Genomic DNA, 52,343 nt, shown 5'->3' with positions numbered 1-52,343 from the left:
TGGTTTTCCCCCGTTTCTTTGTTGGTCTTCCCAACGGGTGGCCTTTCAGCCCACCTGTAACTGCTGGCCACAGGCTGTGAGCATCCCTTTGCTCTCCAAGGACCGCTAGCAAAAGCACGAAGGAGGGGAAGCGGCCCGGGAGGAAGAAAGGCGTCCCTGACTCAGACCCTTGAGCTTGCCTTCCCTGATGGCTTTTTCAGCCTTGGGCTGTACTGAGGGCTGCCGTTTGCCCCAGGAAGCCCAGCTGCACCTGCACCTGCACGTCAGCCTGGTGTTGAGGCACGAGGAGTTGAGGTGTGGGTGGGACGGCGTGAAGAGCAGCGCTGGGAGTGGGGAGGAGGAGAGGGCAGCGGGAGAACGTGCCTGGGGCCCAGAGCTCCGCCCCGAGGAAAGGAGCCGGTTGCAAAAAGAAAGCCAGCTTCCACTGTTTCTAAGTGGTCGTTGCATCCTAGGTCTGGGTCTGGATCCAGCGGGGCTGAGTCACCTGCAGCAGCTCCTCGGGGCTGGGTCTGAGCCCGGCGCCCGGGGCTGCGCTGCCTGCAGGAGGGCTGGGGCTGGGGCAGCCGGTGCGGGTGCAGCACGTGGGGATGTGGGAGGGCGTGCAGCAGGGGGGGCGTTGGGCCCGAGCCCCGCTGGCGTTTGTCACAGCACAGGGGCTGCGGGGGACGCCGGCAGCGCAGAGCGGGGAAAGCTGGGCTGTGTGTAGGCCGGGGCATGAAATCTTCCCTCGGCACACAGGGAGCTGCTGAGGTTTTCCCCCAAGGCTTCGTGCTCTCGCATAATAAGGCTCTGCAGCAAAAGCAGCCGGGCACTCCTGATCCTTGGGGCTCAGGAAAGGGCCAGAAGAAGAGGGGTGGCCAGCAGGGACAGGGAGGCGATCGTCCCCCTGTGCCCCCACTCTGCTCTTGTGAGGCCCCATCTGCAGCGCTGCGTCCAGGTCTGGAGCCCCCAGTGCAAGGAGGACAGGGAGCTGTTGGAGAGGGGCCAGAGAGCCACAGAGATGAGCAGGGGGCTGGAGCAGCTCCCTTACGAAACAGGCTGAGGAGCTGGGCTCATTCGGCCTGCAGAAGAGAAGGCTGCGGGGTGACCTCAGTGCAGGCTGCAGTGCTGAAGGGAGCCTACAAACAGGAGGGGAATCAACTCTTGGAATGGGGAGATAACAGCAGGACGAGGGGAAATGGTTTGAAATGGAGGGAGGGGAGATTGAGGTTGGACGCCAGGGGGAAATTCTTCACAGAGCGGTGAGGTGCTGGAACAGCTGCCCAGAGAGGCTGTGATGCCCCGTCCATCCCTGGAGGTGGTCAAGGCCAGTTGGATGGGGCCCTGGGCAGCCTGGGCTGCTATGGAATGGGGAGGTTGGTGGCCCTGCGTGTGGCGGGGGGTTGCAGATTCGTGATCCTTGAGGTCCCTTCCAACCCTGGCCGTTCTGTGATCCTTGTGATCCTTTGCTGTTTCATGCTCCTGCTGCTGCTGCATAGGTTGCTGTTGGTTTACTCTGTTTTCCTTGTTGTTTTTCTGTTGCTTCTGTCTTGATTTCCTGCTCCTTCTGCATTGCAATGCATTGTTTTTTTTCCAGTTTTGTTGATTTTCTTTTCCCTTCTGTTTCTGTTCTTTGAAGTCCTTTTTCCTTTCCTAAGCACATTCCCTTCTGTTCGCGAGGATTTCAGGTGATTTAGCTTTGCTTTCCTTGGCTTTTTAGTACTTGCCCTTTCTTTTATTTTCCCTGGTTTTCTTGGCTTTGGTTTGCTCTTTGGTTTTGCGTTAGTATCTTGGCCCTGCATTGCTTTTAAATGTTCATTCTTTCTTTCCATTGCTATGCATTGGTGAACGTTTTTATCAGTTTCCTTTGCTTGGATTCTTTGCTCTGTCATGATCGTGTACTGAATTCACTGGCTTTCCTCTTGTACCTCTCGACCTTGTTTTGCTTTGCTTTGTTTTCCTTCTTTGTTTTGTTTTGCCTTTTTGGTTTTCCTGCAGCGAGCCTTTTTGCTTTGCTTTCATTGTCTTTGTTTCCTATTTGCTGGTTGGTTGTCTTTCCTGCTCCTTTCTTGGCATGATCTTGTTCCTTTTGCTAGAAGCAGTCTTTTACATTTCAGATATGTTTCTTGGCTTTGCTCTGCATCCGATCTCTGCATCACAACTCTACGTCAGGCTTTATTTTGGGGTGGAGGAATGTACATAGGTCATAGACTTGTACAAGAAAAGCTATTGCTGTGCCCAGGAGGTGATGAAAAAGAGCCCTGAGGAGCCAGGAGCACAAAGGCCGCAGCGTAAGCACATGTGAACCTCGAAGGGCTGCTTTGTGCCTCTCCAGGAACTGCTTTGGAATGGGGCATTTTCTGGAGTTGTTCCCGGTTGTTGCTCGGAGCTGAGGCTTTTCTCCTTGTATCTTTGCAGGAAAGCAGAGCGCAGGGAGCGTCTGTGGTGAGATGCTCAGCTGAAATTGCCTTCCCTGCACCAGCAGCCTGTTTGTGTCCACGTGATGCATGGTGAGGAGAAGCCTGCAGTTCTGTGAGTAAGCCTGGCAAATGGAAGAATGGTTGTGGCCTTTTTGGCAAGTGTGTGAGGAGGGGTCTTTGGACAGGCCGCTCTTTGGTTGGTTTGGTTTTGCGGGGAAATTCCTTTCATTTGTTTTTTTGCCATTTCAGTTGTTAGTTGCAATGGTTGGTTGGTGCTTGTTTGAAAAATATTGATCATCTAGACAAGCAGTGCTGTCGCACCAGAGAAGTGAGAAATCTCCTGTGCATCCAGTCTTGTCCACGAGCCTTCCATTTAGAGACATTTAGTGCCTCTAAATGCCTGTAGAAGTGGGTGGGGGGATAAATGGGGAAGAGATGAGGTGCAGTTTCTGTGCATGCTCTGTGCACGGAGCAGGCGTCACCTGCTGCGAGCTGGGAGCCCTGCAGAGCATCGTGGATTTGCTTTCCTTCCTTGTTGGAGCGCGGTGCTTTTGTAGGTGCTGTGTGCATTTGAAGTAACTGTGAACTCTGCTGAGACACCAGGTGTCCTAGAGAGAGCCCCAAGGTCCTCAGTTCAGTGAGGGCCTTTTTCTCCATCTCTCTGTTGTTTTTCTTCTTCTTTTCTCCCTGTTAGTGTGACATACCTGGCCCGTCAGATAATTCAGCAGGGAGTGGTGCCTTCTTGCAAAGCTGTGGCAGGTGGGTGCATGCACTTCACTGCTGGTATGACAGAGCTGAAGATGCCTGAGCTGTGTTAGAGCTTTGAGAGTTGGATGGAGAGTTCTTGACCAAGGAAGAGCCCTTTGGTCCCAGCCCCCTGGGGAGAGGTTAGGATTGCTGAAGGGAGAGAGGATTCTTTGAGTGATCTCATGGGTCTAGGAAGGGAGCTGACAGGTTTAGGGTTCCTTTGCCGTGCTCTGCCCAGGCTGTGACAGTGCTGGGGTTCGATTTTGAGTCACTCGGAAGACAAAATGAGACAAAGGGTTTTTTGTGCAGCCTGAAACCCTGCAACTCTGCTGTAGGGGCTGCAGCCCAGGGTAGGTGCCCTGTCTCCACAACTGCTGACCACGTTCTTCCCTTGTCCACAGTGTCCACAGGCCAGCCCCTGAAGCCCCAGTCATCAAGACCCCGTACGTCACGTCCAACGCCATCTGTCTGAGCTGCCCCTGATAGCTGAGGCTACCTCATGTCCCCTCAAACTGCCAGGCATCCAAGCTTCTCCTCCTCTACCAGCTCTCCACTGGCTCCGACACCTTTGCCACCTCCCGTGTCGTGTGGTGGCAATGCATGGTGCTGGATCAGGCCCAGACTCCCACCCTGACAGCAGGCACGTTTCCAAAAGCTCTGCTCACTTCCTCATCCTGCTGGCTCGTGAGAAGATCCTGTTGTCAGCTCTGCCAACCAGCACGGCAGAGGTGGGATTGTTGTGGGCAGCCTGGAAAACAGCAGGGGAAAAACCATTTCCCCCTTTGGCTGTTATCTGTTGAGAAATGCTGTCTGGTGAGTGTTGAGTCAGGGCCTGAACCACTGATGGAGCATCTGGGGAAAGGACCCAGTCAGCCCTGGGAGCACAGGTGAGGGCAGTTCAGTTGCATGATGGAATGAGGGGAGCCTGGCTGCACCTCTCCTAGACCTCATTGAAGGGCTGACTGTGCATGGGCAAGGATCTCTGGTTGGAGATCCCTCCCTTGTGGAGTTTTCCCTGTGGGCCTGGATCTTCAGGGACAGGTGAGCACTTTGTCTTTGTAACACCATCTGTTGTGCCAGTCCCTTTGTGGTTACACCTCCTTCACTGCACTGATCATTCTGGTTGTTAGAGACGTCCTCTGCCCCTTCCCACCTGTAAAGCAAACAAGGCGATGACAGAGCCTTGATTTGAGATAGAGGAGCTATAGGACAGGATATCAAAGAAAGAGGAATCGACTCATCCCTCCCAGCAACAGTTTGGCAGAAAGCGGTGAGCTGAGGAATGCAGCCTTCTGCGTTTGAACTGCGGTGTGCTGAAAGGTGAGAGGGGGCTGAGGGCTGGGGGGGAGACCTGTGCAGGCTGACTGTGTGTGTGCTGCTGGGAGCACTGCTGACATGGAGAGAGAGGAAGGCTCCCCGCTCGAGGTACTCGTGTGCTCACGCAGTGGTTCAGGCTGTGACCTGGCAATTCCACTGCACCTCCCTTCCTGCACTGTCCATGTGCCACCTGCAGGTGTTGCCCAGCTGTTGGGGGACTCGCTGTGACCTCCCTGTCTCACCGCTGCCTTTGCACTGGACTTCACAGCACCTTGATGGTGAGTAGTGGTCCTCTGGAGATGCTGAGCAACAGTTGTGAGCTGCGCCCTTTTCCTGGACCGGTATCCCAAGCCCTTCTCAGCCCAGAGCCTGTCTCTCTCATCTGGTGTTCTATGGATAAGTCAGCAAGATGGGACTTTGCCAGCCACCTGGTTTCAGCTTCACCACCCAAATGACAGCAGGGCAGTCCTGCAGCTCATGGCAGCCCTACGGCTCTGCTCCTTTGCCAGGCTGGAGGGCTGAATCAGCTCCGATTCTACAGATCCTTCCCTGAGTCCTGCTGCTGAGCACCGATACTTGTGCATCCTCTGGGCCACATCAGGACTGGAAAGAGGAGTAGATATCAGGCGGAAGGATCTGGCCTTCTGCTGGTGACAGCCACCTGCATGGCCTGTTCCTGCTTTCTCTTTTCCCCAGGAGGCATTGTGCTTCCCAAGCAGTGCGTGGCCCTTTCTGATGGCAGTGAGCAGCAAGGAGCCGACTGGGTCTCAGCTTCCTTCCTGCCCTGCGCTTGACTGAGGGACCCTGCGACCAGCTCAGAGGTAAGAGGTGGCCATGGGCCCAGCTCTGCCAGCTCTCACTGCAAAAGGGAGCAGTTCAGGGAAAGACACAGCCTGGGTGAGCCTGAGCTTTACTCTGGCATCTGAGGGAGCTGTGGACATCAGCTGTGGACACGACTCATCGAGGTGTGGGTCAGCTGTGGATGCTCAGTGTTCTTAAGCAGCCCAGCTGTATCTCACAGGCTGTAGTCACAATTTCTCTGCGAGGCTGAGATACCCTGAGGATCACGGCGTCTCTCACTTTGCTCTCACGCCCTTGCTCACAGTCTCTGAGGAACGACTTGAGCCCTGTGCCCACGTCCTCGCTCACGTGCTGGAGTCACCTTTATGCATTTTGGTGTCAGGGCTCTTGGGGCAAAACGTGCCTGGACACTGCCACACATGTAATGCCTTTCTGCGGTGCACACTGGAGGATGCAGAACTGGCAGGGTCTGTGATGCTTTAGGAAGCTGGTCTGAGCTCTTTCAGCAGCAGTGAGAACTCTTCTCACCTAGTCTAACCCTTAGAGCAGCATGGAGTGACCGGTGCTTCCTGGGGATAAGTCTTTTTTTCTACTTTCTATCCCAAGTCCTTTCCTTTCCACGGAAACAGCAGAAGTGTTCCTTCAGAGCTGATTTACCCCTGCTGTGTTTCTTTTCTCCTTTTGTGGATGAGCAAGTGCCCCTTTAGGGATGAGCATCTCTTTGCTCCTCCCATTTTACAGCTCATAGCGGGGTGCCCAGGACACCCCACAGTTGTGGGGAGCAGCTGGCACAAGAGAAATAAGTCTTGAGGCTGCAGCAAAGATTTTGGGTCATTTGCAGTGGCTCAGTGGGAGCTTGCAGAGGCAAAAAGCAGCTGGAGATGTGCTCTGCAGTTCTGTGCTGGTTTGCAGATTCCTCAGGAGTTGTCCTGGGTCACCTGGCTTCCACCAGGAGTGCTCCTCTTCTCTCCACAGATCACATCCCAGGTGCTGTCTGTCTGCCTGTGGTAGGTACCAGAGCAAGGAGGCCTCTCCGTGCCATTGTTGCAGTGATTTCAGTCTGTGGCACCCACATTGGGACGCATGGATGCTCCAGAAAACAGCTGTGAACCCTGGGGCTGGGAGAAAGATGCCAAAAACGATGTAGAGAAAAAAACAGAGGTAAATCTCAGTTTGTTCTCGAATCAGGAAACACACCTGCTAAGGTGAAGCTGTTTTTCCCCTGCAACCTAGCCCTAATTCCAGGAATCAAGCATACCCCAAGCACCACCAGCTGGGACCATCCAAGAAGGTTTATTTTGGACGCTGCTCTCCAGCACCCATTTCGGAGCAGCCAGTGTGCTTCCCATGGATGCTCGCTGCTGTCCTGAGCCGTTTATAACCTCAGGAGCCCCTGCTAGAAGGCAGCATACTTCAGGACTAAAATGGCATGGTTTTGTAGGAGGGAGCAGGGGCTTTGTACCAGGGAGCTGCAGAGCATCCTGGACACAGCATGCAGGCAAGATGGGAACATCCACTGCCTGGCTGTGTTGGCTCCACAAAACTGCATGGGGACACAGCATCTCTAGCAAGAAAACCTGCAACTCATTCTGCTCCTTTTTTTAAAAAATGACAGGTGCAGCTCATTTTGGCCATGGGACACAGCAGCTCCCACAGCATCCCAGTGCTGCGGCATCCCGCTGCCCGCCTCTCTGTGGGGCCAGGGCTGATGCAGAGCAAGGCAGCAGCTTGGTGCTGCAGTGGGAAGCGGAGGGGTGTGGAGTGCTGTAGGTGTGCTGGCTGTGCCACGTGGCTGTGGGGTAGAGCTGGTGCTGCAGTGAGCCCTTGTGGGATGTTGGTGGTGCCTGGGGTTGGAGGGCTGCGCAAGCTGGCTATTGCAGGGCTGGGGACAACAGGGATAACGAAGGGGATAATGGAGAGAGATGGCTTTGGTGGGGCTGCCTGATTTTTTAGGTGCTCCAGAGGGTTGCTGAAGTTAATCAGGAAGCGCAGCATCTCTTCCTTGTAAATGTTTGGGGCTGAGGCACTGGGTGAGTGGAATGGCACAGCCGGGTCTGGAAATGATGGCTTTGGGTTTGGCCAATCCTTGGGGGCCCCTGGGTGAGCTGATGCCCTTGCCCCTGCCTTCAGTCTCACGGACCAAGGGGGAAACAGCCTGCAGGCCCAAGGCTGCCTCGTCCTGGTTCCACTTGGCTGTGGGTGGTGTGGGGCTCTGCGCCAGTGGGCTGAAGCCGGCCCCAGGGGGCACCCAGCAGGCTTTGACAGCAGCAGAGGTGGCTGGCTGCAGGCTCTCTCTGCTCCACGCTTTGTTTGGTTCACAGGTCTTGGGCTGCTCCCAGTCATCCTCCATGTTCCAAGAAATCCTTCAAGTTGGAGAAGCATCCCCCAAAGGGGTGGCAGCTGATGTGTTTCAGCACCTCATTGCAGTATGAGTGAAAGAAGCCGGTGAACACAGTGGGTGCAGGGCCCCCATCCTCAGCTCTTGGGTAAGGCTGTCTGTCCTCCCAGGGGAGCACTGCGATGGGTCCTGCCTCACTCCAGCCTCCCCTGGATGCGTCCTTCAATCCTGGTGTCTCTGGGCTCCTCTGCTCCTTGAAGTGGGGGCTGGCTGCCAGCCGGCTGGGCTCTGGGTTGGGGTGAGTGCTGCTCGCCGCCCCATTGCCCTCCAGGCAGTGCTGTTAGTGGCAGTGGCAGGACTCTGCCTCACTCCCCTGGGCCAGCAGCTTCTTCTTGGCCGGCAGAGATGTGATGGGGTGGTTGCCTTTGGAGTAAAAGCTGGACAAGAGGCACTTGCAGGCTTCAGTGTGGGCGCAGCGAGTGTCGGGACACCCCCCAGAAGGGCTGTACCAGGGCCGTGGGGCTGGCACATCGCTCCACTGGCCAGCCTTGCTTGTGGGCCTCTGTTCGGTCTTCCTGGGTGGGGGATGCAGCCATCAGGAGGTACCCGGAGGGGCAAATCTGCCCAGTACATCTTTAAGATGGGGAAGAAGAGTACACGTATCTGAGAATACTTCACTGGTGTAAAAATGTCAGCACTGATGGATAGCTGTGATGGAAACTTGCGTGGGAGCAATAATTCAGTAATAAAATAGGTCAAATCCTTACGCTGAAGGGGGTACCTTACAAGAACCATGTTGTGATTTGGTTTGACAGTTTGCTCTGCATGATGTGGATGGTGGAGCTGTGATGATGTGATCCATTTCCAGTTGTGAACAAGATTGCTCTAAGAGCTGCTGCAGTGAGATGCGTGTGGGCTGACTTTAAGCTGAAACGTAATTGCCTCTGAATATCAATGTGTGTGGGGAGATTTTGTTTTTAATTCTGGGATTTCATCCTTGCCCTGCAGCAGCTCTGAAGAGGCCCTTGTTTTCCCAAACCCTGCTTTGCTGCTAATTGAGGCTGATGGCAAGTGCTGTGCTTTGGGCCCTTTGCTTTTAGTTTCTGTGGCCTGTGTACCTTGGAGGCTGCTTTCTTTCACATCTTTTTGTTTGCTAGCCACCTCTTCAGTAGATAAGATTTCTTAGGGATGCTCTTGCTTTCCTGTGGTGGCTATGTGTAGGTGCTGGGCTAGGGAAGGTTATCAGAGAAGGGAAGGATTTGCTTCACTCATTGAATTGTAGCCTTTTAGACACATGGAAGTTCAGGTGCTGATACTGTGCTGTGTAGCTAGAGAACTTCCTGAGGAATCATGTGGGACCTGATCCCCAGTTCCCAATTTGAGCTTCTCCATCTGTTTCCACCCATATTGGAGCAGACCTGTATCTTGGAGGCAAGATCTGGGTAGTGAAAAGCTCAGGGGATGTTGGCTGGCCACGTTAGTATATGAAATGTTGAGGCATGGAAGGGAGCAGCCAGTTTACAGCTGAGGAATAGTTTGCCTTTCCTCTTAAATTCCTGCGCCTGGTTTCTATGAGCACTGTTACCCACTGCTTGCAGTGAGACTCAGCACTGGCTTTGGGGGGCCTGGTGCTTAGCGAGGTGTAACTGCAGCTCTGCACTGGAGCAAACTGCACCCAGCAGTATCACAGGAGCTGGAACATCTGGTGCGTGCTAGGTTTTAAACTGGACATGCTTTAATGGGACGGGACTTGTGGGCTGCCACTCGTTACCTTGGGAAGTTTCTGTAAGCCTGTTTAAAGATGTTAGGACTGCCAAGGGGCAGCAAACTGTATCTTTAAGTGTCCAGAAGTGAAAGAGCCTACGACTCACGTGCAGTACCCCATGGAAAAGATTCTCTCATTTTGGTCACTTGAGCTATTAAGGATAGCATCATTAACTGTTGTGTGGTCTTGATCAGGCTGCTTCCCAACTGCTTGATCAAGGAGAGCAGGCAGAAGCCTTTGGTCAGCAATCTGAGGTGTCTGCAGATCAATGAGCAGCTGCCTATGGGAGCTGCAATTGCCCTGGCATTCTCTGGCCGAGCAGAACAACAGGCCACCGAGTTCAGCCAACTTCTTCACACAGCTGCTGGGGGGAAACACAGGTGATGCTCAGCTGGGTGTCACACTGGCCAACAGGGAGCTGGTCAGGGCTGTGATAGTCAGGGCAGCTGTGGCTGCTTTCACCTGACATGGACCTGATACTCACAGAGGAAGGTGAAGGCTCCAGCTGATAGAGTTTCCTTACAAGTAAAGGAGTAGACAGGGGTGGTGCGGGCCTCCTGTTGTGTCAATAAGCACAGGAGCAGAGAGGGCTGATGCACCTCACCGCTTCTTTGCCTCTGTTTTCACCAGCAACGCTTCCCTGGCTTTCATGCCTGAAGGCAGGATTCCAGAGCACAACTACCAAATGGTGGGAGAACTCCTCGACGGCAGCCCTGCCAAGAAGCTCTTGGGCTTCCCTGGGAGACAAAAAGCTTCACCTGTGTCAGCAGTGTGTGCTGGTAGCCCAGAAAGCCAACAGTATTGTGGTCTGCAACAAAAGAGCGGTGGGCAGCAGGGCAAGGGAGGCGATCATCCTTCTCTGCTCTGCCTTCATGAGGCCCCAACTAAAGTACTGTGAATCCTCTTGTGGTGTCCTGGCCCATCTCGTGGCTTGGAAGATCATGGTGATCTTACTTCTGTCTCGTCAGCTGATGGCAGGTCACAGGAACGCTGGCGGGTTGGGTAGTGGGTGGTTGCTGAGATGATGGATCTCTGCTGAATGAGGCATCTGGAGGTGGGGGCTCTGGGGCCGGGCCGCTCCGCTCCAGGGCCGGGCCAGGTTTTCATTTCTTTATGTACTGCTGTGTTGCTGCAGCTGCCCTTCTGTATTGTTGTTGCTTTTTTTGTTTGTGAATATTAAAACGTGTTATCTCTGTGTTGGTTGTCATCCTGCTCTCTTTTCTCTGTTTTGCAGGTCAGCTCGTGCTGGAAGTTGGTGGTGTGACTGTATGAATGAAGGTCAGTTCAGGAGCAGCTGCTGATGGAAGGAATGAAGTCCACGTTAATGGGCTGAAGCATCTCCTGGTAAGGTGTCAGAGCCAGCAGTAACGATGTCTGTCGTGAAAAGCAGAGGGCTGGCTCATCCAACTGCTTGCTGATTGATGTGTGAGAGCATCTGCCTTCTCCAACTGAACAGTAAGAAAGCTGGATATGCTGAACCATTACAGCTCATGCAGAAGTTGTGAAAATGCTCTCAAATGTTTCCTTTAGTGATAAGCTGTGTTTTGGCACTGTGATGGCCCTGTCTCTGATCTGGAGCACTGCATCTCTTGCAAGCCTTGTGTGCCCGTTTCCATGAACCTTCCTTTCTTTCGCTCTTCAGAAGAAGTGCTGGGTGCTTTTGGGGGTGTCACGGAGTTGATCAGATCAATCTATGTCGGTGACAGGGGCGACAGGCCTCTGCCCTCCCCCCCCACCCCAGTCCCACAAAAATGGGAAGGAAGGAAGGGAGGAAAAGAGCAGCGGCAACAATCTATGGAGGAAAACTTGTTTTACTATAATATTGGAATACAAGATAACAAAATATAATACAATTTAATTGAAATTGGGATTAATAAATCAGATAAGATGAGAGAGAGAGTTCCTGGGACCGAGTCAAACCTGGAAAGCTTGGAACGGCCAGGAAAGCACCTCCAGCACCCACTGCCAGGCAGCAAGAGAGCGCCCCCCCACCCGGAAGGGCCAGATCCCGTGACTGCTGTAATGTACAGGGATAGGTACTGGGATTGGGGCAGTGACACTTTAGTGCCCCGTACACTACATGATGTTTTGATGTGGAATACTGAAACCCAAAAATAAAAAAAACGAAAACAAAAACAGAACCATGACAGGGTGGGGAGAAGGCAGTAAAATACCCTGGAACGAGGGGGTGGGGGGGCGGGTGAGCACGGGGCCTGAAGGCTGAGTGGGGCTCGAGGGGCCGTAGGGGGGGGAAAGAGAGTGGGTGGAGGGGAGGGAATGCTGGGTTAAAGCCTGCTGGCCGGGCAGGGCACCCTGCAGGGTTCAAAGTTGGGTTGCCGGCTGGCCGGGTGCCCTGCCAGGCCAACATCTGGCTGGCCAGCCAAAATGGGGTTGCACACATAAGAGTTGCACGAGGGCTTGCATGAGGGTGTGGGCGTGGGTTTTGCACAAGGGTTGTGCACAAGGGCTGCACACATAAGATTTGCACGAGGGCTTGCACGGGGGTGTGAGCTTTGGGTTTCCACAAGGGTTGTGCACGTGGGGGGTTGCAGAAGGGCTGTTCAAATGGGGGGTGTTGGAGGGGGTTTGCACAAGGGTGTGAGCCTTGGGTTTGCTCAAGTATTGGGCACAGTGGGTTGGGCACGGGGGGGTTGCAGGAGGGTTGTGCATTGCACGAGGGTTGTGCACATGGGGTTTGCACGAGGTGTTGTACGAGGGTTGTGCAAAAGGGGGTGCGGGACTGGGGTTGCACAAGGGTTGTGCACAGGGGGGTGCACAAGCGGTTGCAAAAGGGTGTGAGCGTGGGGTTTGCACGAGGACTGTGCAAATGGGGGAGTGTGGGGGGATTTCCACTAGAGTGTTAGCGTGGGGTTTTGCACGAGGGTTGTGGGTGAGGGTTGGGCACAGGGGGTTGCACGAGGGTGTGAGCGTGGGGTTTGCACGACGGGTTTTGCACGAGGGTTGTGCACAAGCGTTGTGCACATGGGGTTTGCATGAGGGGTTGTACAAGGATTGTTCACAAGGGGGTTGCATGAGGGTTGTGCACGTGGGCTTTGCACGAGGGGGTGCACAGGACACGATGCCCCCGCCCCCCCTTTTGCACAACAGTTGCACAAGCACAGGGCCTCTCACCACCCCAGCCCTTGCACAAGCATTTTCACACGAGCTCTTCCCCTTGCACAATAAATCCCCTTGCACCAGCACTCCCCTTTGCATTCTCCCCCTCCATGTGTGGCTCCCCCTTGCATAAGTGCCCCCCTTGCACACTCCTCCCTCACACAAGCATCCCCTTGCACGACTGCACCCCCCTTGCACAATTCCCCCCCCCCCCCCCGGCACACTTCTTTTCCTTTGCACAAGCAGCCCCTCTCCACGCTTCCCATTGCACACTTCACCCTCACAGGAACGCTCTCCTCTTGCACGCTTTCCCTTGCACAAGTGCCCCCTTGCTTCCTCCCCTTGCACAAGTCCCCCTTGCACACTCTTCAAGCACGACCACCCCTTTTGCACACCCCCCTTTGCACAACCCCCCTCACACGCTCACATCCCCCCTTGCACACGCATGCCCCCTTCCACACCTCTCCCTTGCACCAGCACTCCCCTTGCACAACTGCCCCATTTGCACGCTCCTTTTGCACAACCACCCCCTTTGCACAACTGCCCTTCTTTCACAACCAACTCCCCACTCTCCCCAGTTTGCACAAGCATCCCCCCTTTTCACGACCACCTGCCCCACTTTGCACGATAACCCCCTCTTTACAGCCCCCCCTTGCACAACTGCCCCCCTTTCACAATCACCTACCTCTCCTTTGCACAACCACCCCCTTTCACAGCGACTCCCCCCCACCTTTGCACAACAGCCCCCTTTTCACAACCAGTTCCCCCCTTTGCACAATCAGGGTCCCTCTTTGCAACCGCCCCCCTTTTCTTTGCACAACTGCTCCCCTTTGCACGACGATCCCCTTTGCACGATGACCCCCCTTTGCACAACCCCCACTTGCACAACTGCCCCCTTTACACAACCACAACCCACCCTTTCCACAACCCCCACTTTCACAACCACCTCCCCTCCTTTGCATAACTGCCCACCCTTTTCACAACCAACTCCCCACTCTCCCCCCTTTGCACAATCACCCCCCCTTTAAGACCCCTCTTGCACAACTGCCTCCCCTTGCACAACAGCCCCCTTTTCACGACCCCCTCCCCCCTTTGCACAACAACCCCCCCTTTCACATCCCCTTTGCACAACAGCCCCCTTTTCACAAATCACCTCCCCCTTCACACAACAGCCTGCCCCCCCCAATACCTTCCACCTTGAAGTCCATGTGCTGCCATTCAGCGAGACCTGGACAGGCTGGAGAGCTGGGCAGTAAAAAACCGGATGAGGTTTAACAAAAGCAAGTGTAGAGTCTTACATCTGGGGAGGAATAATTGCATGCAGCGGTACAGGTTGGGGGATGAGCTGCTGGAGAGGAGCTCTGCGGAGAGGGACCTGGGTGTCCTGGTGGACGACAGGTTGCCATGAGCCAGCAGTGTGCCCTTGTGGCCAAGAGGGCCAATGGCATCCTGGGGTGCATTGCAAAGAGCGTGGCCAGCAGGCCGAGGGAGGTGATCCTCCCCCTCTGCTCTGCCCTGGTAAAGCCTCATCTGGAGCACTGCGTCCAGTTCTGGGCTCCCCAGTACAAAACAGACAGGGAGCTCTTGGGAAGAGTCCAGCAGAGGGCCACCAAGATGGGGAGGGGCCTGGAGCATCTCTGCTATGAGGAAAGGCTGAGTGAACTGGGTCTGTTCAGCCTTGAGAAAAGAAGACTGAGGGGGGAGCTGATCCAGGTCTATAAATATCTAAGGTGTGGGGGGCAGAATGGCGAGGCCGGACTCTTTTCAGTGGTGAGTGGAGACAGGACAAAGGGAAATGGCTGGAAACTGCAGCATAGGAAGTTCCACACCAATGTGTACAACAAGTTCTGTACAGTGAGGTGAGGAGCACTGGAACAGGCTGCAGAGAGGTGGTGGAGTCTCCTGCTCTGGAGATGTTCAAGACCTGCCTGGATGCCGACCTGTGCGACCTGCTGTAGGGAACCTGCTTTGGCAGGGGGTTGGACTTGATGAGCTCTGGAGGTCCCTTCCAACCCCTACAATTCTGTGATAACTCTGTGAAGTCCTAGAAGATTTACTGCTACCACTGAAATTGCAATAGTGCATGTCAGAGGTCACCAGAGGGGAATTCAATCATTGCCCAAGGCAACCGAGCAGCAGATAAAACAGCCCGTGAGGCTGCTCTACAAGCAACATTACTATGAACCATCTTGTGCCCGAGGTACCACCTCCTCCCCCAAAACAAATTCTCAGTAAAGAAAAGGAAACCCTTAGGAACTTAGGGGCCACGGAGTCCGAGGGAAGGTGGATCATTTCAGATGGGAGAGAATATTAAACAAGGCAGTGACAAGAGAAATTTTAATCACCCTGCATCAAGGCAGTCATTGGGGAGTACAAGCCCTGTGTGATGCTGTGCTGCGGAAATACGTAAGCACAGGGATATATAGGGCTATATACTCTGGCTAAGCAGGTCTGTAGGGGATGTGTAGCGTGCCAGAAAGTGAATAATAAGGCTATCAGACACCAGCCTGAAGGGGAAAGAGAGCCGGGGATTCGACCATTCCAAAGTACTCAAGCAGATTCTACATAACTCCCGAATGCAGGGAAAATCAAGACTCGTTCGTGTCAGCAGAGCATTGAAGTGGTGGGCAGAAGCATTTCCGTCAGTATCTGCCACTGCAAATGTGGTGGCCAAGGTGATTTTGGAACACATAATCCCTAGGTATGGAGGGGTAGGATATGTAGATTCAGACCAAGGCAGTCATTTCACTTCACACACATTACAGAAACTAATGCACGCTTCAGGGATTAAAGGGGAATTTCATACCCCCGGCACCTGCCGTCATCAGGAAAAGCAGAAAGAACGAGTCAGAGAATACAGAAGCTCCTCACAAGTTGGCCGTAGAGACTCGGCTCCGTTGGACCAAATGCTTGCCTCTGGCACTTCTCCGAATCCGTACAGCACCAAGACAGGCTGTGGGGGTTTCTCCATAGGAAATGTTATTCGGGTTCCCATATCTGGGAAAGAAAAATGAGGTACCGCAGTTTGAAACTCAAGATGTGTTCCTTAAGAACCGCAGACTCGAACTGTCTTCCTCACTGTCCTCTCTCAGGACCCGAGGACTGCTGGCACAATCGTCACCTCTGCAATTTCCCATTCATCCATCCCAACCTGGAGGCTGGGTGCTCATCCAGACCAAGGAGGCAAAGCTGCAACCCGACTGCGAAGGACCGTTCCAAGTAGTTGTGACAGCAGAAGCAGCTGTCAGGACAGCGTCGTGGCTTTGTGAGTTTTGCCTTTCGGTATTCCACATCATACCATCGTGTGGGGCACTGGGACTTTCACTGTCAGTGCTCAAGTCCTGGGTACCTGCCCAGAAGAGAAGAACTGCATTCCCCAGGGGACCTTGCGCTCAGGGCGAGGAGGTTGAACTCCTGGCAAGGTCTCCTGATGCTCTTTCTCGCCTGCCCTTCGTCGTGGGCGCTGCTCCCGTCTCCCCGCTGCTCAACTGCACTGCGCATCTCACCTCAGCCTTGTGCTGAGGCCTGTCCACCTTTCGCACATTCTCTCTCTCATTATATTTGATTCATTAGCTTCCATTCTGATTATATTGTATTATAGTGTGTTCTCTTGCATTCCGATAATACACTTAGTGAATTAGTTTGTTTCTCCTCAGATCGGTGCCACTGTTTCTAATTATTTTGGGGTCCCCTGTTTCCTTTTTTTTGCGGAGGCACGGATCTGCGGATCCCTCCGCCCCACTCAAGGGAATGGGGGATCAGAAGGTGGGGGGGGCACAGGGCTTCGGGAAGCTGCAGGGCGTGGGGGCACAAAACTGGGGGGGCACAGGGTGTGGGGTGGAACACGGTGGGGGAGGGGGGGCAAAAAGCCCGGGGGGGGCAGAGGGTGTGGGGAGGGTCACAGAGTGGGGGGGGTCACAGGGAATGCAGGGGTGAGCAGGTGGGGGGGGGAGGGGCAAAATTCGGTGGGGGGGGCACAGAGCTTTCGGAGGGGAGAACAGGGTGTGTGTGAGGGGGGGTTCCCCCATTTTGGGGATGGTGTCGAAGTCCCTGCAGACCACTTCTGGAGAGGGGGGGACAGGGGGTGTCCTCACATCCGTGGCCCGCGCTGTGTCGTGCTGCAGCCGCCGCATCTCAGCCTTCAGCCACCACCTCTGTTCCTCGGGGGTCTCTAAAATGAGGGGGGGGGGGCACAGGAGGGGGGTCAAGGACATCAGTTGTACCCTCCCCAATTTGTCTCCCCCGCACTCCATTACCTGCACCGTGCTTCTGTCCCTGCCAAAGGGTTGGGATGTGGGGGGTGCCCATGGCGGGGGGGGGGGCGTTAAACCTGCATGGGGGGTCAATAGGGTGGTCAGACCCCCCCCTTATAGACAACTCCCCCATCCCTAATATGCTGCCCCCACCTCCCCATAGGGGGGTCTTCAGCCCCCCGCCCGACCTCCAAATCCCCCCATCCCAAATTCCTCCCTCCCCAGTTCAATCCTCCTTGCCTCCACCGCCCCCCCCCCACGGGATTCTCCAATCCTCCCCCCAATGTGTTCTGCAGCCCCCCCTCCCCCATCCTAAGACCCTCCCCCCCCCCGGAATCTCAGTGCTCCCCCCTCGAACCCCAAATTCGCCCCCTCCCCCCGCACACACACACGTGCCGCTCTGCTTCCACGCGTTCTTCCTGTCGCTACGGCAACCAAACGCTTCGCTCCCATTGGCTGACCGCCGCCGCCACACTCAATATGGCCGCCGCTCCCCGCGCGCAGACAGGCGGTGTTGTCACATCCAACATGGCGGCCGCGTCTCCGGGACGGTACTTCCGGGAGAACGGCGCACGCCCGGAACTTCCGTTCCTTGACTTCCGCTCCCGGCGTGTGGGCTGTGCACCCACCGCGAGCGTCCATCTGTGTGGTACGGTGGGCGTCCGCGGGTACTGGAGGCCTGGAAGGGGTTTGGGGGCTCTATAGGGGTCTGAGGGTGAGGGGTGGGGGTCTGTAGGGCTTTTGGGGGGTGTTTGAGGGGGTTTGGGGGCGTCTGTGGGGATTTGAGGGCGCTGTGTGGGGGTGGGGTGTCTTGGGGTGGCAAGGGGGGTCTTGGGGAGTTTCAGGGTCTGTAGGGTGAAGCAGGGGGCCAATATGGGCCTGTATGGGGAGGAGGCGGACTGTGGGGTGGCTCCATCGGGGAAGGTTTGTAGGGTACCTGGAGAGGCCTTGAAGGGGGAGGGGTCTTGGGGAGGGGGCTATAGGGGATGGGGGAGGTCTGTAGGGGTCACGTGGTCTGAAGGGGTGAGATGGGGCACTGGGGGGAGCGGGAGGGTCTGCAGGGGGCTGAGGGGTCTGTAGGGGGCGCAGAGGGGGTCTGTATGGGGGGTCTGCATGGGGGGGTTTTGTATGGGGGGGGGTCTGCATGGGGACGTGGAGGACCTGGGGGGGCCTTGAAGGAGGAGGGGTCTTGGGGAGGGGGCTATAGGGGATGGGGGGGAGGTCTGTGGGGGTTTCGGTGGCGATTTGGTTGAGTCTGAGGGGTCTGTGTAGGGTCACGTGGTCTGAAGGGGGCAGATGAGGAACTGGGGGGAAGCGGGGGGGTGTGCAGGGGGCTGAGGGGTCTGTATGGGAGGTCTGCGTGGGGGCTTTTGTATGGGGGGGGGGGGGGTCTGCATGGGGACGTAGGGGGGTCTGTATAGGGCCATGAATGGGGTCTGTATGGGGGGAGTCTGTATGGGGATGTGGGAAGGGTCTGTATGGGGGGGGTCTGCTTGGGGACATGGGTGGGTCTTTATGGGTCTGGACTGGTCTGTATGGGGATATGGGGAAGGGATTTGTATGGGGACATGGGGTGGGAGTTTGGATGAAGGGGGTCTGTATGGGGGGGAAGCTGGGGAGGGAGTCTGTATTGGGGAGGGGGTCTGTATGGGGGTTCTGCATGGGGATATGGAGGGGGTCTGCGTGGGGGGGGTCTGTATGGGGGGGAAGGTCTGGGGGGGGCTGTATGACGAGAGATTTGTATGGGGGGGGCGCTGGGGCTTTGTAGGGGGAGCAGCAGGAGCCCTATAGGGAACCTTGTTGGGGGGGGGGGGGCTTTAAATATCTCTGGGGCGATCTGTGAGAAGCCAACGAGCATCTATAGGGAGCTGGGGGTCTGTGGGGCTGGGGGGGTGCAGTAAGGCGGGAGTTATAGATTCCAGCCCCCTCTCCCTTTTTCCACCCCAGCAGCCCCTGCTGCTGTGCCCCCTCCGGATGCTGTGGAGGTGATGCGGCCCCGCGGTGTCTCACTGAGCAGTGAATGATCCCCCCCCCACCGAGCCCCACCACATGAGGACACCCCCCCTTAACCCTCCCCCCCAGACCATCACTTGTGAGGAATCCAAGCCTTTCACCTGCCTGGAAGGCGTCTGCAGGGGTTGAGGGGTTTGTATGGGGGATCTGCGGGGGGGGGGGGCATTTTTTGCGGGGGGGGTCTGCATGGGGAAATGGGGGGGTCTGTGTAGGGCCATGAATGGGGTCTGTATGGGGAGGGGGTCTGTATGGGGGGAGTCTGTATGGGGATGTGGGAGGGGTCTGTATGGGGGGGTCTGCATGGGGCCATGGGAGGGGTCTTTATGGGGCTAGTCTAGTCTGTATGGGGATATGGGGGAGGGATTTGTATGGGGACGTGAGGAGGGGATTTGTATAGGGGGGTCTGTATGGGGGGGAAGCTCTGGGGGGGTTCTGCATGGGAACGTGGAGGGGGTCTGTATTGGGGAGGGGGTCCGTAGGGGGGGGAAGGCCTGGGGGGGGTCTGTATGGGAGGGTCTGTGTGGGGGGGGCACTGGGGCTTTGTAGGGGGAGCCGCAGGAGTCCTATAGGGAACCTTGTGGGGGGGGGGGAGGGTGGCTTTAAATATCCCCAGAGTGATCTGTGAGAAGCTGAGGGGCATCTGTAGGGAGCTGGGGGTCTGTGGGGCTGGGGGGGCCAGTGGGAGAGGGGGGGGGGGTTATAGATTCCAGCGCCCCCTCCCCTTTTCCACCCCAGCCCCCCTTCCATGCTGCTGCCCCTGCTGCTGCCCCCCCCCCGGATGCTGTGGAGGTGACGCGGCCCTGCGGCGTCTCACTGAGCAGTGAGTGACCCTCCCCGCTCTCCTGCTGCCCCCCCCGGACCCCCTAGACCTCCCCCCACATGAGGGCATCCCCCCTTAACCCCCGCCTCCCCAGGCCATCACTTCTATGAGGAATCCCAGCCTTTCACCTGCCTGGACGGTTCCTCCACCACCGCCTTCAAGTGGGTCAATGACGACGATTGCGACTGTCGCGACGGCTCTGACGAACCTGGTGAGCCCCCCCCGAAGCGGTCTGCAGGGGCTGCAACCCCATCCCCAAAATGAGGGAACCCCCCTGGGTGGCCCCCCCACACCCCGTGCCCCCCCCCCCCCCCCCCGAATTTTTCTCCTCTCACACTCTGTGTTCCCCGCACCCCCCTTCACCCTGCAGCCCCCAATGCCGTGTGCCCCCCATGCCCCCCTTTCTCCTGATGATCCCCTCCACACCCTGTGCCCCCCCTCCCCAATTTTGTGCCCACCCGCCCTGCACCCCCCTGATGCGCTGTGCCCCCCCTTACCTTCCAACCCCCCCCACCCTTGCCCCCCCTCCCCTCGACCCTTCTCCACCCTCACGCCCTTGGGCCCCCCCAACACCCTTGGCCCCACACCCTTGCCTCCCCTCCCCCCACACCGTGTCCCACCCCACACCCTGTGCCCCCCCCACACACAATTTTGTGCTCACCCGCCCTGTGCCCCCCCTCACCTTCCAACTCCCCCAATCCCTTTGCACCCCCCCACCCTTCACCCCCACCCCACCCTTCGCTCCCCCCCCCACACACACCCTTTGCACCCCCCCACCACACCCTTGGCGCCCCCCCTCTCTACTCTTCACCCCCCTCTCTACCCTTCACCCCCCCACACACCCTTAGCCCTCCCCTCCCCCCGTCCTCTGCCTCTCCCCCACACCATGTCCCACCCCACAATTTTGTACCCCCCCTGCCCTGCTCTCCCTCCTCCTGGGGGTTGTCTTCCCTGCCCCCCCCTCTTCCCCCCCACCTCAGGGACCTCAGCCTGCCCCAGTGGCCATTTCCACTGCACCAACGCTGGGTACCGACCCCAGAACATCCCCCTCTGCCCACGTCAATGATGGCATCTGTGGTGGGGGGGGGGGGTTTATTTTGGGGGTGGGTGGAGGGGGTGGGATCAAAGTGTCCCTGGGGGGTTAACTTGGGGGGCTGGAGGGGCACTGAGGCCCACAAAGCTCTGTGTGGGGTGGAAGGGGGTGTGGAGAGGATGTGGGGTCCTATGTGGGGCGGGGGGGGTTCCTGGGGGCTGTGGTTGAGGGTTTAAGCTCCCCCTCAGGAACCCGAGACCCTGGAGGTGAGTGAGAGGCTCTGGGGAATGGAAGACCTCCCTGCAGTCAGGGAAGAGGTGGTCCGGGAGCGCCCAGGCAGCAGCAATGTTCACCAATCCATGGGAGCCGATGGGATGCATCCATGGGAGCGGAGGGAGCTGGTGGAGGTGATTGCTGAGCCGCTTTCGGTGTCTTTGGGAGGTGTTGGAGGACTGGGAGGTGCCTGAAGAGTGGAGGAGAGCCAATGTCACTGCGGTCTTCAAAAAGGGCAAGAAGGAAGAATGCCACTGCGTGGGGGGTTTTGTATGGGGGGGGGGTCTGCATGGGGACATGGGGGGGTCTGTATAGGGCCATGAATGGGGTCTGTATGGGGAGGGGGTCTGCGTGGGGGGGTCTGTATGGGGGGATCTGCATGGGGACATCTGGGGGGGTCTTTATGGGGCTGGTCTGGTCTGTATGGGGATATGGGGAAGAGATTTGTATGGGGACGTGGGGAGGGGGTTTGTATGAAAGGGGTCTGTATGGGGGGGAAGCTGGGGAGGGGGTCTGTATTGGGGAGGGGGCCTGTATGGGGGGGTCTGCAAGGGATATGGAGGGGGTCTGCGTGGGGGGGGTCTCTATGGGGGGGAAGGTCGGGGGGGGGCTGTATGGGGAGGGGTCTGCATGGGGGTTCTGTATGGGGAGGGATCTGTATGGGGGGGGGCATTGGGGCTTTGTAGGGGGAGCAGCAGGAGCCCTATAGGGAAATGTGGGGGGGGGGGGGGGGGGGTGGAGGTGGGTTTAAATATCCCCGGGGCGATCTGTGAGAAGCCAGGGAACATCTATAGGGAGCCGAGGGTCTGTGGGGCTGGGGGGGGCGAGTAAGGGGGGGGGTTATAGATTCCAGCCCCCCCTGCCCTTTCCACCCCAGCCTTCCTTCCATGCTGCTGCCCCTGCTGCTGGCCCCCCCGGATGCTGTGGAGGTGACCAGGCCCTGCGGCGTCATTCCTCTGCCCACGTCAGTGATGGTGTCTGTGGTGAGTGAGGGGGTCGTTGTGGGGTGTTTTTTAGGGGGGAGGAGGGGGGGTGTGGGATCAAAGTGTCCCTGGGGGGTTAATTTGGGGGCGCTGTAGGGGATTGGGGGGCCTGGGGGGGCACTGAGGCCCTCAAAGTTCTGTGTGGGGTGGAGGGGGGTGTGGAGAGGATGTGGGGTCCTATGTGGGGTGGGGGGGGGTCCTTGGGGGGTGGTGGTTGAGGGTATTGGGGGGGTCTCATTGTGGGGGGGGGGGGGCACCATCTGTCTCTAGGGGCGGTGCTTTGGGGGCTGTGTAGGAGATGGGGGTTCCTAGAGGGGCACTGAGAGACCCCCAAAGGTTTGTGTGGGGTGGAGGTGGTGTGGGGGTCTGTGGGGGTCTGTATGGGGTGGCACTGGGGCTTCGTAGGGGGAGCAGCAGGAGCCCTGTAGGGAACCTTTGTGGGGGGGGGTGGCTTTAAATATCTCCAGGGTGGTCTGTGAGAAGCTGTGGAGCATCTATAGGGAGCTGGGGGTCTGTGGGGCTGGGGGGGCCAGTGGGCGGGGGGAAGGGGGGGGGGTATATATTCCAGCCCCCCCTGCCCTTTTCCACCCCAGCCCTCCTTCCTTGCTGCTGCCCCTGCTGCTGCCCCCCCCCCGGATGCTGTGGAGGTGACGCGGCCCTGCGGCGTCTCACTGAGCAGTGAGTGACCCCCCCCGCTCCTCTGCTGCCCCCCCCGGGCCCCCTAGACCTCCCCCCACGTGAGGGCACCCCCCCTTGACCCCCCCCCTCCCCAGACCATCACTTCTATGAGGAATCCCAGCCTTTCACCTGCCTGGACGGTTCCTCCACCACCGCCTTCAAGTGGGTCAGTGGCGACGATTGCGACTGTCGCGACGGCTCTGACGAACCTGGTGAGCCCTCCCCGAAGCGGTCTGCAGGGGCTGCGACCCCATCCCCAAAATGAGGGAACCCCCCTGGGTGGCCCCCCCACACCCTGTGCCCCCCCCCCCCCCCCCGAATTTTTCTCCTCTCACACTCTGTGTTCCCCGCACCCCCCTTCACCCTGCACCCCCCCAATGCCGTGTGCCCCCCTTGCCCCCCTTTCTCCTGCTGATCCCCCCCACACCCTGTGCCCCCCCTCCCCAGTTTTGTGCCCACCCGCCCTGCACCCCCCTGATGCGCTGTGCCCCCCCTCACCTTCCAACCCCCCCCACCCTTGCCCCCCCTCCCATCGACCCTTCTCCACCCCCGCACCCTTGGGCCCCCTTAACACCCTTGGCCCCCCCTCCCCCCACACCCTGTGCCCCCCCCAGACACAATTTTGTGCTCACCCTCCCTGTGCCCCCCCTCACCTTCCAACTCCCCCAATCCCTTTGCACCTTCCCACCCTTCACCCCCACCCCACCCTTCGCTCCCCCCCACACACGCACACCCTTTGCACCCCCCCACACCCTTGGCGCTCCCCCTCTCCACCCTTCACCCCCCCCACACACCCTTAGCCCTCCCCTCCCCCCATCCTCTGCCTCCCCCCCACACCCTGTGCCCCCCCCACAATTTTGTGCCCCCCTGCCCTGCTCCCCCCCCCTCCTGGGGGTTGTCCTCCCTGACTTCCCCCCTTCCCCCCACCTCAGGGACGTCCGCCTGCCCCAATGGCCATTTCCACTGCACCAACGCTGGGTACCGACCCCAGAACATCCCCTCTGCCCACGTCAATGATGGCATCTGTGGTGGGGGGGGTGTCGTCGTGGTTTTTTTTTTTTTAGGGGGGGAGGAGGGGGGTGGGATCAAAGTGTCCCTGGGGGGTTAATTTGGGGGGCTGGAGGGGCACTGAGGCCCACAAAGCTCTGTGTGGGGTGGAAGGGGGTGTGGAGAGGATGTGGGGTCCTACGTGGGGTGGGGGCGGTCCTTGGGGGGTGGTGGTTGAGGACATTTGGGTCTCTTGGGGGGCGGGGGGGGGGGACAGGGCAGCATAACGAAGTGTCCCTGGGGGGTTAATTTGGGGGGCTGTGTAGAGGATGGTGGGTCCTGGAGGGGCACTGAGATCCTCTGTGTGGGGTGGAGGGGGGTGTGGGGGTCCTACGTGGGGCGGGGGGGGTCCTTGGGGGCTGTGGTTGAGGGTTTAAGCTGGAATTTAAACTGGAAGAAAAGGAGGTGATGAGGAGCAGTCGGCACGGGTTCACCAGGGGGAGGTCGTGCTCCACCAACCTGGTGGCCTTCTGTGCTGTTGTCTCTGGCTGGGTGGATGGGGGGAGAGCAGTGGATGTAGACTACCTTGATTTCAGCAAGGCTTTTGATGCTGTCCCCCACCACATCCTTGTAACAAAGCTGTGGGACAGACGAGTGGACAGTGAGGTGGGTTGAGCACTGGCTGCTGGCATTGCAGTGCCTGCACCTCCCTGAGTCTCCGCGCTTCGGACTGCAGGCAGGAGAAGCATTGCAGAGATGCCCAACAAAATGAGCTTACAAGAACCGCTGGCCATCACGGCTTCACCACAGCTGGAGTGGTGTGAGATGTTTTCTGAAAGGATCTGGCGACTGCCATTAAAAATACAGCCTGGGATGTAAGCTGGCAAAGCAGAGCAGATGTGCAGTTTGTGACTGCGCTTCAATTCGATGGGCTTTGAAAGCTGTGTACTCCATGCCCTGAACCTCCCACTCTGCTCAGTGCTGCACATACAGCTGTGCATTTCGCTCCTCGGTTGGACTCCGCCATAAAGAAAGAAATGCTGTTAGTCTGGCTGTTCAGAAATGGAATGTGGCTTGAATTGAGCAGCAAAGTCTGTTTGGTTGCACGCTAGGGCTGCTTGATCTCACTGCCCCTGAAGTCACACTCGTGTCTCTGAACCAACCTCCACATTTCAGTGGCAGTACCGGCAATCAGGTGCTTGATTTCATTGCTCAGGACAGTTTGCTGCTCCCGTGGCCCTGGGAGGATAATTAGGTTCATCACAGTGAGCGCACAGGAGGGCCGCTTTTTATCTACGCATTTTTTATCTACGCATCTTTCGACTCCTGAAATCCTGGAAGAGCTGACACTGAACTTTAATGAATGCCATTGGAAATAACTGTGTGCACATGGCTCCAACTCTGATCCACCACCCCCCTTCTCCCCCCCATCTCCACCATCCCCCCAAATCTCCGCCATCCCCCCGTTCCCTCCACGTCCCCCCATACCCTCCCTTATTCTCCTTATCCTCCCATACCCCCCCATACTCTGCATCCCCCCATTCCCCCGAGCCCCCATACCCCCCCATGTCTCCCCTATCCCCCATGTCCCCCATTTCCCCTCATTCCGGCACACTGCCCCCTCGTCCACCCATGCCCCTCCATATCCCCCCTCCCCTCCCATATCCCCCCAAATCCCCTGCACCCCCCCCATTCTCCCGCCATATTTCCCTCCATCCCCCCATCTCTCTTCATCCCCTCCTATGCCCCCATATCTCCCCTACCCCCCAAATCCCCTGTTTTTCCCCATATTCCCCCTCACCCCCCCATATCTCCCCATTCACCCTATAGCACCCCACCCCACCGTACCCCCTCATATCCCCCCCATTTCCCCTTTCTCCCCCCACCCCCCAAATCCTCCTATCCCTCCATATCCCCCCTTATTCCCCCTATGCCCCTTACTCCCCCCGTATGCTGCATCCCCCCATCCCTCCCCACCCTTATGACCCCCACATATCCTTCCCATCCCCCTTATCTCCCCTGCCCCCCATTCCCCTCCGTCCCCCCCATCCCCCCATCCCCCCTCTCCCTCTCAACCCCCCCTCATACCGCTTAAATCCCCCCCAAACCCTCCGTCCCCTTATTTCCCCCCATCCCCTGCCCGCCCATATCGCCCCCATTCCATCCACCCCCCCACATCCCTCCAGCTCTCCTCATCCCCCCCATACCCCCCTATTTCCCCTCATCCCCCCCACCCACCCGTATCCCCCCATATCCCCCCATCTCTCTTCATCCCCTCCTATCCCCCCATTCCCCCCCAGATCTCCCCTATCCCATCAACCCCCGCTCAGCGCGCGGCTCCCCTCGGCGACGTCACAGAGCGGGGTCCCGAGACGCGGCCGTTATTGCCTGTCGGTTGGCGCCATTAGGCGGCAGCAGTCGGTCGGCTCGCAGCCATGTCTGCTTCGCAACGCATCCTGCGGCGGCGCTGCCGCTTCGGCGACCAGCGCCGGAGCGTGCGGCTCAGCAGCAGCTGGGGGCGCCCCTACGCAGGTACGGAATGGGCGGCGGGGAGCCGGGGGAGGAGCAGCCGTGCGGAGCCGCGCCGCGCCGCTCTGCTCCGTGCCGCCGCTCGTCCCCGAAGCGCCGCGTCTGCGACCGCGCGTCCGGCAGCCGCAGTCGGGAAGCGGCTCGGGGCTCCTCTGCCGGGCGGCACGGCCGCTGATAGCCGGCGCCGTCCGGCCAGACCGGACCCCTGCGTGCGCGACCGTTCCGGGCGCTGCCGCCACTCCGGGCGGGGGTCGGGCTGCGCGGAGCGGCTCCCATCGCGCGGGACGGCCGGCGAGCCGCTGCGGGCACGGGGACGCCGCGGCGGGGCTGCGGGGGGGGGCTGCGTTTCGGCCGTGCCCGGGCTGACTCGCCGGGAGCGCGTTTTGCTTCCGACTTAGAATCATAGAATCAAGGAATCACCAAGGTTGGAAAAGACCTCAAAGCCCATCCAGTCCAACTGCTCACCTCTTACCAACAGCTCCCACTGAACCACGTCCCTCAACACAACATCCAGTCTTTCCTTCAACACCCCCAGGCTCGGTGACTCCGCCACCTCCCTGGGCATCCATTGCAGTGACAGACCGCCCTTTCCAAAAAGTAATTCTTCCTGATGTCCAGCCTGAATCTCCCCTGCCGTAGCTTGAAGCCGTTCCCTCTGCTCCTATCACTGACACGAGAGCAGAGGCCGACCCCCAGCTCCCTGCAGCCTCCCTTCAGGCAGTCATAGAGAGCAGTGAGGTCTCCCCTGAGCTCCTCCTCTCCAGGCTGAACATTCCCAGCTCCTTCAGCCTCTCCTCATCAGCCCTGTGCTCCAGACCCCTCACCAGCTTTGTTGCCCTCCTTTGAACACGTTCCAGGGCCTCAACGTCTTTCTTGCAGTGAGGGGCCCAAAACTGGACACAGCACTCGAGGTGCGGCCTTACTAGAGCTGAGTACAGGGGCACAATCACCTCTCTGCTCCTGAAGGCAGCGCTGTTTCTGATGCAGGCCAGGCTGCCCTTGGCCTTCCTGGCCACTTGGGCACACTGTGGGCTCATATTCAGCCCAGCATCCATCCATACCCCCAGGTCCATTTCCTCTACGCTGTCCTCCAGCCACACCGCCCCAAGCCTGCAGCGTCGCCTGGGGTTGTTGTAGCCCAAGCGCAGGACCCGGCATTTGGCCTTGTTGAAACCCATTCCATGGGCTTCAGCCCAGCTCTCCAGCCTGTCCAGATCCCTCTGTGTGGCCTCGCCAGCCCCTGGCAGATCCACACTTCCAGCCCATTTGGTGCCATCTGCGAATGTACTGAGGGTGCACTCGATGCCCTCCTCCAGGCCATCAATAAAGATCTTGAGGAGGACAGGCCCAGCACCGAGCCCTGGGGCACAGCGCTCACGACCAGTTGCCAGCTGGGTTTAACTCCATTCACCGCTGCTCTCTGAGCCCGGCCCTCCAGCCAAGACTTCTTGCTGGCTTGGTCGGCGTTGTGCGAATGGCTTTGCATCCTTTCTTCTTTGTTTTCAGGTTCCGTCGGAGGAGCCAGAGGAGGATGGCGTTCCACTTTCCAGAGATACAGAAACACTGTCCGGGCATCCGTGCTGCAGCGCGTGAGAGGACGTGGAGGAAGATGCCCTACCAGAAACCAGATAAGCACAGTCCACAACCAGCCCACAATGGTGCAGCATGTGGGAGGGGCTGTAGGAGCAGGGGGTGCCAGTGCCCAGACTGCCGTTATCGTTAGCCAGCCCTCCATGGTCCAGCGTAAGGGAGGAGCTGATGGAGGTCGGGGTGCTGCTACCCCCAGAAACACTAAGACAGATACAAATCTTGGCCAGCCCTCCATGGTCCAGCGTAAGGGAGGAGCTGAGGGAGGTCGGGGTGCTTCTACCCCCAGAAACACTAAGACAGATACAAATCTTGGCCAGCCCTCCATGGTCCAGCATAAGGGAGGAGCTGAGGGAGGTCGGGGTGCTTCTACCCCCAGAAACACTCACATAATCCAGCCTGCCATGTCAAAGAACAAGAGAAAAGCCGTGTTTGAGAACAAGAGAGAGGACACGTTTCAGAACAAGAGAAGAGCTGTAGGAGGACTGGGAGACATGACCCAGAGAAATACAGAGCATGGCCAGGCACCCATGGTGCAGCACACGAAAGGAGCTGTAGGAGGTCGGGATGCTGCTACCATGAGAAACACTCAGACAGATACAGATCTTGGCCAGCCCTCCATGATCCAGGATAAGGGAGGAGCTGAGGGAGGTCGGAGTGCTGCTACCCCCAGAAACAAACACATTATCCAGCCAGCCATGTCAAAGAAGAGAAAAGCCATGTTTGAGAACAAGAGAGAGGCCGTGTTTGAGAACAAGAGAAGAGCTATAGGAGGACTGGGAGACATGACCCAGAGAAATACAGAGCATGGCCAGGCACCCATGGTGCAGCACACAAAGGTTGCTGTGGGAGGTCGGGTTGCTGCTACCATGAGAAACACTCAGACAGGTACAAACCTTGGCCAGCCCTCCATGATCCAGGATAAGGGAGGATCAGTGGGAGGATCAGGAGACATCGATCAGATAACCAGCATGCTCAGCCAACTATCCATGGTGCAGCTCACAGAAGGAGCTGTAGGAGCATCGGGGGACAGTAGCCACATAAATAAACATCTCAGCCAGCCCTCCATGATCCAGGACAAGGGAGGAGCTGTGGGAGGTCGGGGTACTGCTGCCCCCAGAAACACTCAGACAAGTACAAATCTTAGCCAGCCCTCCATGATGCAGGATAAGGGAGGAGCTGTGAGAGGATCAGGAGACATCGATCAGATAACCAGCATGCTCAGCCAACTATCCATGGTGCAGCTCACAGAAGGAGCTGTAGGAGCATTGGGAGACACAACACAAAGAAGTACCAAGCATGGCCAAGCACCCATGATCCAGGAAAAGGGAGGAGCTGTGGGAGGTCAGGGTGGTGCAACCCCCAGAAACACTCAGAGAAATACAGATCTTAGCCAGCCCTCCATGATGCAGGATAAGAGAGGAGCCGTAGGAGGATCAGCGGACATTGATCAGATAACCAACATGCTCAGCCAGCTATCCATAGTGCAGCTCACAGAAGGAGCTGTAGGAGGTCAGGGTGCTGCTACCCCGAGAAATACAGACATTATCCATCCAGCCGTGTTAAAGAACAAGAGAGGAGCCGTGCTCGAGAACAAGAGAAGAGCTGTAGGAGGATCGGGACATGCTGCACCGACAGATACAAAGCTTAGCCAGCCACCCGTGATGCTGCACACGGGAAGAGCTGTAGAAGAATGTGGTGCTAGCACCCGAAGGAAGAGAAATCCTATCCGCCCAGCCGTGTCCCTGTATAAGGAAGGGGCTGTAGGAGGATCTCAATCTCGTGACCAGACAGACACAAATCCTAGCCAGGCCTCCATGCTGCTGCACAAGAGTGGAGTAGTAGGAGGATCGGGACATTCTACTCCGACAAATACAAGCCTCAGCCAGCCGTCGGCGCTCCAGAACACGATAGGAAGTGGAGCCGGATGGGGGGGCACTACTACAACAAGTACAAACGTCAGCCAGCTACCCGTGATCCAGCACACGGAAGGAGCTGAAAAAGGATTGGGTGATGCTACCCTGACAGACACCGATCTTAACCAGGCAGCCGTGATCCAGCACACTGGAGGCGATGGAGGACGTGTTGTTCGTGCCCGGAGAAACACAAACCTTCTCCCGCCAGCCAAGCTGCAGCACGAAGGAGGATCTGCAGGAGGACGGGGCGCTCCTGCAGCCGTTGTGCAGCCTCCTGTGCTCCCAAAGAGCTCCTCGGGTGGCAGCCGCGATGGAGCAGGACTCTCTGGTGCCTCCGGTGTTGGAGCTGCAGGCAAGAAAGGCGCAGCGTCCTTGCAGAAAGCGAGCTCTGCATTAAGCGGTGCAAACCCGGCTGGTGACTACGGAGATGAACGGCAGAGACTTGTGTAAGTGACGGCCCTGTCCCCTGGGAAGCGCTCGCAACGAGCTGCTGAAGTGCTTACTGGCTTCCTCTGGATAATGGAGAGGATGCGTTCCGGGGGGATGGAAGGTGGGACGTGGGGGGGGGACCATAGGAAGCACGGGGGTTTTGTTTCTCTTCCAGACCTGATGTGATTTACTCACGTAAAACGCTTTGTCGGACATCTGTGTGTCCAGCAGAGCGACTGCTGTGTCTTTCAAGATAGCTGTAGCATTCCTCAGCTGTTCCCTCTGAGCAGCGTCCTATGGAATTCATTGGCGCGGCTTTGGCTATTTGAGTTTGACTTTGCTTTTTGCCCTGTGGCTTCTGACTGTGTGATTTCTTCCTTTGCTGTCATGTTGTGTTTTCTAGGGACTGGGTAGCAGAAGACATGGTGACCTGGGAATCTTCTGGACAGTGGATGTTTTCATGTTACTGTCCTGAGAAGGGCAAGCCTAATGTTTCAGGTCAGTCCCGTTTTTAGGAGTGCTGCTACTGTTCAGGCTGCATTTCTATCCTTGTCCACACTGCTGTGCCTCAATGGAAGCACTGCAAGGTGAGGACGTGCCTTGTGATGCAACAGGTAGGGGCACTGGGTTACGGTATTTCCTTGCTGTGTGTGCACCCCTGAAGTTGCACCAGGAGTCCTTTCTGTGTCTCCAAGTCGAGCTGACTGGTGGCAGGCGGTGCAGCAAGGGCAGTTTCTTGTATAACTCTAGAGGGCAATTTTGTGTTTGTGTTGCATTCCCTTTGGAGCATGCTGATTGTTTGCCTCCCTGCAGACTTTCCAGAGATCTCCCCTGAGGAGCTGCGCCTGGGGTATTACATCTGCAGAGCCAAGAAGGGCACAGGACTCTACGTAAGTATTTGGAACAACTGAGCTTTCTGTGACGCGTTCAGGGTAGCAGTGGTTCCTGTGCTTCAGGTGGCCGCTCTTGACTCAGCGAATGCCCAACTCGAGGGGAGAACGCCCCTCATACCTTCACTGTTCTGTGCAGCGAGTAGAAAACAGCAGGAGCTGCTGGCCTGAAGGCTTTGCCATCACTGAGCAACCTGGTGTGGCCATAGGTGTCCCTGTTCACTGCAGGGGAGTTGGGTCAGATGGCTTTAAAGGTCCCTCCTGACTCAAACAGGTCTATGATTCTCCTTGCCTCTTCCTGATAACTGAGGCACAGGCCTCACCAGTGATACAGGTACAAAACGTATTATCCAAAGCAGGAGTTTCTGCTCGTAAAGTGGGGCAAGACCTGAATTGTCCAGTTTGAAATTTCCTTGCAGTTGCTCAGATCACTCTTGTTCCCCCTTTTAAAGAAAAAGGGGAAAGAAGGGGAAAGAAGGGGAAGGAAAGAAGGGGAAAGAAAGAAAGGGAAAGAAGGGGAAAGAAAGAAAGGGAAAGAAAGAAGGGGAAAGAAAGAAGGGGAAAGAAGGGGAAGGAAGGAAAGGGAAAGAAAGAAGGGGAAAGAAAAAAGGGGAAAGAAAGAAGGGGAAAGAAGGGGAAGGAAGGAAAGGGAAAGAAAGAAGGGGAAAGAAGGGGAAGGAAAGAAGGGGAAAGAAAGAAAGGGAAAGAAAGAAAGAGAAAGAAAGAAGGGAAAAGAAAGAAGGGGAAAGAAAAAAGGGGAAAGAAAGAAGGGGAAAGAAGGGGAAGGAAGGAAAGGGAAAGAAAGAAGGGGAAAGAAGGGGAAAGAAAGAAGGGGAAAGACCCAAATAAGAATGAACCAAAAGCCATGCTTAACAAAAGCATGTTTGTGTTCTGCCACGTTTAGATAAACGCTGTCCATCAGTATGTGCAGCAATGGAGAACCAGGCTGCAGGAGCTGAAGGTTTTAAACGCCTGGAGAACAGCATCGATGGTAAGCGTTAAGGGAAGGTGAAATACTTCTGTTCCTGATGTTGCTTTTCTCTTCAATCTCGAGTGAAGGTTTTTCTTAGGATTCCCATTTAGGCAGAGCTCAGGGTTGAGACTTCAGCACAGATGATTGTTCCGCGCTCAGAGAGCAGACTGAGCCAAAGCAGCGACACAGATAGAGCCATGGGACAAAGGAGAACAAGGCAGAGGAGAATGAGAGCTCCAGGGGTTTGGGTGATGGCAATTCCTTCTTGCCCATCAGATTCCTGCTTCTAGGCTGTTTGCAGACAGCAGCCTGAGAGCATTTTGTTTAAAGCTGCCATTGCTTCGGTTCAGTTTCTCAGTTCCGTTCAGTTGGTCGGCACACGTGGGTTTTTGCTTTAAGCGTGGATTGAAAGATGCCTGCCTGTGCAGGAATGTAGTTTTCATGGATATATTTGGAACTTTTTCAGCTCCTTTGGAGAGAGAAAGCGGACACTCAACCATTACTGTTTCTTGTATTGGGAGGACAGCAAGCCCCAAGCCCTGGGTTCCCAAGTAAGTTTCTGCATGAGGAACCAGCGATTAAACCGGCGTTGATAAGCGTTCTTCTGCAGCACTGAAACGCAGCAGTGTTTCGGTATGGCAGGTGCACGCATCCTGAGCCTTCCCATCCATTCCCTCCCTGCAGGCTCTCCAGCCAACAGCCGCAGTCCTTCAGTTCCATCCGCAGCCTCCCTTCACGCTCCTGGAGCGGCCGCTGGCCGTGGACTGTGGGGCTTCTGGGCCCTGGGAGCTCGGCTGCTGCAAACCCTGCCCGCACCGCTCCGCTTGCTGTCGCTGCTCCCAAGGCAGCTGCAGAGACTTCTCAGCCGGGAGCAAGCAGCGCTTCGGCCGCACCGACAGCCGGTGCCTCTGGACACAGCGCCGCGTCCGCGCCTCTGCATCCCCACGGCATCAGAGCAGGCAGCTCTGCGCACCGAGGAGGGAACTGAGGGCCGGAGAGCTGGAGCAGCGAAGGGCCAAGAAGATCAGGCAAGGAAAGATCCCTGAGACCACGATCAGCAGACCTTTATATGACAAGGAATGGAGTTAATTCTGAACTTATGAGCCTTAACTCCAAAGGCTATAAGTCGATTTTGAACTTCTAGGCCGTAATGCCATAGGATCTAAGTCTATTTTGAGGCTCTGCGCCATAATTCCATAGGATCTAAGTTAATTCTGAAGTTCTGTGCCCTAATTCCCCAGTATCTAACTTATTTCTGAAGTTTTATGACTTAATTTCATAGCACTTAACTTAATTCTGAAGTTGTGAGCCTTAATTCCATAGAACGAAAGTTGATTTCGAAGCTCTGTGCCCCAATTCCGTAAGATTTAAGCTAATTCTGAAGTTAAGTGCCTTAATTGCATAGCATCTAAGTTAATTCAGACGACAAATGCCTTAATTCCATATGATCTAAGTTAATTCTGAAGGTATATGCCTTAATTCCAGGATATCTAACTTAATTCTCAAGGCATATGCCTTAATTCCGTAGGGTTGAACTTAATTCTAAAGGCATATGCTTTCATTATATAGGATCTGAGTTAATTCTGAAGGTATATGCCTTAATTCCTTAAAACCTAACTTAATTCGGAAGGCATATGCCTTTAATTCCATAGCATCTAAGTTAATTCTGAAGGGATATGCCTTTAATTCCATAGCATCTAAGTTAATTCTGCAGGCATATGCCTTTAATTACACAGCATCTAAGTTAATTCTGCAGGCATATGCCTTTAATTGCATAGCATCTAAGTTAATTCTGAAGGCATATGCCTTTAATTCCATAGCATCTAAGTTAATTATGCAGGCATATGCCTTTAATTGCATTGCATCTAAGTTAATTCTGCAGGCATATGCCTTTAATTGCATTGTATCTAAGTTAATTCTGCAGGCATATGCCTTAATTTCCATTGCACCTAAGTTAATTCTGCAGGCATATGCCTTTAATTGCATTGCATCTAAGTTAATTCTGCAGGCATATGCCTTTAATTGCATTGCATCTAAGTTAATTCTGCAGGCATATGCCTTTAATTGCATAGCATCTAAGTTAATTCTGCAGGCATATGCCTTTAATTCCATAGCATCTAAGTTAATTCTGCAGGCATATGCCTTTAATTGCATAGCATCTAAGTTAATTCTGCAGGCATATGCCTTTAATTGCATTGCATCTAAGTTAATTCTGCAGGCATATGCCTTTAATTCCATAGCATCTAAGTTAATTCTGCAGGCATATGCCTTTAATTGCATTGCATCTAAGTTAATTCTGCAGGCATATGCCTTTAATTGCATTGCATCTAAGTTAATTCTGCAGGCATATGCCTTTAATTGCTATAGCATTTAAGTTAATTCTGCAGGCATATGCCTTTAATTGCGTTGCATCTAAGTTAATTCTGAAGGCATATGCCTTTAATTGCATAGCATCTAAGTTAATTCTGCAGGCATATGCCTTTAATTCCATAGCATCTAAGTTAATTCTGAAGGCATATGCCTTTAATTCCATAGCATCTAAGTTAATTCTGCAGGCATATGCCTTTAATTGCATTGCATCTAAGTTAATTCTGCAGGCATATGCCTTTAATTGCATTGCATCTAAGTTAATTCTGCAGGCATATGCCTTTAATTCCATAGCATCTAAGTTAATTCTGCAGGCATATGCCTTTAATTGCATTGCATCTAAGTTAATTCTGAAGGCATATGCCTTTAATTGCATTGCATCTAAGTTAATTCTGAAGGCATATGCCTTTAATTGCATAGCATCTAAGTTAATTCTGCAGGCATATGCCTTTAATTCCATAGCACCTAAGTTAATTCTGAAGGCATATGCCTTTAATTGCATTGCATCTAAGTTAATTCTGCAGGCATATGCCTTTAATTGCATTGCATCTAAGTTAATTCTGAAGGCATATGCCTTTAATTGCATTGCATCTAAGTTTATTCTGCAGGCATATGCCTTTAATTGCATTGCATCTAAGTTAATTCTGAAGGCATATGCCTTTAATTCATAGCATCTAAGTTAATTCTGAAGGCATATGCCTTTAATTGCATTGCATCTAAGTTAATTCTGAAGGCATATGCCTTTAATTCCATAGCATCTAAGTTAATTCTGAAGGCATATGCCTTTAATTCCATAGCATCTAAGTTAATTCTGAAGGCATATGCCTTTAATTGCATAGCATCTAAGTTAATTCTGCAGGCATATGCCTTTAATTCCATAGCATCTAAGTTAATTCTGAAGGCATATGCCTTTAATTGCATAGCATCTAAGTTAATTCTGCAGGCATATGCCTTTAATTCCATAGCATCTAAGTTAATTCTGAAGGCATATGCCTTTAATTCCATAGCATCTAAGTTAATTCTGAAGGCATATGCCTTTAATTCCATAGCATCTAAGTTAATTCTGCAGGCATATGCCTTTAATTCCATAGCATCTAAGTTAATTCTGAAGGCATATGCCTTTAATTGCATTGCATCTAAGTTAATTCTGCAGGCATATGCCTTTAATTGCATAGCATCTAAGTTAATTCTGCAGGCATATGCCTTTAATTGCATTGCATCTAAGTTAATTCTGAAGGCATATGCCTTTAATTCCATAGCATCTAAGTTAATTCTGCAGGCATATGCCTTTAATTGCATAGCATCTAAGTTAATTCTGAAGGCATATGCCTTTAATTCCATAGCATCTAAGTTAATTCTGAAGGCATATGCCTTTAATTGCATTGCATCTAAGTTAATTCTGAAGGCATATGCCTTTAATTGCATAGCATCTAAGTTAATTCTGCAGGCATATGCCTTTAATTGCATAGCATCTAAGTTAATTCTGCAGGCATATGCCTTTAATTGCATAGCATCTAAGTTAATTCTGCAGGCATATGCCTTTAATTCCATAGCATCTAAGTTAATTCTGCAGGCATATGCCTTTAATTGCATAGCATCTAAGTTCATTATGCAGGCATATGCCTTTAATTGCATTGCATCTAAGTTAATTCTGCAGGCATATGCCTTTAATTGCATTGCATCTAAGTTAATTATGCAGGCATATGCCTTTAATTCCATAGCATCTAAGTTAATTCTGCAGGCATATGCCTTTAATTGCATAGCATCTAAGTTAATTCTGAAGGCATATGCCTTTAATTGCATTGCATCTAAGTTAATTCTGAAGGCATATGCCTTTAATTGCATTGCATCTAAGTTAATTCTGCAGGCATATGCCTTTAATTCCATAGCATCTAAGTTAATTCTGAAGGCATATGCCTTTAATTCCATAGCATCTAAGTTAATTCTGAAGGCATATGCCTTTAATTGCATAGCATCTAAGTTAATTCTGAAGGCATATGCCTTTAATTGCATAGCATCTAAGTTAATTCTGCAGGCATATGCCTTTAATTGCATTGCATCTAAGTTAATTCTGCAGGCATATGCCTTTAATTCCATAGCATCTAAGTTAATTCTGAAGGCATATGCCTTTAATTGCATTGCATCTAAGTTAATTCTGCAGGCATATGCCTTTAATTGCATTGCATCTAAGTTAATTCTGAAGGCATATGCCTTTAATTCCATAGCATCTAAGTTAATTCTGAAGGCATATGCCTTTAATTGCATTGCATCTAAGTTAATTCTGAAGGCATATGCCTTTAATTGCATTGCATCTAAGTTAATTCTGAAGGCATATGCCTTTAATTGCATAGCATCTAAGTTAATTCTGAAGGCATATGCCTTTAATTGCATTGCATCTAAGTTAATTCTGAAGGCATATGCCTTTAATTCCATAGCATCTAAGTTAATTCTGCAGGCATATGCCTTTAATTCCATAGCATCTAAGTTAATTCTGAAGGCATATGCCTTTAATTCCATAGCATCTAAGTTAATTCTGAAGGCATATGCCTTTAATTGCATTGCATCTAAGTTAATTCTGAAGGCATATGCCTTTAATTGCATTGCATCTAAGTTAATTCTGAAGGCATATGCCTTTAATTGCATTGCATCTAAGTTAATTCTGCAGGCATATGCCTTTAATTGCATTGCATCTAAGTTAATTCTGCAGGCATATGCCTTTAATTCCATAGCATCTAAGTTAATTCTGAAGGCATATGCCTTTAATTGCATTGCATCTAAGTTAATTCTGAAGGCATATGCCTTTAATTGCATAGCATCTAAGTTAATTCTGAAGGCATATGCCTTTAATTCCATAGCATCTAAGTTAATTCTGAAGGCATATGCCTTTAATTGCATTGCATCTAAGTTAATTCTGAAGGCATATGCCTTTAATTCCATAGCATCTAAGTTAATTCTGAAGGCATATGCCTTTAATTCCATAGCATCTAAGTTAATTCTGAAGGCATATGCCTTTAATTCCATAGCATCTAAGTTAATTCTGAAGGCATATGCCTTTAATTCCATAGCATCTAAGTTAATTCTGAAGGCATATGCCTTTAATTCCATAGCATCTAAGTTAATTCTGCAGGCATATGCCTTTAATTGCATTGCATCTAAGTTAATTCTGAAGGCATATGCCTTTAATTGCATAGCATCTAAGTTAATTCTGAAGGCATATGCCTTTAATTCCATAGCATCTAAGTTAATTCTGCAGGCATATGCCTTTAATTCCATAGCATCTAAGTTAATTCTGAAGGCATATGCCTTTAATTCCATAGCATCTAAGTTAATTCTGCAGGCATATGCCTTTAATTCCATAGCATCTAAGTTAATTCTGAAGGCATATGCCTTTAATTGCATTGCATCTAAGTTAATTCTGAAGGCATATGCCTTTAATTCCATAGCATCTAAGTTAATTCTGAAGGCATATGCCTTTAATTCCATAGCATCTAAGTTAATTCTGAAGGCATATGCCTTTAATTCCATAGCATCTAAGTTAATTCTGCAGGCATATGCCTTTAATTGCATAGCATCTAAGTTAATTCTGAAGGCATATGCCTTTAATTGCATTGCATCTAAGTTAATTCTGCAGGCATATGCCTTTAATTCCATAGCATCTAAGTTAATTCTGCAGGCATATGCCTTTAATTCCATAGCATCTAAGTTAATTCTGAAGGCATATGCCTTTAATTGCATTGCATCTAAGTTAATTCTGCAGGCATATGCCTTTAATTCCATAGCATCTAAGTTAATTCTGAAGGCATATGCCTTTAATTGCATTGCATCTAAGTTAATTCTGAAGGCATATGCCTTTAATTGCATTGCATCTAAGTTAATTCTGCAGGCATATGCCTTTAATTCCATAGCATCTAAGTTAATTCTGAAGGCATATGCCTTTAATTCCATAGCATCTAAGTTAATTCTGAAGGCATATGCCTTTAATTGCATTGCATCTAAGTTAATTCTGAAGGCATATGCCTTTAATTCCATAGCATCTAAGTTAATTCTGAAGGCATATGCCTTTAATTGCATAGCATCTAAGTTAATTCTGAAGGCATATGCCTTTAATTCCATTGCATCTAAGTTAATTCTGAAGGCATATGCCTTTAATTGCATTGCATCTAAGTTAATTCTGAAGGCATATGCCTTTAATTGCATTGCATCTAAGTTAATTCTGCAGGCATATGCCTTTAATTCCATTGCATCTAAGTTAATTCTGAAGGCATATGCCTTTAATTGCATAGCATCTAAGTTAATTCTGAAGGCATATGCCTTTAATTGCCATAGCATCTAAGTTAATTCTGCAGGCATATGCCTTTAATTGCATTGCATCTAAGTTAATTCTGAAGGCATATGCCTTTAATTCCATAGCATCTAAGTTAATTCTGAAGGCATATGCCTTTAATTGCATTGCATCTAAGTTAATTCTGAAGGCATATGCCTTTAATTGCATAGCATCTAAGTTAATTCTGAAGGCATATGCCTTTAATTGCATTGCATCTAAGTTAATTCTGCAGGCATATGCCTTTAATTGCATAGCATCTAAGTTAATTCTGAAGGCATATGCCTTTAATTCCATAGCATCTAAGTTAATTCTGAAGGCATATGCCTTTAATTCCATAGCATCTAAGTTAATTCTGCAGGCATATGCCTTTAATTGCATAGCATCTAAGTTAATTCTGAAGGCATATGCCTTTAATTGCATTGCATCTAAGTTAATTCTGAAGGCATATGCCTTTAATTCCATAGCATCTAAGTTAATTCTGAAGGCATATGCCTTTAATTCCATAGCATCTAAGTTAATTCTGAAGGCATATGCCTTTAATTGCATTGCATCTAAGTTAATTCTGAAGGCATATGCCTTTAATTCCATAGCATCTAAGTTAATTCTGCAGGCATATGCCTTTAATTGCATAGCATCTAAGTTAATTCTGCAGGCATATGCCTTTAATTGCATTGCATCTAAGTTAATTCTGAAGGCATATGCCTTTAATTGCATTGCATCTAAGTTAATTCTGAAGGCATATGCCTTTAATTGCATAGCATCTAAGTTAATTCTGAAGGCATATGCCTTTAATTCCATAGCATCTAAGTTAATTCTGCAGGCATATGCCTTTAATTGCATAGCATCTAAGTTAATTCTGAAGGCATATGCCTTTAATTGCATTGCATCTAAGTTAATTCTGAAGGCATATGCCTTTAATTCCATTGCATCTAAGTTAATTCTGAAGGCATATGCCTTTAATTGCATTGCATCTAAGTTAATTCTGAAGGCATATGCCTTTAATTGCATTGCATCTAAGTTAATTCTGCAGGCATATGCCTTTAATTGCATAGCATCTAAGTTAATTCTGCAGGCATATGCCTTTAATTGCATTGCATCTAAGTTAATTCTGCAGGCATATGCCTTTAATTCCATAGCATCTAAGTTAATTCTGCAGGCATATGCCTTTAATTCCATAGCATCTAAGTTAATTCTGAAGGCATATGCCTTTAATTGCATAGCATCTAAGTTAATTCTGCAGGCATATGCCTTTAATTGCATTGCATCTAAGTTAATTCTGAAGGCATATGCCTTTAATTCCATAGCATCTAAGTTAATTCTGAAGGCATATGCCTTTAATTGCATTGCATCTAAGTTAATTCTGAAGGCATATGCCTTTAATTGCATTGCATCTAAGTTAATTCTGAAGGCATATGCCTTTAATTGCATTGCATCTAAGTTAATTCTGCAGGCATATGCCTTTAATTGCATAGCATCTAAGTTAATTCTGAAGGCATATGCCTTTAATTGCATTGCATCTAAGTTAATTCTGAAGGCATATGCCTTTAATTGCATAGCATCTAAGTTAATTCTGAAGGCATATGCCTTTAATTGCATTGCATCTAAGTTAATTCTGCAGGCATATGCCTTTAATTCCATAGCATCTAAGTTAATTCTGAAGGCATATGCCTTTAATTCCATAGCATCTAAGTTAATTCTGCAGGCATATGCCTTTAATTGCATAGCATCTAAGTTAATTCTGAAGGCATATGCCTTTAATTGCATTGCATCTAAGTTAATTCTGAAGGCATATGCCTTTAATTGCATTGCATCTAAGTTAATTCTGAAGGCATATGCCTTTAATTCCATAGCATCTAAGTTAATTCTGCAGGCATATGCCTTTAATTCCATAGCATCTAAGTTAATTCTGAAGGCATATGCCTTTAATTGCATAGCATCTAAGTTCATTATGCAGGCATATGCCTTTAATTGCATTGCATCTAAGTTAATTCTGCAGGCATATGCCTTTAATTGCATTGCATCTAAGTTAATTCTGAAGGCATATGCCTTTAATTGCATTGCATCTAAGTTAATTCTGAAGGCATATGCCTTTAATTGCATTGCATCTAAGTTAATTCTGCAGGCATATGCCTTTAATTGCATTGCATCTAAGTTAATTCTGAAGGCATATGCCTTTAATTGCATAGCATCTAAGTTAATTCTGCAGGCATATGCCTTTAATTGCATTGCATCTAAGTTAATTCTGCAGGCATATGCCTTTAATTCCATAGCATCTAAGTTAATTCTGCAGGCATATGCCTTTAATTCCATAGCATCTAAGTTAATTCTGAAGGCATATGCCTTTAATTGCATAGCATCTAAGTTAATTCTGAAGGCATATGCCTTTAATTGCATTGCATCTAAGTTAATTCTGAAGGCATATGCCTTTAATTCCATAGCATCTAAGTTAATTCTGCAGGCATATGCCTTTAATTCCATTAGCATCTAAGTTAATTCTGAAGGCATATGCCTTTAATTGCATTGCATCTAAGTTAATTCTGAAGGCATATGCCTTTAATTCCATAGCATCTAAGTTAATTCTGAAGGCATATGCCTTTAATTGCATAGCATCTAAGTTCATTATGCAGGCATATGCCTTTAATTGCATTGCATCTAAGTTAATTCTGCAGGCATATGCCTTTAATTGCATAGCATCTAAGTTAATTCTGAAGGCATATGCCTTTAATTGCATTGCATCTAAGTTAATTCTGCAGGCATATGCCTTTAATTCCATAGCATCTAAGTTAATTCTGAAGGCATATGCCTTTAATTCCATAGCATCTAAGTTAATTCTGCAGGCATATGCCTTTAATTGCATAGCATCTAAGTTAATTCTGAAGGCATATGCCTTTAATTCCATAGCATCTAAGTTAATTCTGAAGGCATATGCCTTTAATTGCATAGCATCTAAGTTAATTCTGCAAGGCATATGCCTTTAATTGCATTGCATCTAAGTTAATTCTGAAGGCATATGCCTTTAATTGCATTGCATCTAAGTTAATTCTGCAGGCATATGCCTTTAATTGCATAGCATCTAAGTTAATTCTGAAGGCATATGCCTTTAATTCCATAGCATCTAAGTTAATTCTGAAGGCATATGCCTTTAATTGCATTGCATCTAAGTTAATTCTGAAGGCATATGCCTTTAATTGCATTGCATCTAAGTTAATTCTGAAGGCATATGCCTTTAATTGCATTGCATCTAAGTTAATTCTGAAGGCATATGCCTTTAATTCCATAGCATCTAAGTTAATTCTGAAGGCATATGCCTTTAATTGCATTGCATCTAAGTTAATTCTGAAGGCATATGCCTTTAATTGCATAGCATCTAAGTTAATTCTGAAGGCATATGCCTTTAATTGCATAGCATCTAAGTTAATTCTGAAGGCATATGCCTTTAATTCCATAGCATCTAAGTTAATTCTGAAGGCATATGCCTTTAATTCCATAGCATCTAAGTTAATTCTGCAGGCATATGCCTTTAATTGCATTGCATCTAAGTTAATTCTGAAGGCATATGCCTTTAATTGCATTGCATCTAAGTTAATTCTGAAGGCATATGCCTTTAATTGCATAGCATCTAAGTTAATTCTGAAGGCATATGCCTTTAATTGCATAGCATCTAAGTTAATTCTGAAGGCATATGCCTTTAATTGCATAGCATCTAAGTTAATTCTGCAGGCATATGCCTTTAATTGCATAGCATCTAAGTTAATTCTGCAGGCATATGCCTTTAATTGCATTGCATCTAAGTTAATTCTGAAGGCATATGCCTTTAATTGCATTGCATCTAAGTTAATTCTGAAGGCATATGCCTTTAATTGCATAGCATCTAAGTTAATTCTGCAGGCATATGCCTTTAATTGCATTGCATCTAAGTTAATTCTGAAGGCATATGCCTTTAATTGCATAGCATCTAAGTTAATTCTGCAGGCATATGCCTTTAATTGCATAGCATCTAAGTTAATTCTGCAGGCATATGCCTTTAATTGCATAGCATCTAAGTTAATTCTGAAGGCATATGCCTTTAATTGCATAGCATCTAAGTTAATTCTGAAGGCATATGCCTTTAATTCCATAGCATCTAAGTTAATTCTGAAGGCATATGCCTTTAATTCCATAGCATCTAAGTTAATTCTGCAGGCATATGCCTTTAATTGCATTGCATCTAAGTTAATTCTGAAGGCATATGCCTTTAATTCCATAGCATCTAAGTTAATTCTGAAGGCATATGCCTTTAATTCCATAGCATCTAAGTTAATTCTGCAGGCATATGCCTTTAATTGCATTGCATCTAAGTTAATTCTGCAGGCATATGCCTTTAATTGCATTGCATCTAAGTTAATTCTGCAGGCATATGCCTTTAATTGCATTGCATCTAAGTTAATTCTGAAGGCATATGCCTTTAATTGCATAGCATCTAAGTTAATTCTGCAGGCATATGCCTTTAATTGCATTGCATCTAAGTTAATTCTGAAGGCATATGCCTTTAATTCCATAGCATCTAAGTTAATTCTGCAGGCATATGCCTTTAATTGCATAGCATCTAAGTTAATTCTGCAGGCATATGCCTTTAATTGCATTGCATCTAAGTTAATTCTGCAGGCATATGCCTTTAATTGCATTGCATCTAAGTTAATTCTGCAGGCATATGCCTTTAATTCCATAGCATCTAAGTTAATTCTGAAGGCATATGCCTTTAATTGCATAGCATCTAAGTTAATTCTGCAGGCATATGCCTTTAATTGCATAGCATCTAAGTTAATTCTGCAGGCATATGCCTTTAATTGCATTGCATCTAAGTTAATTCTGAAGGCATATGCCTTTAATTGCATAGCATCTAAGTTAATTCTGCAGGCATATGCCTTTAATTCCATAGCATCTAAGTTAATTCTGCAGGCATATGCCTTTAATTGCATAGCATCTAAGTTAATTCTGCAGGCATATGCCTTTAATTGCATAGCATCTAAGTTAATTCTGCAGGCATATGCCTTTAATTGCATTGCATCTAAGTTAATTCTGCAGGCATATGCCTTTAATTGCATTGCATCTAAGTTAATTCTGCAGGCATATGCCTTTAATTGCATAGCATCTAAGTTAATTCTGAAGGCATATGCCTTTAATTGCATTGCATCTAAGTTAATTCTGAAGGCATATGCCTTTAATTCCATAGCATCTAAGTTAATTCTGCAGGCATATGCCTTTAATTGCATTGCATCTAAGTTAATTCTGCAGGCATATGCCTTTAATTGCATTGCATCTAAGTTAATTCTGAAGGCATATGCCTTTAATTGCATTGCATCTAAGTTAATTCTGAAGGCATATGCCTTTAATTCCATAGCATCTAAGTTAATTCTGAAGGCATATGCCTTTAATTGCATTGCATCTAAGTTAATTCTGAAGGCATATGCCTTTAATTCCATAGCATCTAAGTTAATTCTGAAGGCATATGCCTTTAATTGCATAGCATCTAAGTTAATTCTGAAGGCATATGCCTTTAATTGCATTGCATCTAAGTTAATTCTGCAGGCATATGCCTTTAATTCCATAGCATCTAAGTTAATTCTGAAGGCATATGCCTTTAATTGCATTGCATCTAAGTTAATTCTGCAGGCATATGCCTTTAATTCCATAGCATCTAAGTTAATTCTGCAGGCATATGCCTTTAATTCCATAGCATCTAAGTTAATTCTGAAGGCATATGCCTTTAATTGCATAGCATCTAAGTTAATTCTGAAGGCATATGCCTTTAATTGCATAGCATCTAAGTTAATTCTGCAGGCATATGCCTTTAATTCCATAGCATCTAAGTTAATTCTGAAGGCATATGCCTTTAATTCCATAGCATCTAAGTTAATTCTGCAGGCATATGCCTTTAATTGCATTGCATCTAAGTTAATTCTGAAGGCATATGCCTTTAATTCCATAGCATCTAAGTTAATTCTGCAGGCATATGCCTTTAATTGCATAGCATCTAAGTTAATTCTGCAGGCATATGCCTTTAATTGCATTGCATCTAAGTTAATTCTGAAGGCATATGCCTTTAATTCCATAGCATCTAAGTTAATTCTGAAGGCATATGCCTTTAATTGCATAGCATCTAAGTTAATTCTGCAGGCATATGCCTTTAATTGCATAGCATCTAAGTTAATTCTGAAGGCATATGCCTTTAATTGCATTGCATCTAAGTTAATTCTGCAGGCATATGCCTTTAATTGCATTGCATCTAAGTTAATTCTGCAGGCATATGCCTTTAATTGCATTGCATCTAAGTTAATTCTGAAGGCATATGCCTTTAATTCCATAGCATCTAAGTTAATTCTGAAGGCATATGCCTTTAATTGCATTGCATCTAAGTTAATTCTGAAGGCATATGCCTTTAATTCCATAGCATCTAAGTTAATTCTGAAGGCATATGCCTTTAATTCCATAGCATCTAAGTTAATTCTGAAGGCATATGCCTTTAATTCCATAGCATCTAAGTTAATTCTGCAGGCATATGCCTTTAATTCCATAGCATCTAAGTTAATTCTGCAGGCATATGCCTTTAATTCCATAGCATCTAAGTTAATTCTGAAGGCATATGCCTTTAATTGCATTGCATCTAAGTTAATTCTGAAGGCATATGCCTTTAATTCCATAGCATCTAAGTTAATTCTGAAGGCATATGCCTTTAATTGCATAGCATCTAAGTTAATTCTGAAGGCATATGCCTTTAATTGCATTGCATCTAAGTTAATTCTGAAGGCATATGCCTTTAATTGCATAGCATCTAAGTTAATTCTGAAGGCATATGCCTTTAATTCCATAGCATCTAAGTTAATTCTGAAGGCATATGCCTTTAATTGCATTGCATCTAAGTTAATTCTGAAGGCATATGCCTTTAATTGCATTGCATCTAAGTTAATTCTGCAGGCATATGCCTTTAATTGCATAGCATCTAAGTTAATTCTGAAGGCATATGCCTTTAATTGCATAGCATCTAAGTTAATTCTGAAGGCATATGCCTTTAATTGCATTGCATCTAAGTTAATTCTGCAGGCATATGCCTTTAATTGCATAGCATCTAAGTTAATTCTGAAGGCATATGCCTTTAATTGCATAGCATCTAAGTTAATTCTGAAGGCATATGCCTTTAATTGCATTGCATCTAAGTTAATTCTGAAGGCATATGCCTTTAATTGCATAGCATCTAAGTTAATTCTGCAGGCATATGCCTTTAATTGCATTGCATCTAAGTTAATTCTGAAGGCATATGCCTTTAATTGCATTGCATCTAAGTTAATTCTGCAGGCATATGCCTTTAATTGCATTGCATCTAAGTTAATTCTGCAGGCATATGCCTTTAATTGCATTGCATCTAAGTTAATTCTGAAGGCATATGCCTTTAATTGCATAGCATCTAAGTTAATTCTGAAGGCATATGCCTTTAATTCCATAGCATCTAAGTTAATTCTGAAGGCATATGCCTTTAATTGCATTGCATCTAAGTTAATTCTGAAGGCATATGCCTTTAATTCCATAGCATCTAAGTTAATTCTGAAGGCATATGCCTTTAATTGCATAGCATCTAAGTTCATTCTGCAGGCATATGCCTTTAATTGCATAGCATCTAAGTTAATTCTGAAGGCATATGCCTTTAATTGCATAGCATCTAAGTTAATTATGCAGGCATATGCCTTTAATTGCATTGCATCTAAGTTAATTCTGAAGGCATATGCCTTTAATTGCATAGCATCTAAGTTAATTCTGCAGGCATATGCCTTTAATTGCATAGCATCTAAGTTAATTCTGCAAGGCATATGCCTTTAATTGCATTGCATCTAAGTTAATTCTGAAGGCATATGCCTTTAATTGCATAGCATCTAAGTTAATTCTGCAGGCATATGCCTTTAATTGCATTGCATCTAAGTTAATTCTGCAGGCATATGCCTTTAATTCCATAGCATCTAAGTTAATTCTGAAGGCATATGCCTTTAATTGCATTGCATCTAAGTTAATTCTGAAGGCATATGCCTTTAATTCCATAGCATCTAAGTTAATTCTGAAGGCATATGCCTTTAATTGCATTGCATCTAAGTTAATTCTGACAGGCATATGCCTTTAATTGCATAGCATCTAAGTTAATTCTGAAGGCATATGCCTTTAATTCCATAGCATCTAAGTTAATTCTGCAGGCATATGCCTTTAATTGCATAGCATCTAAGTTAATTCTGCAGGCATATGCCTTTAATTGCATAGCATCTAAGTTAATTCTGCAGGCATATGCCTTTAATTGCATTGCATCTAAGTTAATTCTGCAGGCATATGCCTTTAATTCCATAGCATCTAAGTTAATTCTGCAGGCATATGCCTTTAATTCCATAGCATCTAAGTTAATTCTGAAGGCATATGCCTTTAATTGCATTGCATCTAAGTTAATTCTGCAGGCATATGCCTTTAATTGCATAGCATCTAAGTTAATTCTGCAGGCATATGCCTTTAATTGCATAGCATCTAAGTTAATTCTGAAGGCATATGCCTTTAATTGCATTGCATCTAAGTTAATTCTGAAGGCATATGCCTTTAATTGCATTGCATCTAAGTTAATTCTGCAGGCATATGCCTTTAATTGCATAGCATCTAAGTTAATTCTGAAGGCATATGCCTTTAATTGCATAGCATCTAAGTTAATTCTGAAGGCATATGCCTTTAATTGCATAGCATCTAAGTTAATTCTGAAGGCATATGCCTTTAATTGCATAGCATCTAAGTTAATTCTGAAGGCATATGCCTTTAATTGCATAGCATCTAAGTTAATTCTGCAGGCATATGCCTTTAATTGCATTGCATCTAAGTTAATTCTGCAGGCATATGCCTTTAATTCCATAGCATCTAAGTTAATTCTGAAGGCATATGCCTTTAATTGCATAGCATCTAAGTTAATTCTGAAGGCATATGCCTTTAATTCCATAGCATCTAAGTTAATTCTGAAGGCATATGCCTTTAATTGCATAGCATCTAAGTTAATTCTGCAGGCATATGCCTTTAATTCCATAGCATCTAAGTTAATTCTGAAGGCATATGCCTTTAATTGCATTGCATCTAAGTTAATTCTGCAGGCATATGCCTTTAATTGCATAGCATCTAAGTTAATTCTGCAGGCATATGCCTTTAATTCCATAGCATCTAAGTTAATTCTGAAGGCATATGCCTTTAATTCCATAGCATCTAAGTTAATTCTGAAGGCATATGCCTTTAATTCCATAGCATCTAAGTTAATTCTGCAGGCATATGCCTTTAATTGCATTGCATCTAAGTTAATTCTGAAGGCATATGCCTTTAATTCCATAGCATCTAAGTTAATTCTGAAGGCATATGCCTTTAATTGCATAGCATCTAAGTTCATTCTGAAGGCATATGCCTTTAATTGCATAGCATCTAAGTTAATTCTGAAGGCATATGCCTTTAATTGCATAGCATCTAAGTTAATTCTGCAGGCATATGCCTTTAATTGCATAGCATCTAAGTTAATTCTGAAGGCATATGCCTTTAATTGCATTGCATCTAAGTTAATTCTGAAGGCATATGCCTTTAATTGCCATAGCATCTAAGTTAATTCTGCAGGCATATGCCTTTAATTGCATAGCATCTAAGTTAATTCTGAAGGCATATGCCTTTAATTGCATAGCATCTAAGTTAATTCTGCAGGCATATGCCTTTAATTGCATTGCATCTAAGTTAATTCTGAAGGCATATGCCTTTAATTGCATTGCATCTAAGTTAATTCTGCAGGCATATGCCTTTAATTGCATTGCATCTAAGTTAATTCTGAAGGCATATGCCTTTAATTGCATTGCATCTAAGTTAATTCTGCAGGCATATGCCTTTAATTGCATTGCATCTAAGTTAATTCTGAAGGCATATGCCTTTAATTGCATAGCATCTAAGTTAATTCTGAAGGCATATGCCTTTAATTCCATTGCATCTAAGTTAATTCTGAAGGCATATGCCTTTAATTCCATAGCATCTAAGTTAATTCTGAAGGCATATGCCTTTAATTGCATTGCATCTAAGTTAATTCTGAAGGCATATGCCTTTAATTGCATTGCATCTAAGTTAATTCTGAAGGCATATGCCTTTAATTGCCATAGCATCTAAGTTAATTCTGCAAGGCATATGCCTTTAATTGCATTGCATCTAAGTTAATTCTGAAGGCATATGCCTTTAATTCCATAGCATCTAAGTTAATTCTGCAGGCATATGCCTTTAATTGCATTGCATCTAAGTTAATTCTGCAGGCATATGCCTTTAATTGCATAGCATCTAAGTTAATTCTGCAGGCATATGCCTTTAATTGCATAGCATCTAAGTTAATTCTGCAGGCATATGCCTTTAATTGCATTGCATCTAAGTTAATTCTGCAGGCATATGCCTTTAATTGCATAGCATCTAAGTTAATTCTGAAGGCATATGCCTTTAATTCCATAGCATCTAAGTTAATTCTGAAGGCATATGCCTTTAATTGCATAGCATCTAAGTTAATTCTGCAGGCATATGCCTTTAATTGCATAGCATCTAAGTTAATTCTGAAGGCATATGCCTTTAATTGCATTGCATCTAAGTTAATTCTGAAGGCATATGCCTTTAATTGCATTAGCATCTAAGTTAATTCTGCAGGCATATGCCTTTAATTGCATAGCATCTAAGTTAATTCTGAAGGCATATGCCTTTAATTGCATAGCATCTAAGTTAATTCTGAAGGCATATGCCTTTAATTGCATAGCATCTAAGTTAATTCTGAAGGCATATGCCTTTAATTGCATTGCATCTAAGTTAATTCTGAAGGCATATGCCTTTAATTGCATTGCATCTAAGTTAATTCTGAAGGCATATGCCTTTAATTGCATTGCATCTAAGTTAATTCTGCAGGCATATGCCTTTAATTGCATAGCATCTAAGTTAATTCTGCAGGCATATGCCTTTAATTGCATAGCATCTAAGTTAATTCTGCAGGCATATGCCTTTAATTGCATAGCATCTAAGTTAATTCTGCAGGCATATGCCTTTAATTGCATAGCATCTAAGTTAATTCTGAAGGCATATGCCTTTAATTGCATTGCATCTAAGTTAATTCTGCAGGCATATGCCTTTAATTGCATTGCATCTAAGTTAATTCTGCAGGCATATGCCTTTAATTCCATAGCATCTAAGTTAATTCTGCAGGCATATGCCTTTAATTGCATGCATCTAAGTTAATTCTGAAGGCATATGCCTTTAATTGCATTGCATCTAAGTTAATTCTGCAGGCATATGCCTTTAATTGCATAGCATCTAAGTTAATTCTGAAGGCATATGCCTTTAATTCCATAGCATCTAAGTTAATTCTGAAGGCATATGCCTTTAATTGCATTAGCATCTAAGTTCATTATGCAGGCATATGCCTTTAATTGCATAGCATCTAAGTTAATTCTGAAGGCATATGCCTTTAATTCCATAGCATCTAAGTTAATTCTGCAGGCATATGCCTTTAATTGCATAGCATCTAAGTTAATTCTGAAGGCATATGCCTTTAATTCCATAGCATCTAAGTTAATTCTGCAGGCATATGCCTTTAATTCCATAGCATCTAAGTTAATTCTGCAGGCATATGCCTTTAATTGCATTGCATCTAAGTTAATTCTGAAGGCATATGCCTTTAATTGCATTGCATCTAAGTTAATTCTGCAGGCATATGCCTTTAATTGCATAGCATCTAAGTTAATTCTGAAGGCATATGCCTTTAATTGCATAGCATCTAAGTTAATTCTGAAGGCATATGCCTTTAATTGCATAGCATCTAAGTTAATTCTGCAGGCATATGCCTTTAATTGCATTAGCATCTAAGTTAATTCTGAGGCATATGCCTTTAATTGCATAGCATCTAAGTTAATTCTGAAGGCATATGCCTTTAATTCCATAGCATCTAAGTTCATTCTGCAGGCATATGCCTTTAATTGCATTGCATCTAAGTTAATTCTGAAGGCATATGCCTTTAATTGCATAGCATCTAAGTTAATTCTGCAGGCATATGCCTTTAATTGCATTGCATCTAAGTTAATTCTGCAGGCATATGCCTTTAATTGCATTGCATCTAAGTTAATTCTGAAGGCATATGCCTTTAATTCCATAGCATCTAAGTTAATTCTGCAGGCATATGCCTTTAATTGCATAGCATCTAAGTTAATTCTGCAGGCATATGCCTTTAATTGCATTGCATCTAAGTTAATTCTGCAGGCATATGCCTTTAATTCCATAGCATCTAAGTTAATTCTGCAGGCATATGCCTTTAATTCCATAGCATCTAAGTTAATTCTGAAGGCATATGCCTTTAATTGCATTGCATCTAAGTTAATTCTGAAGGCATATGCCTTTAATTGCATAGCATCTAAGTTAATTCTGAAGGCATATGCCTTTAATTGCATTGCATCTAAGTTAATTCTGAAGGCATATGCCTTTAATTGCATTGCATCTAAGTTAATTCTGCAGGCATATGCCTTTAATTGCATTGCATCTAAGTTAATTCTGAAGGCATATGCCTTTAATTGCATTGCATCTAAGTTAATTCTGAAGGCATATGCCTTTAATTGCATTGCATCTAAGTTAATTCTGCAGGCATATGCCTTTAATTGCATAGCATCTAAGTTAATTCTGAAGGCATATGCCTTTAATTCCATAGCATCTAAGTTAATTCTGCAGGCATATGCCTTTAATTGCATTGCATCTAAGTTAATTCTGAAGGCATATGCCTTTAATTGCATTGCATCTAAGTTAATTCTGAAGGCATATGCCTTTAATTGCATTGCATCTAAGTTAATTCTGAAGGCATATGCCTTTAATTCCATAGCATCTAAGTTCATTATGAAGGCATATGCCTTTAATTGCATTGCATCTAAGTTATTCTGCAGGCATATGCCTTTAATTGCATTGCATCTAAGTTAATTCTGCAGGCATATGCCTTTAATTGCATAGCATCTAAGTTCATTATGCAGGCATATGCCTTTAATTCCATAGCATCTAAGTTAATTCTGAAGGCATATGCCTTTAATTGCATTGCATCTAAGTTAATTCTGCAAGGCATATGCCTTTAATTCCATAGCATCTAAGTTAATTCTGAAGGCATATGCCTTTAATTGCATTGCATCTAAGTTAATTCTGCAGGCATATGCCTTTAATTGCATTGCATCTAAGTTAATTCTGCAGGCATATGCCTTTAATTGCATTGCATCTAAGTTAATTCTGCAGGCATATGCCTTTAATTGCATAGCATCTAAGTTAATTCTGAAGGCATATGCCTTTAATTGCATAGCATCTAAGTTAATTCTGCAGGCATATGCCTTTAATTGCATTGCATCTAAGTTAATTCTGAAGGCATATGCCTTTAATTGCATAGCATCTAAGTTAATTCTGAAGGCATATGCCTTTAATTGCATTGCATCTAAGTTAATTCTGCAGGCATATGCCTTTAATTGCATTGCATCTAAGTTAATTCTGAAGGCATATGCCTTTAATTCCATTGCATCTAAGTTAATTCTGAAGGCATATGCCTTTAATTGCATAGCATCTAAGTTAATTCTGCAGGCATATGCCTTTAATTGCATAGCATCTAAGTTAATTCTGCAGGCATATGCCTTTAATTGCATTGCATCTAAGTTAATTCTGAAGGCATATGCCTTTAATTGCATTGCATCTAAGTTAATTCTGAAGGCATATGCCCTCAATTCCAGAGAATCTAAGTTAATTCTGA

General features: G+C 48.8%; 2 protein-coding genes, 1 long non-coding RNA gene and 1 pseudogene across 12 annotated transcripts; 3 read left to right on the top strand and 1 right to left on the bottom strand.

Annotated features, from left to right (window-relative positions):
• The first annotated feature begins 940 nt into the window (after positions 1-940).
• Positions 941-6,852, top strand: LOC128079454 (uncharacterized). Its single transcript, XR_008206156.1, has 4 exons — positions 941-2,511; positions 3,094-3,158; positions 3,548-4,466; positions 4,660-6,852. It is a non-coding gene; the product is annotated as an uncharacterized LOC128079454 (long non-coding RNA).
• A 27-nt stretch (positions 6,853-6,879) lies between these two features.
• On the bottom strand, positions 6,880-8,198 carry LOC128079453 (AT-rich interactive domain-containing protein 5A-like; annotated as a pseudogene).
• A 9,019-nt stretch (positions 8,199-17,217) lies between these two features.
• On the top strand, positions 17,218-24,422 carry LOC128079455 (uncharacterized). 9 transcript variants are annotated; one of them, XM_052680682.1, is made up of 8 exons: positions 17,218-17,386; positions 19,486-19,570; positions 19,682-19,781; positions 20,551-20,647; positions 22,453-22,537; positions 22,650-22,749; positions 23,470-23,515; positions 24,261-24,422. In XM_052680682.1, exons 1-8 carry the CDS (start codon positions 17,218-17,220, stop codon positions 24,401-24,403), a joined length of 825 nt encoding a protein of 274 aa, XP_052536642.1. In that variant the 3' UTR covers positions 24,404-24,422. The 9 variants fall into 9 exon arrangements, 7 of the variants coding, with proteins under 7 accessions (XP_052536642.1, XP_052536641.1, XP_052536645.1 ...); XM_052680681.1 differs by having other exon boundaries at positions 23,470-23,582; XR_008206157.1 differs by having other exon boundaries at positions 17,337-17,386; positions 19,665-19,781; positions 22,633-22,749; positions 23,470-23,582.
• Positions 24,423-26,722: 2,300 nt separating this feature from the next.
• LOC128079456 (uncharacterized) lies at positions 26,723-34,708 on the top strand. 2 transcript variants are annotated; one of them, XM_052680690.1, is made up of 8 exons: positions 26,723-27,907; positions 27,998-30,002; positions 30,389-30,483; positions 30,799-30,875; positions 31,780-31,866; positions 32,315-32,399; positions 32,533-33,314; positions 34,656-34,708. In XM_052680690.1, the coding sequence occupies exons 1-7, from the start codon at positions 27,709-27,711 to the stop codon at positions 32,892-32,894; spliced, it is 2,910 nt and encodes a 969-aa protein (XP_052536650.1). In that variant the 5' UTR covers positions 26,723-27,708; the 3' UTR covers positions 32,895-33,314; positions 34,656-34,708. The 2 variants fall into 2 exon arrangements, with proteins under 2 accessions (XP_052536650.1, XP_052536649.1); XM_052680689.1 differs by having other exon boundaries at positions 26,723-30,002.
• The last annotated feature ends 17,635 nt before the right edge of the window (positions 34,709-52,343 follow it).

The sequence above is a fragment of the Tympanuchus pallidicinctus genome, unplaced genomic scaffold, assembly GCF_026119805.1.
Source record: "Tympanuchus pallidicinctus isolate F22 unplaced genomic scaffold, pur_lepc_1.0 scaffold186, whole genome shotgun sequence".
Lineage (NCBI taxonomy): Eukaryota > Metazoa > Chordata > Aves > Galliformes > Phasianidae > Tympanuchus > Tympanuchus pallidicinctus.
This window is presented reverse-complemented; position numbering and strand designations above follow the sequence as displayed.

What these genes read in the sequence shown, in the direction of transcription:
- LOC128079455 (XM_052680681.1), top strand. Translation starts at nt 17,218, where the DNA reads ATGGCCGCCGCTCCCCGCGCGCAGACAGGCGGTGTTGTCACATCCAAC. An exon ending in CGCGAGCGTCCATCTGTGTG is followed by an intron (nt 17,387 to 19,485) that starts GTACGGTGGGCG and finishes TTTCCACCCCAG; the next exon opens with CCCCCCTTCCATGCTGCTGC. An exon ending in CGACGGCTCTGACGAACCTG is followed by an intron (nt 22,750 to 23,469) that starts GTGAGCCCTCCC and finishes CCCCCACCTCAG; the next exon opens with GGACGTCCGCCTGCCCCAAT.
- LOC128079456 (XM_052680689.1), top strand. Translation starts at nt 27,709, where the DNA reads ATGGTGCAGCATGTGGGAGGGGCTGTAGGAGCAGGGGGTGCCAGTGCC. An exon ending in GGGCAAGCCTAATGTTTCAG is followed by an intron (nt 30,484 to 30,798) that starts GTCAGTCCCGTT and finishes GCCTCCCTGCAG; the next exon opens with ACTTTCCAGAGATCTCCCCT. An exon ending in CCCAAGCCCTGGGTTCCCAA is followed by an intron (nt 32,400 to 32,532) that starts GTAAGTTTCTGC and finishes CCCTCCCTGCAG; the next exon opens with GCTCTCCAGCCAACAGCCGC.